General features: G+C 30.9%; 1 protein-coding gene across 1 annotated transcript; it reads right to left on the bottom strand.

Moving 5' to 3' along the window:
* Positions 1 to 15267: 15267 nt before the first annotated feature.
* LOC113401385 (tyrosine-protein kinase Dnt-like) lies at positions 15268 to 67612 on the bottom strand. Its single transcript, XM_026641288.2, has 13 exons — positions 67370 to 67612; positions 41158 to 41285; positions 37284 to 37390; positions 36817 to 36947; positions 30398 to 30584; positions 22872 to 22999; positions 21123 to 21238; positions 19118 to 19295; positions 18665 to 18827; positions 17189 to 17332; positions 16758 to 16917; positions 15820 to 15956; positions 15268 to 15444 (listed from the first exon to the last, which is right to left on the bottom strand). Exons 1-13 carry the CDS (start codon positions 67476 to 67478, stop codon positions 15333 to 15335), a joined length of 1800 nt encoding a protein of 599 aa, XP_026497073.1. The 5' UTR covers positions 67479 to 67612; the 3' UTR covers positions 15268 to 15332.
* Between the last annotated feature and the right edge of the window lie 4477 nt (positions 67613 to 72089).

The following is a 72089-nucleotide window of genomic DNA, read 5'->3' as shown; positions in this document are numbered from 1 at the left end:
GTGGGTAGTACCTACTCAGAAGGGCTTGAACAAAGCCCTACCACTAAGTACATGTTTTCAACGCCCTCTAACTGCGTTGGAATATTGTTGCATTTTTTATACTACAATCAGTTTTAAATTTGGATCAATATTCTCATTAGGTAGTTTTGTTTTAATTACTTTTATGCAACTTAACATGAAAACATTCGATAACGATAGTTTAAATGTACATAATTTCTTTAGTTTGGATAAGTATATCGTTTTTGGTTCATAACACACCTTGGAAATGAAACAAACGCCTCCTGGCTATTTCTTTTGATCTTGAATATTTTTAAATAATAAAAAAATAAAGTCAGGGCAAGGTCAGGATATTTTATTTTCCGAACAGATAATGTTTAATGCTTCTATATTTAATAAAAAAACTGTTACTTTTAATATGTATACTAATATTACAAATGCGAAAGTATCTTCGTCTGTTACGCTTTCACGTCCAAAACACTGAACCGAATTTGATTAATTTTTTTATGAACCAAGCATGAATACCAAGGAAGGACATAGGCTACTTTTAATAGCTAAATCTATGACCGCACAAGATCTCCTCTAACAAGCGTGTCTGCGTACGGAAACTAGTAATGCAATAAAAATCAATATATAACATATATTTCCTAACAAGATTTATAATGGGTTAAATGTACACATACATATACTATTCAATAAATTTTATAAATGACTAGCTGTCGCCCGCAGCTTCGCTCGCATTTCAGAGGGTTATTTGTCATATGGTAGGCTAAAAACCTTCCTTGCAGTTGTATTTTGTTTCATACCAAATTTCATCAAATTCGGTTCATTGATTTGGTAGTGAAACAATGGCAGACAGACAGACAGACAGACAGAGCTATTTTCACATTTATAATATTAGTATAGATTATTAATTAATATTAGTATATCATCATAATATTAGTAAACATTATTAATTAATATTAGTATATCATCATAACATTTTAGAACCATTTTTAAAAATCAATCTAGACTTGCTTGAAAACCATAGGAAAACTACGAACGGAGCATTTAATTAAAAAAACATCCATAAAATTTCGATATAGATAGAGCAATAAACTTAGTACATTGGTAATCTCTATTAGCCTCCGATATTTTTTGATAGTTTACAATGTAGCTCAATTTATTATAAAACAACAGTCCTTACAATTATCCGGTAACATATACATATCAAATGCTCTACCTTCATAAAATAATTGTTAAAAGACTGAACGATTCCGAGTAATTGAATACATAGAACAAATAACATTATGAATCCTACTAATATCAGTTACAAAGAGGTAATCCCGCATGACAAACTCATTAAATAACATTCTATTTTATTAACAATTAATATTAAAATAAAATATATTAAAGATTCATTTTAGTCGGTAAGAATTACAAATCACGTTTGATAGTGGTTTTTTTTTTGCACAACGAGTACATCTTCACGTAAAACGTTAATATCGCGTCACCGTGACAAATGTGCGATGGCCTGCTATTAGATGCTAAACGGGATTGATGGCTTCTCCAATGCTCTCATAAATTTTACTACATGGACCTTTAGGGCAATGACCGATTGTTTGGTCAATATAAACGTTGTACTAGGTTCGTTCAAATATTTATTTATTCGTTCTACTTTTATTTGTACATATAGCGAGAAACGTAATTAAAATTTGAAAACGGGTGCAAAATTTTTATCTGTACGTAAAATAACATTAGTACACACACACGTCTTTAGTTTAAAAATTAACGTTCATAATTATTTTTTTACGAAGTAATGCCCACACTCCACAGAAGATCCAGAATGGGCCCTTTGTCCATATCCATCTATTGTGTTTGAAATAGTTTATAAAATATCTTTTGTATATTGTAATGAATAAGCTTCTGAAAGTAAGGTTGTTTACCAATAAATTCGACTCTCGGTGGCCTTTGAGTCTCTTATATCTATGAGGTTAGATATAAGTAGTTATAGAACGTTATCAGAATCGAGTTTTGTCATCTTATGTAAAAAGAAAAGATCTAGAGCAAATGACCGTATTCTATGAACGGAAGATGAATTGGCTGATGTGTATTCAGGCCACTGGTTGCCTTTTAGTAAAATGGCTTTGTATTTTATTTAATGGCTAATTCAACTAGTTCGTTGCGACATCTATACCAAATAACTAGCAGATAGTATAAACTTCAGCTTATTATAATTAAGTTATATAGCTCATAAATCAAATAGCTCCATAAATGTTAATATAAAAAATATGTATAGGCACGAATTATACGACACCTATTATATTTTGATAGTACTATATCAAAACCTTTACGCAATTACTAACAATCATATAAAAAATCAAACCAAAAAAAATCAATTTGTCATATCAATTTGTATATATATACTTTATGTATAAAGATATATACCAGCAATTACCTACACGAAGAAGTAGCAACGTTTCACTCCGTATTTCTTACAAAGTTTATTTAAGATAATAGAACAAACAAACAGACGGAAGTAAAGAGCACCGATGTTTTAATTGTTACTTCGAAGTCCCAAAGTTTGCTTCGAACCTGACGTAATAATGAAATATTGTTTGTTATTTAAACAATGAGCTTGTATATTTTTGTTCTTTAGTTTTCACTTATTTCTATTTCTGTAATAAATGTGTTTTAAATATAAATCAACATTAATAATAATAAAGTTAAATTAAAAACAAGATTTTTATTTATATAATATTTTTTGGAATGTGTACAAAAGATCAGCTCATTCGTTTTAAAATTCAGTTGTAAGATGATTCACGTATACTTTACAGGCAGGCACGATCTGAGGAGGGTGTTTAGTCATAGGCGTCGTGACTCGCCCCCAAAAGCGTATCATCAAATCAACAAATATACTAAAAATAGACAAGCTACGAAGGTTTTATAAATTAAGTAGCAATTTAAAGTTATTAAGTTTTCATAAGTTCGAAATCATTATTCATCACATTCTCAATATTCCTAAAGACGTCAAAAAATATGGATAAGGACGAGAATGATGTCCAGAGATCTCAAAATATATAGTGAATTAGAAGACTATTTGTTTTATAATTTTATTCATGTTCGCAATTAGTGCCACTTTCGCTAACATATGAAAAAAAAACAGATGTATATTTAAATACCAAGCGTTTATTTAATATATGTTCTTAAATGAATAATATTTAAACTACTAATTAATATAATGTATAATATTTATATTATATAAATCATTATTTTTAGTCGGATTTATGTCATCATTTTATATCCCTTAATAAAATGTATTTTTTACGTTAATTTATTAAGAAAAGCATTTCCACAAAACTTCTGCATTTAAATATAAATTTTAAATTTCTCAGTCCAGAGCAATAAACCAAACAAAATTATAGGAAAACTTGGTCGCTTTGTCCAAGTCACAGAATAATAGTAGGTCAGTTACCAAACTAAATCACGCCTCCGAAACAGATGACATTGCAATACAAAAACCTCACATATAACTAAACCTTCTCATTTATTTTTATGCATACAATTGTTAACTGTATCACTAGTGTAATGCAGTATGAAATCGCTTGAAAGACTTGTGCCTTAAGACGTTTTGGTTGTCGAAAGTACATTAAGGGCACATGTTGCAAAGGTGCGAGAAACTTGATATTGTTCTGAAGATAACAGAATAAGGGCAATGATTGGTGGTCAGTAATGAAAAGTTATAAATCACAGACCCATTGCTGTCATGGTTGGAAACGATCGTAACATTACGCGCTAAAATTTAATTCAGTAATTGAAATTATGAATCCATATAAAATATTTTTGTTGTTTAAAGAAAAATAATAATTTACAAAGTTTTTGTTAGACTGAAAAATAATTATTTTCAAGTTGATATGATAAATAGCCGAGTAGTCTAATAATAGTTTAGTCTAATAATAGGTCTAATGGGTAGAATGCGTGCATCTTTATCGATGATTGTGGGTTCAAATCCACGCGAGCACCATTTAATTTTTATGTGCTTAATTAGTGTTTATATTTCTTATGCTCAGCGGTAAAGTAAAATATCATGAAGAAAACTGTGTATGAGTAGTTTCAAAGAATTTCCATCACATGTGTATCCACTTACCAGCATTGGAGCAGCGTAGTGAACTCCAAACCTTCTTAGCAAAGGGAGAGGATCCCAGCACTGGGACGTTGATAAACTTTTCGCTAACTATAACTTTTTTTTATATGAATTATATCAAAATTAGGAAATTATAAAAAACACGGAAAAGGTATATTTAAAATAACACATGAAATAAACATGGAATGTATTCAAGACTAGCGATTATGATTTTCATTTAAAGCATTCAAGTATGTGTATATAGCACGGGTAACATAAAGTAATTAAATACCATAGTCTAAATCCGTTTAATTAGTAATACATAATAAATTTTCCAAACATATATGTAAGAATTTGCATGGATTTAATTAAAACAACATAGTGGTTCGCCTGAAAATTACAAGAGAACATTTGCAATCTTATATAGTTTTGTAGATTTAAGAAACCTCTAAGCCAACTGGGATAATTTCGTTACTCTGTTGTACAAGTCATAAACCCACAGAGGAGTAATAAATGCCTTTACGAGGACGAACGAGCGTTTGTCGCGCCAACAACCAAGATACTTCGTTTGTCCATTTTTATGACTGCGCCAGCGATGGCATACGTCTTTATAGTTTACCATTTCCCATAACATACAACATTTTTAATACCATATTTAATTTTTAAATTAAAAACAAAATATTAATGGCCCGAGCGTAAATTTTTCTTGAATTGTTTTTAAAAACTATAAAACTAAACCAAAGTGATAAAATATTAATAAATCATTTATTTATATCAAATCTTACAACAATCTTGGCAAGATCATCTGGGGAGGTACGAATTGCTTACCAAATATTTCACCACCAAACAACAATACTTAGTTGAGTTCCGATAAGAAGAGTGAGTAAGTGGCGGCGTATTTGCGATACAAGATGGTTAAAACTTGCAGTGCATCTTCTATGGGCGCCGATGACCTAACAATATCATCTTTATGCCCAAAACAAAAAGTTTTATAGGTGAATCTTGGAAAGTTAAATTTGAAGTGTCCGACTTTAAAAGGTAGATTTATATGTTCATTGAATAACAAAATATAAATAGTGGGTACAGTAAGTTTATCGCAGTTTTATTTAAAAATAGAACTGGAAATTCTGGACTGAAAATTTGGTGTATATTTGATTTATACCAATTTTTTTACATCAAGTTTATAATATTTTTATAATTAAGACAAATTTCATATTTGATTATTAATTATAAAGAAAAAAAAAATACCAAGGGAATCAAATGAATACGCCCATCGCCAAGCCTTATTTAAAATCCTTGACCATAATAAAATAGCGTTATAACATTATTATTATGTTTGATAAAATAAAGCGATATAAGTAATTTTTATTACAAATAGGGTTACAGCTAAATTCGAGATCATAGGATTGAAAAAGGTTCGTTTTAAACGGCAGACCAATCAAAATAATCAGATTACGTGAGCCGTTGAACGTCACAACGAAAAATAGCTTTGTCTATATCAATTTAATTAAATTACGATTCAAATTGGACGGGCAAGGGTGACGAACGAGTTTTATTCAGTTGTTTCCGAATTTCATATCACTCCAACGGGTGCCTAAATCCATTTTTACGCATGACTTAATTTTCATTATTTATCTATATTTAACGATGTTTATCCAATTAACATTTACAAAAATTTAATGATTGAAATTTATATTTACATTTCATTCTTTGTACGCAAAATTTTTAGTATTTTTTAAAGAGAACCCAACAACACATTCTGTACTACCTGTGTTGATCTTTTACGGCCAAAACACTGAAACGAATTTGATAATATTTGGTAAGAAGCAAGCTTGAACTCCAAGGCAGTACAAAGGCTACTTTTTAGGGTTCCGTAGCCAAATGGCAAAAAACGGAACGAATAGATTCGTCATGTCTGTCTGTCTCTGTCTGTCCGTCCCTATGTCACAGCCATTTTTTTCCGAAATTATAAGAACTATACTGTTAAAACTTGGTAAGTAGATGTATTATGTGAATCACATTAAGGTTATCACACAAAAACAGAAAAATAAACAATAAATTTTGTGGGTTCCCCATACTTAGAACTGAAACTCCGAAATTTTTTTCATCAAACCCATACGTCTACACATATTTAAATATATTATAAACAATACCCATAAATCTATGGATAGGTCTTCAAAAATTATATTGAGGTTTCTAATATTTTCAACAATTATATTTTCGAAGATACCTTTATGTGTAAAAATGCCGGTTAAGTTTTTATCAAACAATCATAATCCACTGCTGGATTAAGATTCATTTCCTAAGTTACACGGAGTGTACCTACGGTTCACCTCTAGATATTCAAGCGAACAATTATTATTGGATCTGATAATGGTCTGTAGAATTTACAAAAACAAGTATTCGTAAAGAATTATAAATATTCAATCAGTGAAGATATGATTGCCACTATACAAGTTTTGTTTTCTTATAACAGAATCAAAGAAAAATAGTCGACAGCGTGTGCTTGTTTCTTTATGACATCGTGAAATTCGTGTAATGGACCTAATAAAAATGCCCATGACGCGTTGTGCAAACATATAACGTCCACGTAGAGAAATTCCTGCCGTGCCTCTTTTAAAAATCGATTTAAACGTGGCATTAAAGAAAAGCTGTAATGAGTTCTGAATACCAGCTTCTTTCATGCAACTACGATAAAGTATTGGTTACTACTTGGAACATATTATTCCAGATATATAATGTTTTTGTTTAGAATGTAAATGAAATGAATGTGTAACCTAAAAGCAGAGAAGAGCGAAACTCTTTACTCTATTGGCATATAATACGTATACTCTATTCCAACCATAAAAGGAAAAAAACCAAATAAACAAAATTTGACAGCAAATTGACGCAATATCATTGGTTATCCTATTTTTAATTAATCTATGATATTCACTATGGATTTGCGAAAAAATGACGTTTTGAATGTCGACTGAACTGTTATCGGAACTTCGGAAGTAAAATTAAAATGGAAATAAGTAGTTAATTGTAATAGTGTTGTATTATAAACAGAGATATATTAATTATAGTCTCTTAGTAGTGCACAATATAGCCGAGTTATTAGAAAATCGCATAAAATACGTAAATCTAATGTTTGTTTATCTTTATTCTTACTTCCCAATGGACTATTCCGATGAATAGGCTATATATGCCATGCGATGTAATTAAAATGGTGGAAAAAAATTACTAAGGAGTTTCTTGCTGGTTCTTCTCGGGATAATTTTCCAAACCACTAGGAGCTTTACTTTTTCAACAGTGTAACATGGCGATTCAAAAGGGCTTTCATGAGCCTATTTGAATAAAGGAGATTTAGATTGTGATTGATTATCATTTTGATTTTATGTTTCGCAATGTGAACGGTTCAAAAATAATAAGATTCATAGATTAGTTACTGTAAAAAGCACATAAAATTGATCGTAGCTTGTAGCTTTTAATATTATTAAAGTATTTGAGGCTTTTAAAACAATTTACATACGTATAAATTTCTAAATACAAACCAAGATTCTATTTTATAAAAAAAAACATGTAATAAATACTTTTAAATGATAACTTGTCACTTATTTCTTAGTATATGTAACTTGAAATAATTATTTTAATTTATATATATAATGATTTATGTTTAAAAAAACTGTCATGATTCCTTTGCGAGCATTTCATCTTATTATAAGCTGTCCAATTATTTTAATGAAAAAAAAGTCGTTTCATAAAAATTCGTTTGAAATACTTTTTAAAACCATGTTCTATACAGACTTCCAGGTCACTGTGTTTTTGTATACTCTTATTTTTTCTCTTTTAATCTATTCGAAGCGACTGTTAATTTCTTTTCGTAACTGAATCAAAGAGTCCCTATTTCAAAGTAAGCTCATGCAATCTCTATTAAGACTTATTTATTGCGTAAACGTCTACGGTTTTTATAAACAAGTCATCTGAGACATTATTTATCTCGTCTCGCTCAAGAATCGACCCTCGAAGCGTTGAGGTGAAAGTAATCGCCGTATCAAAGCGAAATTTGTCAAAAACACGGCTCCGTCTGAACTTCCGTCAATTCTCTCCAATTAATAACTGGACGCCATCTCATTTGTACTTAAGGATATTTGTATTTTCCTATCTCACTCTTGTCCCCTTGTTTAAAGAGCCCCGTCGAGATAGAATATTGCCACTTTGTCGCGCGGCCTCCCGCGGGCTGTTTGTAGACAGAGACGTTGCAATTTTTCTAGTGTTGATGCTGGAAAATACATATTGGAAAATTTTAAAATTTTCAAAAAGCAAAGAAAGTCTCTCCTAGCTTTGTGATTTGCTGGCTTAACGAACTTTGCTCGTGGCAAAATTTTTATCGTTCCAAAGGAATTTACGTGACTGCGTTTTCCTCGTGCAGTTTTTTAATTCTTTTAATATGACGAAGCTTTAGATGGGTTTTACCATAGTAAATATATTTTAAAAAAGCACACGTTTTTTTTTAATATTTTTTGTTTTATATTTTGTGATTTAGAAGTAAGCCAGCAATATGAGCACCCACATATTCTTCTTTTTAAATATTATTTAGATTAGTATACAAATTAATATACTTATCAAATTTATTATAATCAACATTTCAAATACAACTTTTTCACTAATTGTTATCATCTACTTGGACGGCTTTGAGCAAGCCCGTCTAGGTAGATACCACTCACTCATCATATAATCTACCGCCAAGAAGCTATCCTTAGTATTGTTTTGTTTTGGTGGGTGAGTGAGTCAGTATATTACAGGCACAAGGGACCTTATTATTTCCCAAGGTTCACGACGCATTGGTAATATGAGAATTGATTAATATTACTTATATTGGTACCGTAAGAAATATAAGTCGAGAAGTGGTCACCACTGCCCATAGACCATAGACCAATAACTATTATTTATTGCAAATGACATATTAAATGCTTATTTCAGATCAAAATTCTTTGTCTCTAAATGAATTTAGTAATTACATACCGAATTACTTCTAGTGACGCGATAAATGTTTATTTAAAGTGAGCATGGTCCTTTTACGGTTATTTAAAGTTTAAACAAAACTGTACAGGATTTTTTTAATTAATATATATTATATTTTATAGATAGGTGATTATACAATTGGTATTTGTTGATAATTATGTACAATGTACAGTCCCTACAATGCTAAACATTTTTGTTGTGAACCTTATAAGTATTTTTATAGCTGTAAAAAAGTACAATAATTACTAATTCAGGAGGATATAGAATTAGCAATCTGTATGGAATTATTATTAATAATTATTTATTTCTTTAAATACCAGAATTATATTAATATTATATTATATTAATTATATGATTACATAAAACATATTAGAAATTTTAAGCACAGAACTTTATTTGCAAAGGCAATAAGAAAATCTTATCCCTTTTATTTTTTAATATTTAAATGTCATGGTCTACAGTACAAAGCCACTTAAATGAATCAAATTATGGTAAAACTAGTAGGCTTTTGAAAGAGTTCCACTTGCCATTGTTTACCTCCATTATAACATATACCTCACCATGTGTGTATGTTCGATACTTCCAAGCCAATTAAATGAGCTTAAGCTCGAAGCTTAGTAGCAATTCAAGAGTTTCGCTATCCACCTTCCAATTTTATCTTCAGACACTGTTTACTAATTCTTTTAGTAAAAGACATGTTAAAATAAACCAAATGAGCCCAAAATATGAGGGCTTTAGTTGTAGTCAATTAATAATTCGTTTTTCCAGCTCTCAATTCTATTATGTTGATTGTAAGTTAAAACGTTGTACTCGCATACAAGTGAAGTTATTAGTATTTATATTAAAAAAAATGTATATAAATAATAAATATAATAATTTTATACGTTTATATAGATATGATACGTTTCTGTAACGTTTAAGCCGAGTAAAGAGTAATCATATAATGAATATAGACTGCAAAACTGAAATTAATAACGAAAGTTTAATAAATAAGGGACATCATTACAGGCATGTTCTTAAAATATATACATTACACAGAAAATTACTTGGTGCCCAGTTCGTTTCTTTGAGTATATACAACATTAACCAATTATTTCACCACCAAACAGCAATCTCTATTGCAACTATTGCTGTGTTCCGATATGAAGGGCGAGTGAACCAGTTGTATTTTATGCCCGAGGGACATACAGGGACAAAGTGTAAGAAGAAATATATGAAACTTATGCTTGCACTGCCTGTCTCAATTGATGCAGAAAACTTACCATCAGGTCGCTTTAATTGTTCGTCTGTTTTCCTAAAATCAGTACCAAAATAAAAGAGTTTAATAATTATTTATTTATTTTCAAACAGATTATGCATGTTGTACAATTATACAGTTTGTATAATTTATCAAACATATGACTGTAAAGTTAAAATGTCAGTCTGTTAATATCTCACTAACAGTCTAAGGCCTCCTCTGATAAATACAAGTTTATACAGCACTATTTCACGAATTAGGTACAGGAAAACAGAATGGTGCTTTTACGGATTTGAGCTTGTAATCTTCGACGTTCGATTTTTTATTTCATTTATTTTTCTATCCATCTAAATAAAAAGAAAACGATTCTGTAATGTTCACATGTAAGGTCGATTTACAAGTTACATTAAATAGATATTATATTTTAATATCAGCTCGCTGTGAACACACACCGTCTTCACCGCGCGCCATTTTTTATATATATTTTTCCCGCGCTTTCCGCGATGTGTGTCACTCGAGATGACAGATACATAAATACACAGATAATATATATATTCATATGAAATATAAATATAATACTAATTATGTTATTACAGATCTGTGTACACTACAGATTCCATCTCCAGAAGTTCAATCATACATATAAAATATCTTAGTTATACATATTTTGATTATTTTTATTTCCATATCTAAAAACCTATTTCGTCACCGAATTGTGAAAATCTAGGAAAGCAATGAATATTTATTTATTCTATTGAAAATAAGCTAATGTTAGCTTAAATAAACGTCGTGTTTATTAAAATTAATAGTTTTTCACAGAGACATGTTGAATTCGTAATAATTGTATTCATCGTCATATGATAATATATAGGTTGCAATGGCGTTAAATCAATCCACTGTGCATGTTAGTGCGGTATTAAATAGATATTATATATCAATATGTAGATAAAAGGATATAGAAATAAAACTACAATATTATTATAAAATAACATCTTGTTTCATCCTTATATTTCACTGAAGCAATTTTGCATACATACAAATATATTAGACGTTATTTAGACACGTAACACGTATACAATCACATTCATCTGGCACTCAATGTCATGCTTGACATTTATGAATCACTCATTATAAGTTTATTATATTATATTAATTTTAATGTATAAACAAACTTCAGTTACATACAGCGTAAACGGTTCATATTGATGAACGTATTCCTATATAAGTATGTAATGATATATATTAATTTGTATGTATGATTAATTTACATTAATGTTTCACGCGTTATGTAACATAAGTTTGCTTGTGATATCTAAAAACACAAATATTTTATGAGCCATTAAAACGTATTGCACGTCAATTTGAATAGAAATATTATCAAAAAAATAATATAATATAAAAATAATCTAAGTTACTTTTTGTATATAACACAATAAAAAAAAAATACGTTTCATTAGGTCTTTGGCTCTGTTTCAAACGATTGTACCATTATATATAAGACATAATATTACGTGTAACATTAACTAATATTTCGCACCGTGTAAAATATACTTTAAATATACCACAAAAATATAAATTATTCCAAATGTCTTATGTATTATATTTGGGGCTTCATTAATTAGCTATTTATAGATACAAATTACCTACATGAATATAACAATAGGTAGCGTTTAGCGCATTTTATAAATAAGATAATTATCTTGCTAAAATATCATATTATATAATACCTTTTGTCGGTGATCGAAGTCTTCATACATTTTACACACACGTACAACAACCGAAACAAACTTACAAGCATCGAAAATTAAATATACTTTCTTATCTTATAATACATTATGAGTATTATTGATAATAAAATAAAACTATTCAATAAATTATCCCGTACAAAATATCAAACGTTACGAAATAATTCAAGAGATTCAAAACAACTTATCTCCCAGACTGCAATGATACTCCAATACTATGAGTCCACTTGTAAATGTAAGAATCGGTAAAACAGTGATATTTTATAAATCATTAAAACAGAACATAATTACGTGAACTATTTAATCTTTCGTTGATAATATTGATACAGTCGATATGACAAGTGATGGCAATGAATAGTGTAAACATTCGTTAACAAATCCATAAAATGCAATTGAATAAATATGAGATAAGCTCAACCATTGGCAAAATCATAAATTAATTATAACTAACATCTGCTCTGGCCGTTATAACGATCATATTATTCGATCGAATGTCGATAAGGTATTTAAAATAAACAAAAATTTATCTAGTTGTGGTAAGCAAATACGTTTCGAAATGCGATCTTTGTTAAATAATATATATTATTGGCCCTTTTATTGGGTATTCTGAATTCGAAATATCAATATCTTGCTCAAGATATATAAGGGATATCCCTTAAATGAAGTGATGAAGCTGTACTCACATTTTAATAAAATTTAAATGCTTTTTATCTTATGTATTTTTAGGTCAACAAAGTTAGAAATTTTATTTGCATGACATTTTTTTGCAAGCGACTGAACTCATTTTCTAAAGCAGTTTTAATTACGACGTAATTCACAAATCGTGTTCTAAAAGGTACTTAAAGCCGCTTGATTCATAAATATGGAAATTGACAATTTAGAAAAATGAATGTTACTTGAGCCATACTTCATTTAAAATGTGTTATGGTTACTAATAAACCGATTATAAGATTCCAAATAATATGAATAGCAAATACCTAAATACTTTTCTTAATATTCTATTTTCGGATAAATTATTACTCGTCCGTACATATTTGTGAAAATGTCTGCATTCTTAATTAAACATTTAGATTAAAAAAAGACTTAGATTTAGAAATAGTATTTAGTATAGATAGCGCTTCTAGCGATCTATTGCAGGATCTAGAATAGAATACTTTTAATTACGAAGATATTTAAATAGACATTTAACCTACAATAATAGAAAACACCGATTCCACGAGAAACATCAATCTTAAGTTTAAAGCGCAGATAAGCGCAAATAAATAATGAAAATCCTACCATTCGCATGACATGCCTAAGAGTTAAACACCCTGTATAATCCATAACGCGTTTTAAATATAATAAAAACAACACTAACAAAACTCTAACACACATGTGTGTATTAATAATAATAACGAAAAACTGATACGATAAAAAAAAAACTACAGATAAACCTGCTAAGTAATGAAAATAAATTAAATTTAAGTGAGATCGTGTAACAGTTTCAAATATTTCAGAGGTAGGAATTTGTAATAACAATTATACAAAGCTATGGGTAGTCAAACAAAACAAAAAAGTTCGGTTCAGTTAACATATTGCACTGTGTGATAAATAGGTAACAGTTTGGTGATTTATTCTTTACTTACCATTCAGAGCAAATAGAGAAAGATATTACAAAAGCGAATCATATAACAAACAATTAAAAAACGAATATTCTAGAAGCATCCATCGTACTAATCATTATCCATGATATAGAATATGAAAAACGACGTGAACTACACATATATAAATTCGAAATCGATCGAAAACAGCTACCATTTTACTAGTAGCTTTAGTTTTTTTTTTTATAAAATGTACTTATTCGAATAGTATAGAATGAATATTTATTCTCTTACACTATTATCATAAACGTGTTAAATGTAAACAAGTGACATTGAATATTTACAATATTAACTACAGAGTAAATTATATAAATGACCGTAATTAAATGTTTATGTATAATATTTGGTTAATAGACAATTATTTCATGTTCATGGTTTACGCCGAAATATGGCTTCGAGGGATTATTATTACAAACAATAACTTGTACGGTATCGGATTGATTTTCATTCACCGCTCGCTTTAAAGTATTTACGCCTTTTAAGTCTGAGCTCTTATTTACTTATTTACTTCAACGATTAATTTTGACTTCTATTATTTTTATTGTTATTGTTTATTAATATATTCGTAGTTATTTTAATTTTAGGTCATTGAACTTTCACGTATTGTAGTATTATAATCCATCAGAGCCACTTCTACATTTTAAACCATGACTAACTACTGTTTTGGTGTTGATCCTTATGTCGGCCTGGACGGACTTCAATGTCCTCAGGAACTCTAACCTAACTTATATTAACTTTATCCTAAAACATCAATATATTTAAGCTACTAAATGCATTATCTTGTTTACGACATTCAATATTATTTCAATCGAAATTAATCCCCTTTGCATCGACTTTGTATTTACATCATATATAAATGTATCATCTAGTTCATTTATTTAGAGGAATATATTTTATTCATTATGTACATCTATTGATTGTTGGTTTAATTTATCTGTATTTAATGAAATCTTTGCGATTATATTTTTATCTTTATTACGTACTGTTTATTTTCCGAATCTGTTGTAAAATTACGGGCTGTTAATTCCGTTATGTCAAATATTCTTTGGTATTGTATTTAGAGATTATCTGAATTCTAAGAATCCCTTTAAGTAAACATACAATTTTATATCTATCTAACTAAGATTCTATACACATATTATATCACTTTTATTCAAAAATATACAGTTTCATTTCTTATCTGATCATAGTTTTACATCAAAAATTCTTAACGATGACAATTTCCTTCAATTTCTTAACAGGTCCCGTCATCGCCTTCATTTGAATTTCTACTACAAACGGCATAATTTATATGTTTTAATATGGCGATAAATATTATCATAACTAAAATTAATAATCGGCTATTATTAAAATTGTACCATTAAAAAGAATATTATTGGATATTCAAATCATGTAGTAGGCACATTGGTATTATCTAAATTAGAAGGAAAAAGTAATTTGTTTATCGCCTTAAATTTTGAAAAATTGACTTTAACAGTAAGAGAATGAGTGTTCGTAGAAGATTTACGAGAATCAACAAAACAGTTTAGAATAGTGTGCGTTTTATATTTAAAATTTTGGACTTCTTAGAAATAATGTTTTTAGTATATTAGTAGATAAGAGACTTAAATGTAAGTGCTGAGTGCTTGTCTGAAATCATGAAGTGCAGCTAAAAGTTGCGGAGCTGTTGGTCGAGCTGCTGCCGAGGTGGTCCAACACCAGGACATTAAGCCATACCTGATAGAATTACGTCGCAAGTTTAGATTACATCTAAAGTTACTAATACTATTAAGCTAATTTCGCGGATCTCTGACGAGTTTTTATTTTGATTCAAAATAAATAACACATGGAAGATTCTATAAGAAATCATTATCAGTTTTGGACGAGTTATTTAAAGTAACAGATCATAAATATGTAACTGCTGGGCGCAAATAACAATCTCCTGCCATGTTCCGGATTGACTGATTTGAACCAACTTTTCAAAATCATTCCACGTTAAAAATCAACCGATGCGTCATTATGATGTTTTTCTTTACTTTCGAGTAAAATTATAAGACATGAATCCGTAATATCTACTATAAAGTAAGTCATAAAATGTACTTTTCTACTTACAGCTCATCAGGACAATTGTGTGGTTGTGAAGGTCTATAGCCGCCATTGAGGAACGCTCCAACATCCGCTGCGTCTAATTCTGCTAACGGTGACGCGCCGAGTGTCGCCAGCTCCCAAAGGGTTATTCCTAACGACCACTGTTTCAAAATAATGCAATTTATTATAATAATAGTATATTTATGTAAACAAATATTTTTATAAGTAAATATTTCCTAATATGATACAAACTTTCGGTGTGCGTCTAATCGTTGTGTGTATAGGAGGTAAGTAGCAGTAAATTTATTTATAGGAAAGTCTATATAAAGCAAATCACTCTATTCTGTAAAGGTTTATTGACTTAAGGTGAACTGCACTGCTTTGAGAAACGACTAGGCTATTAATTTGATACTAGGTTTCTAAAGAATAACTGAGACATAAATTTAAAGAAAACAAGATATTGACTGTTGCTTCTCAATATATATTATGTATGTATAAAAAAATATTAATAATTTTGCAAGGAAATGTCATACTCATAGCATTGGTACAAGGAACAAACATAAACTTTTTAGTCCTGTTAATCGATTGCATAGTCAATAATTTTTTTGTGAGGCAATGTATACGGTTCTATATCTGGGTCCCAGAAAGCATTCAAAATGCCTCTGTTACCAAATTAAAAAAAAAAAAACTGTTAAATAACGCTTGCGTGCGAAAGGTGTGATAGTGAATATTTGTAAATAATAACAAATTTACAAAAAAAAAGACCCGCTGAGTTTCTTTTGCCGGTTCTTCCCAGGACAGAGATTTTTCTTTTCCGAACCGGTGGTAGAGTAATTTGACAATCAAAAAGTATGTATAATGTTTCTATATTGATTTGATTTGTCATATATGTATTCTAGTTCGTATCAAATATTACTAATCGGCCGCTTTGCACTATGGGTGATGTCATTTATTGCGCTTACCACATCAGAAGCCGTTGAATACTGATTTTGAAGTAATGATTCTGGCGCCATCCATTTTACCGGCCTATTTTCATTATCTCCTAAACAGTGATAGTCATCAGGAAAAAGATCTTGTGCCAGACCATTGTCCGTCACCTTCAGTCTTAACTTCTCGTCCACTCTATAGGAATTAAAGTTGCAATTAAGTTATTTATATAATCATAATTTGATATAATATATTATTAATAGATAACCAAAATTATCATAGTATATAATATAATACGTTCTATTAAATATTGTATTCAATCGTTTGAATTTTAACTAAGCATTCGAAAACGGAACACTCTAAATATTCAAAATTACCTATATTCTATTTTTTTGGTAATAACTTCTACAGTATAAAACACTTCATTATATTCGGGTAGCGTTGCAATGGTTCCATGACAACTTACATGCAGTTCCTTGCAGCTATATCAGAATGTACAAGTCGTTGAACGTGCAAATACGCCAAACCGCAAGCCGCTTGAGCACCTAAATCTACTAGTTCTCTAGTCGCTGGAGCCGCTTGATGGCCAAGCCGACATGATGTTAGGAACCTGTTTGTAAAACAATTTCTTTATAACATATTACATTAAAAGGATATTCTGTAAAAGAAATGGATCAGAGAATAGATTCAAACAATATTCATATTTCAAAAATGAAAATTCGAGTAACTTGATAGGATTAATGATAAAGGCGTAATCGATAATGTAACCAGAAATCTATTAAGTACGGATTTGTTTGAAACGAAAAACCGCCGCATCGTAACCACAGCTGAATAATTAATTTAAACCTAGAACATAATTATATTTCTATTTAGTAATAATTGTACTGTATTTAATTATCATTATCAGTATCGATATAATATTATGTTTAAAACATAGGAACTAACGAACATAACATGTTAGTATTCGAATTTAATTTCATATTGTAAATATAAATAAATATTGGACAGCATCACATACATTACTCTGATCCCAATGTAAGTAGCTAAAGCACTTTTCTTATGGAAAATCAGAAGTAACGACGGTACCACAAACACCCAGACCCAAGACAACATAGAAAACCAATGAACTTTTTCTACATCGACGGGAATCGAACCCGGGACATCGGAATGGCGTACCAATGGAAACTGGTGTATACACTATTCGACCACGGAGGTCGTCAATATTGTGAGTATTACTTAAAAATGTAGTTAATAATCGTATGTATTACTGATTACAATTCGTTCAATTCCGAAGAGACTTAATTTGCATGATATTGGATTATTGTCGTATTTATAATGAAATATTATGATGATGCCTTCAAATATATTCTATTAAAAGTAAGCATTATTTCGAAAGCCAATTAATATACTAGGTAGGTAGATAGATATATTTAACGTAAATAAGTTATGGAGTAAAACTTCTTATCAACAGGTGAAAAAGTAAATTATTTAATTACGTTGAATTTATGGGTAATGTATCTTTATGTATTTAAATTTCAATTACACTTTACTATGGAAGCGCCAAGTGCTCTTTACTTGAATTTATGAATATTTTGGTATGATATTCAGTTTCTAAATGTAGTGTTTATAAAAAAAAACAAATGCAATGAAGATTTCGGCGTGGTGGGTGTACAGTCCCTTTAAGTGACGGTGAGTAAAATATTATAGATGCAGAGTTTCACTTCTTGCACGTAAACAAAGGTTGTTTTATATTTTGTAGCCTTACATTTTTTACCATTGATTATTCTTTAGCATCTTACTACATATATTCGTTTTATTTTCAACTAAGATCTGGATAACTTCGATTGGTATGAGTGAGACGCATTCACGAGTCATTTTAATAATAATTGGTAAATATTGTATCAATACGGTCACTTTATATGTTAAGGCTATTAAGACTTACCGCTTAAGATTGGAAGAATGTGACACACAACAATAAACTAGCATCGGTTTCCTGGCTTCTTCAGCACAAGCAGCCATCGGAGCTAGTACATTCCCATGGACAAGCCCACAGAGTCTTAGACCTTCAGCAACTAACAGTGCCGCTTGCATTGCTGACGCTGCTTCTAATATTATAAAATAATAATACCATGTATGTTACTATTGATGTATATTTTTTAGAAATGAATTGTAACAATTTTTAACAATTTTACTAATGTTTATAAGTGAGTTTTGTTTTCATTTCGTAGTAATATATATGAAATATTTTTTTATTTTATCTCTGGCTTCGGATGTTGACAATGATTCTACTGTTCTTAATCATTGTCAAAAAAAATGTACTCGATGAAGCTAATTTGCGTCACGATAATAGTGAAATGTTCATTGCAGACACACATTTTTTTCTAAATTGGCTTACCTGAAACAGTTTTAACGAGTACTTCCTCATATGTATCTCCTCGTTTGAAAACACCCTTATATATTCTTCCAAAAGTTCCCTCATGGACAAGGATTTCAAGACGTATGTTAGACCGCTGTGTTGTTAAGTGACGAAGTTGTTCAGCTGGGTCAGTTATGCGATCTTTTGTGACAGTTTGCTGTTGGATAGAGCAAAGATATATAAAAAAATATATTTGACTAGCGTGTTAATGTGACGTAAATAAAACTTACAGTCGAATATTTCGAGGAAATAATCACCTTAATTAATTTTATTTAAGTCCTCAATTTAATTAATTATTATAATGTTATGTATGTATGTGATGTGTGTAATTTTAAGTGTTTTGACACTATAATTTTAGTTTTTTTTAATAAATGGCTAATCAGAATTTGTTATTGATATACATTTTTTTTTAAATATTACTAACTGATATTTAAAGAACGCTTAGACTCAATGGAGTTCTTTTCAGTAGATAATAATAATTGTTATCTTGTTACTAATTTCATGAATAGTTTAATTATTGAATTTTAATTGCCGTATAATGATTCATAAATATATTTGAATAACAACAATTTATGTTATCTCAAAATAAAACCAAAGGTAGTAATTACAAATAGGTAATTAATTTATTCGCAAATTGGTACGGTAGAGAATTTTTTTATAATTCCCACCTTCGTTAGCACGTTACTCTATATAGAACACTAATTCATATTTTCGCCTAAAAACTCAACGGGGCGATAAATTCAAGAACAAAGGGGTCGCAAATTAAAAACGCTGTTCCGTGCCAAGGTTTACGAGTAAAAGATATGCGAAACTAGAAGAGACAAGTTACAAGTTACGAATATGAACAGTCTAATGAAGTGTTTCCAGATAAACGTTTTAATAAAATAAATGTATAAAATTACAGATATTATTCGTATTGCATTGACTGCTGAGCTGATTATAATAATATTTTCATGAAAATAGCCTATCACAATTACAGCAAAGTAATGTTTATTTCTGCACGTTCACAGTATTTACGCGTATTTAAACGCAGTACACTAAATGCGGGTTAAGTACTAAAGAGCACTAGAAAAGCCTTAAAAGTAGTTCACGCAAGTCGTCAATATAAGAGCGTGCAAAGTTGAAGTAGAACTTCCATATAAAATTGAGGTCAGTGATAATTCTTCCAGCAAAACAGAAGGCATGATGCCAAGAAGATCACTAATTGCATTACGTTTGTATCACCTGAAGGGATGTCTGCTGCTCGCTCAAATTGGATCCTTAATGAGGTAAAGGGCTCATTTTCTGCGCAATTCAATCTCCCACGACGCTCAAAAAGTTTGAAGAAAGTGGCCCTTATTAGATAATGAATACAATACCGGCGCATCTAGATTGTAAATTTGCAAATCTAAGAGTACTTAAAATTAAAATGTGCTTAAAGATTACCTACGATTTATATATAAAATTAAAATTTAATATAGAAATTATTTACGATATAAGACAAATATTTTATATTACACGTTTGTTACAGTTATTTTGTAATTTTCTATCCAAAACTCCGTTCTAGTAAACTATCAAAAACGGGAAAGGACCAGTATTTCTGGTGTTTTCCGGTACTTATGTTAGATAGATTGATTAGGGTTGCGAAAATTTATTGCTTAGTAAGAAACCTTATAAAAGTAAATTCAATTTTATTTTAACGATAAATGCTTTCGACTGTGATAAACGTTTTGAATATTATCATTCAAAGAATTGTTATATAAAATTATTTAATTTTGGAATTAATGTATTTGATTTTTTTTTACTACTACTAGTAACTAACGATGTACATACATCTATAAAAAGCGGGGCACCGTTACCGTTGCAAATCAAATTACACATCTTTATCGTAACATTAGGGGATTATTGATTTTATGATTTCTGACTATTCCATATTTAAAAATACCGTAAAATTGTAAATATATAGGGATTGAATAAAAAAAAAAACATAAATTTTAATCCTTACCTGAGACACGTGTGTGAGGTTCGACGCGGCATAGTAGGAAACTCGTGACTCTGGCTTAGCATAAATGTGCTCACCGATGTGTGTCGTCGCATAGGGTGATGGAGACCGACGACTACCTGCATAGGGTTATTTCAATTATAATTGTCCCGGAGTTTTAGTATAAGAGTTAATAATGTCGTCACGACCACTTATTTGCAACGATAGTTAATATCATACACTAAAGATGCGCGTAAAGTACACAAATTATGCGCAAACAGAGATGCACTCTATTCGATTAGTTTCTTAGTCCCATGGGACAGTAATACGACACAAGTGAAAAGAAATCGAGCGCAGGCTTAACGAGCTTTCCGAGTCACAGAAGTGTAAAAACTGTCGACTTCCTAGCTGCGGGCTGCTAGCGAGAGATCTTTATAGAAAAATAATACATAAACGTTTAACGTGGATCCGGGTTCAAATCAATACTTCTGGAATGGCTGACGGCTGGCCCCTTTGACCAACGAGCAGGGACAGTTTTAGGAGGAAGCCCCAGATTAGCGGCTAGTGAACGCATTAAAACAGTATATATGTATTTAGTAAAATATTTATTCAGTATGAGTAAAATTCTTATATAATTTATCCGTATCCACACAATACGAACTTATATTTGTTAAAATAATTTAATTGGTTACGAAACAAATTAAAACAAGACTGCAAAATAATACATTGTTTTGTTTTATTTTGATTATTATGACACTAAGACTTACTTAAGAAAATATGTAGTTATATATTTTTTATTTAATTGCCTCTTTTTGTATTTCCAGAGTGCATTTAAAAACTAATCAGTATAAAACTATAGCATATTTTGAACGTCAAAAAAATTTGGTAGGAGTAATACTTATGTTATTTTCGTATCTCAATAGACTCAAAATAATAATATATATTGTAATTATGCTAAAAACATTACTTTGTTGGTCGTCGTTACAGAAAAAAATTGCAATTTCTATGATTATTTACGTCTATGTATTACATGCTTGTGTTAATAGAAATGAAACTTTAAAATGAGTATAAAACCACTACCAATAGTAGATCTACTCTATAATTAGTCATCATTTTTGTGGGAGACATGTGTAAACACACAGACAAAAAAAAACATTAATTGATAAAATTCAGTATACAGTGAACAAAAGAACCACAGGCGGATGCAAATTGATTAATTCGTTTGAAAATGTTCTCATTCAATAACGCAATGAAATGTTGGCTGCTAGCGATAAGGGACGACAGAAAAACTTAATTCACAGCGAATTTCAATACTCATTGTCACGAGAGAAATATTAGAACTCATTGCAGTGATAATTTTTAATTAACTTATTTTATAAACTACTATGATTTTAAAGACATTGATTATAATTAATACAACTATGTTTAAGTTATTAATTAAAGCAATATTTCGAAATAATTATCCTCACTAGAATTGAACCATAAAATATCTACCTTTTTTCCTATAATGCATTAAGGAAACTCGAAGAGGCACGGTTAATAAGGTCAAGCGGAAGAGAAATATATAGGTACGCTTGTAACATATTATGCTTTGTTACAAAAAATTATAAATATATAATATTATTTATGATACGAGTAATGTGCACGAGTCAACGTCTATGAAAAAATGTACCTCTTATTTACCATCAGGCGATTACTTACCCTCATTCCACCAGTGTGAATTATTAATAGTTACCTTTTTAAAAATCTTCTATATTCATTTTCATTACTTACCAAAAGGAAATTTATGTAGGCTTGCGATAGTTGCGTATGAACCAGTTGAGCTTGGAGGACGTCCGAGGTTGTCTAGGCGTAACAACACGTTCTGGTGGCTGCCGTACGCTGCAGTCGTGTATGACGTGCTACAATCACAGTCTCGTTAACATGAATAAAGCCAGTAACACTTGTAATATATATTTAGGGATATATAATAACATAATCTCAGTCATAATTGATAAATATATGATCTTTGCCAACGGTTTGTATGGGACGCTTATAGCAATCTACCTGGTAACGGAATACCATTCAAAATTCTTAGAATATCAATTATATGGTATTAAAATGAAACGTTCATCAACATAAATTTTGTGACAAATTCAAAGACTTAATAAATAACCATATAGAAGCTATCGTAGTATTTATTTGTATAATTTATGCGATTTATCTTTCGATAGCTACTCGCAGTATAAAATTAAACATTTTTGGCTACAGATTTTTTTAGATCAACGATTGGTATGGACTTTGGAAATAACGATTCGAATAAGCAAATGCTGGATTCGTATAATTTATTTATTTTTTTTGGATCTGGATAATAGGCAACTTATAATGGAAATTATTGTGCACTTTGTAACATCTATTATTATATCTAGTGCCAAAGCGGCTTGCGATGGCGAAAATAATTCTAAATGTTTCTAATGAATAGTGGTATTCAAAAAAATTGCTTTATTATAGTGTAGGTTTTTCGACGGGCAAATAGGCAATCTGATGGAGAGTGGGTCCCACAGGCCATAGACGTGGGCACTATATGAAATGCTAACCGTTCCTTACATCGCCTATGCGCTGAAAAACTTGAGAAATATGATGTTATGTCCTTTGTGCCTGCTGTTACACTGGCTCTCTCACTCTTTACACCAGAATACAACAATACTAGTTACAACTGTAGGTTGAAAGTCTGATGAGGGAGTCGGACTTGCAAAAGTCCAAATAAATATTTTATAAATATAATGCAATCCTCTTCTTGTTTATAATAATATTATATCAGTAATCTCTAGAGAATTACTGTTCAGATGTTTCTGCAAAACATTTATACATTAAAAGATTTAGATGCAGCGTACACAATGCTCCAGAGACGGTGGCTTAAGATGCTGCTATATTATTATTTAAGAACAAAGAACACACTTTGTAACATACTCCGAAATTAATTATGACGAAACATTTAAACAACATAGGACTTGTAATTTTATTTCTTAGGTAAAACTTTTGTACAAAAAACTCCATTTCATATAATATGATAAAGGTATTCATTCAAAATTATTTTTTTATATCCATTTTTATATTGTTGTAAAATATACATTGCCAAGCTTCAGCGTTTCTTTTTGAAGAAATATATAAATTTTAAATAAAAAAAACAACAGCTGCTATTCAAATTAAGGAAAATAATAAACATCTAGGTATTTATTTTTCTGTTAATTGAACGTAAGTATAAAATCTAGAAATAAGTTAATACGAATACGATATGCGAAACCATTCAAGGTGAACGGTACAATTTCAAATCCAAACAAGCCGCTTGGGGCTGCCGTTATTACATCTAGAGAAAAAAAAGAGAATAATTGTTATTATAATAATAATTACAATAGAAATCTAAACAACAAACAATTCTCTTTTTTTAAATAATGTAAAATATATAATACCATATAATTATACAATCCAGATATATATTATATTTATTTATTTTTAAACAAATAAGAATTTATTAAAGACTAGTTGTCGGCCGCGCCTGAGCTCGCGCTTTAGGGGTTGGTTGTCATGAAAGACCGTCAAACAGACAGACAGAGTTACTTTCACATTTATAATATTATAGTATAGAAGTATAGATGAGTGCGTGTTTTGATTAATATATGTAATAAAACAATACAATAACAATACAAGCAGCATATAAATAAATTATATAACAACATTGTTGACCTTTCTGAATACGAATAAAAAGTACCTACCTACGGTTTCTGTTTAGCTCTTTGCAAATATGTATGTCAGATACAAAATGATTCTGATATCAAGTACTTCATAAAACAAGCATTAAAAAAGAACCTATTTTTATAAAGATAATCATTATACCTTATTACTAATAACTAACGTTTTTTTTCCCTCAAGTTGAAATGGCACAGCCGAAATGACCCAGTGGTTAGAACGCGTGCATCTTAACCGATGATTTCGGGTTTAAACCCAGGCAGGCGTCACTGAAATTTCATGTGCTTAATTTGTGTTTATAATTCATCTCGCGCTCGGCGGTGAAGGAAAATATCGCGAGGAAACCTGCATTTGTCTAATTAAATTCTGCCACATGTGTATTCCACTAATCCGCATTGGAGCAGCGTGGTGGAATATGCTCCAAACCTTCTCCTCAAAGGTAGAGGAGGCTTTAGCCCAGCAGTGGGAAATTTACAGGCTGCTAATGACATGGCACAATTTATGGTGAGGCAAAAACTATTTCAATGAGTAAAACGTACTTTGTTTAATTTTCAAGTCCGATTAAACTTTAAACTCATATTTTGAAATTAAAATATAATATGTATAGAAATTAAAAAGACAGATGAATTTGATACACAACATATCCCATATTCGAAAAAATACATTCTACAATGTGACTTCTATCATCATAAAAATATAAAAGATTAAACCAACAAAACCTAACAAACTTATCTCTATTAAAATAAAAGTAAAAACATTAGTATTTAACAGACATACGAATACAAACATGCATCATCGTAAAGCAGTCTCCTCTGCCATCTACGTGAAAGCGCACCATTTTTCATCTAGAACACAAGCAACGGGCAATTAACCGTCACTGGATAATTTGATGATTGATCTAACCACTGGGCCGAGATGGCCCAGTGGTTAGAACGCGTGCATCTTAACCGATGATTTCGGGTTCAAACCCAGGCAAGCACCACTGAATTTACATGTGCTTAATTTGTTTATAATTCATCTCGTACTCGGCGGTGAAGGAAAACATCGTGAGGAAACCTGCATGTGTCTAATTTCAACGAAATTCTGCCACATGTGTATTCCACCAACCCGCATTGGAGCAGCGTGGTGGAATATGCTCCATACCTTCTCCTCAACGGGAGAGGAGGCCTTAGCCCAGCAGTGGGAAATTTACAGGCTGATTATGTTATGTTTTATGATTATGGATAATTTATTGTCTATCGATAAGATCGGTATCACCGATCTACCCTCATATATATGTTAATAGATGGAGGGAAGAGTATAAGCCATAGGCTACATATTTAACAGTACGAGTATTCTTCAAATGTATTTTCATGTCTTCACTTTAAGAAACTAAAGTTAAATCTGATTTCTCCTAAAATGATTTAGATATGATTTTTAATAATAAAGAAATAGGCAACATATTGTAATTAAATCGTTCATTATAAATATAAAGCGAGCGTTCATACCTTACGTGATATTACGTGAAGTCAGTTACCGACTGTCAGCGATCGTTACGTAGTTTACTGGTTTACCATACATATTAAACTTTTCCTTCACGGTAAGAGAAAAATACGCTACAAAGCTGTGCGTAGTCACTCTCAGTGACCTATTGAAATATTCCGACAATACGCGCCGCGGACATTGGTTAGCTAACCAGTAGCCAATTAGCAGTTCTCGTCAGTCAGCAGCTGAGCGTGTGCATAGTGTAAACCGGAACTGCAATCCGTATTACATTCACACTAATGCTGAACGTGAGCTTGCTTAAAGTTAGTAGCTGACTACGTTTGGTGTGAACGCTGAATACATGATACTCGTCAAAACAAACTAAATGAGTCTTTACTAGTAACCATTGAAGAGATGTTTTTGATAAAATACCAGGTCGACAGTACCAAACTATTATATTAGCGTCCAAATATTATCAAAATATCATACGTTATTATGGTGAGCTAAAATCGAATCCCTGGATTTTTTTATGTACTGACTCTATTTGTAACAATACATATTATCAAGAACAATACATTAGATATAAAGAGAAATATTATTACATAGATATGCACAACTATTTAATTTACTTAATCATTATAAAAACCTGAAACAACATTACTGGTACTTGCAAAAGTAACAGCTTTTTTAATGGTGTGTTACTTTACTTGATCGACTATCATTGATAAGTATCATATTATCAAATACTACTAATGCAATGATTCAAATATTAAATTCGAACTTCAAAAGCATTTGTATATGCTCCTATTTGTTATATGTATTTACTACAACATTGTCTTAAGTCCGCATTACATACTTGGAATAAAAAAATAGTTTGTACATTCACATGTACGAGTATACGAAGCATAGCTGTCTGGCTTTTGAATAACTAAAAATTGGTGTAACAGAAACGCTTTACAAAGACTTAGTAATATAAATGAAATTTATATCACTCAAGATATGCCCTACTTACCAAACCCGCTGTAAATGTCCACTTCACGATAGCGTATACCATTACAGGAAGGATAAATCATATTTGTCTTTAGACTTCGTCGAAAAGGAGACGAAATTCACCGAACGGCTCGCCCAACCCAAACCCTCCTATTGTTCTTATTAATTTCTGATTATTACTATACAAGTATTGATCAAAGATTGTCGGAGAGTCATCCAGTCTGTTCAAAATAAAACGCCGTGAACTATTTTTTCATTACATCGACATTGAGACAGGGTTTTATTAATCCAGATAATCGAAATTACTACATATTATGAATCTATCGATCGAAACGATTTGGATTATAATATTTTCGTTTCGGTTAATGGTTGAGAACTAAATTATAAAAATGTATTTTTCTAATCTTGATAATAAAAAAAAAACAAATGTACCGTATTCAAGCTTTATATTAGAAATTAGAATTATTTAACAACATATGTATATCATACTATCCAATTATCCAAAAAAATACCGTTCTGCAAATAACGACTAGCAAGTCCATGCAAACGACTCGTTTATCATCTTTAAGATTTAACATTAAAACAAACGAAATTTTTCCGAAAATTTGCCATTAATTATATCCTATTTGACAGGTTCTCGTTATAGAAATAATAAAATTTCGAACGAACTTTCACAATTAATTAGTCAAAGCTGAAAAGTGAGATAACTCCATTTGAAACTCGCCGTTTTTCCATTTTCTTGAGGAACAACGTTTAACTCCTTCTAAATTATATCGTAATAGCCACCGAGATATTACAGAGCCCATTAAAATTTTGTTGTTAAATAAGGAAAGTTTTTGTACGTATATTTCTTGATAAGTTTAGTATATTTAAATATTTGCCGTTTTTATACGAAATGGAGATGAGATAAAATTTATTTATTATACTTTGGTTGGTAGGTAGGGCTTTGTGGAACTCGTCTAGCTGTTGGTACCGTTGGTGACCATTTACCATCCGGTGCCCTATTTGCCTATATCAAAAATAAATTGCTGGGTCGACATAACATTACGTAAGACGCGAAAAATGAATTAATCCGTATTTTCATTGATTGAAATTATAATGATACATAGTTTCACATTGAATAATTATATTTTTGGAAAATATATCGTTAAATTATTTAAGATTTTGGGTTTACAGAGTTCGGAATAATCAGTGAACTCATAATTTCTTGTGAACAATAGTCCTCTTAGAAGTCCTCTCAATGTAAGAAACTAACTTATATTTCTTGTATCTACTTCCAAGGTTTGATAAGATAGTCCACCTCTTATTGTACTTCAAATCAAATCAAATCAATTTCATTGAAGTAAACTTCACAACGAAGCGTTTTTAAATCGTCGATATTAAAAAACTAGGTTTCGGAAAGCAGACTCCAGCGACAAGAAACGGCAAGAAACGGCAAGAAACTCGCATAGTTGCTCTTTTCAAATAAACAGATTTACAATGCTGTTTTTTTACAATAATTAATGTCCTGTGATGGAACCCGAGCCTAAATCCAGGCGTTTTTTTCTAAAAAGTACTCATTTAATGAATAATAAGACTTATTGATTAATTTAGTCTTAATAAACTTTTTAAATTTCGTAACTGGTAAATTGGTTACATTTCCCGGTATCTTATTATATATGCGTATACCATTGCCCAAAAACGTTCTCGGTACCGTATGCAAACGGAAAGTAGGGGTTACAAGTTTATTCTTATTTCTTGTATTAATTGTATGTATATCAGCTTTTATGGAATACTTTTACTTCAAATTCAAATAATCAGGTTTAAAATTCAAAATAATAACCAAATAACTAGTAAATTGATTGGTTTGATTACATTATTACGTGTATTCTAATTTATATTCTCATCAGACTATAAGCGAAACTAAGTTACAATTATAATCCGAGGGACAAAAGTGTGCGAAGTGACTAGTCTCCATTAACAGTTCAGTCAGTGTGTCATTAAATTATCAAAAGTACATTAAATAGTTTCTCGATCTCCTACATTTCAGTTTGACGAAAAACAAACATTAATATTCGTGTTGTATTTTGGATGTCACTAATATTGGTTTTGCACTTGTTCTTTGTCTTTATCAGGATGGAATTGTTTCATCTTTGTTTTGTACATATATACTTATACATATTATTATTATAAATATGCTCCGAATAAATAAAGCAATATTTTTGTCGAATGTTCTCGCTTACATTCGTTACTCTTCGCTTTTCCTTTCGTCAATACATAATTAAATTAATTCAAGGTAATTATGTATTCTGTTTAAGAATATATAATATATAAGGCCTTAGCATGATTACTAGCGCTTTGGTAATCTTCCATAACACATGCTTAGTCATGTCTGCTTACTGACAGGGTATGTTTCATAGCTGTATGCTGTATTATCGTCTATATATCATATTATGTTGCCAACTTTTTGCACTGGACTTTTTCACATAGATATTGTTCATACACTATGTTGAAATTAGACACATGTAGGTTTCCTTACGATGTTTTCCTTCACCACCGAGCACAAGATGAATTATAAATACAAATTAAGCACATGGAAATTGAGTGGTGCTTGCCTGGGCTTGAACTCGCAATCATCACTTAAGATGCACGCGTTCTAACCACTGAGCCATCTCGGCTCTCGCATTGTTCGCTTTATTTAAATATCATATCATATTTTTTTTATGAAATATAGTATGTATGATATAGTTATATATATATATATATATATATATATATATATATATATATATATATATATATATATATATATATATATATATATATATATATATATATGATATGACGTAAGATAGGATATATATCCTCTGTCTGTCTGACTAATCACCTTAAATATATATTAAATATATATATAAAGATGATTAGTCAGACAGATACAACGACCATGGAAATATATAGCGAATATTTTACAATCTGATCTGTGATCATTTACAGTGTGATCATGATTTATTATGAGTTTATAAGTATATCTTAAATTAACAAGTTAATTTATTTGTATGACATTGTTTCATTACTTTGTTTAGTAATAATAATTTAACTAACTTAGTTTAATAGCTTTAATGTATCTTTAAAGTACTTACTGTATAGAATCATGATGTCTAGCTTTGTTTCCCCGCTTGTACAATGTGCCTGCAGCAGCCGCACCTGCTAATAGTGCTAGAGCAGCTGCAGCACAGCCTCCGGCTGCGAACAGAACTCCACCAGAACCTCGATTTGTATCCCCAGCTAGTCTTGCTGTTTCATTGTGCGTTACGATTGTCGATAAGCCTGTTAAAATAACGTAAATATTTAATATTGAAGAACGATATAAAAATGAACTTGATTTACATAAGAATAATTAACATTTATTTCAGGTTGGCTTTGCCACCACGGCTCTCTCAATGATATAATAAAAAGGACTTTCTACCATTGATTTTGCCGCTCCTATTTAGCCCAGTGGAATTAGTCGTGATGATGGCAAGAGATCTATTGGACTGACATTGGTTCCCTGAGAAAGAAGACGGCCCTAGTGTGGGATGCTACATGTATTGAAACGCTAGGCCGGTCTCATATAAAAAAAATAATTAGACTCGTAGCGGAAAACCTGGAGTAAACAAACGATCCAAATATTCGTCTCTTAATTCAAATTATGTCTCTGTCCCATTTGCAGTTAAAACACGAACACCTTGCAGTAATAGTTCTTCTCAAAAACCTTCATTAAAAGTATAACACCTCGCCATATTGCCTCCACAGGTGACAGGGGATCATTTTTGCCCAGAGGATTGGAATTACGATGTCTATGCAAAGTCTAAGCATAAAACTGCTAGCATTCTTGCCACACATACATTCCACGCGGTCATGATTTGTACAGTAACTACTTTTAATTTTTATTTGTATATAGTTAAGGGCTTAATTTTTATAAAAATATGCTTAATATTGAAATAAATTCCGAATATTATTGATAATGTAAGTATACATCGGGTATAATAATCAGAATATAATATAATAAAGGATTAAATTTACTTCACTTCTCTTGTTTTACTTAAATAGTGCTCTTTCGTGTAAGCAGCTCTTAAGAAGGCTAACTTACATTTAAATTGAATACAAATTAAAACGCTTGTTTGAAACGATTTGTACAGTAGTAGTAGTTAAGTCATTAGTTCTGTAGTTTAGGTCAGGTTCTTATAATATCTAAATTTACATATTTTTTATTTAGCAATTAAATAGTTCTTTAAGGAAAATATTATAAAAAAGTTATATGAATGAAGCTACAAATAAAATAAACGTTTATATAAATTAAGTTTATCAAGTAATTATTACTCCAAGAAAATAGTTCACTAAAGGGTTCACATTAAAAACGTTCAATATTACGCATAACTCGACAAATGATAACTCTTCAAAATATTCGAATGATAGAAAGAAATAGACGAAAGGGCGACAGGTGCAACGTCAACCGTTGAGCCAACTTTCCCTTTCAGACGCTTTTTTAATATTCTTAAATTAAAAATGAATGTATGTTGGTTTTCAAATTTCAAAAACGCTTTCCATTAAAACTATATTTAAATAATAGAACTTGTACAGTAAAAATATTAAATTTTCGTTACGAAATAAATTTATCGAGAACTTTTCGTTTTCCGAAATAAAATAATAATTCAATTTCAAACGATTTTCCAAGAACAAGTAAAATTCTCGTTATAATTATGGTATACATTTACTTTTGAGTTATGGCTTTCTGTACCTGTAAAGATAGTGATGAGTCTGGATGCGGGTGACGGGGAATTGTGAACTTTGGCACATTTTAAAATTGATCATATGCTGCAATGGACTGCGACTGGCTGAATAAGATGATAATCATCATGATTCACAGGCTGACTATTATACTTCGAAGCGATAACATTAATTTTATTAATGCAGTAGCAGTGTGTGCCGCAGAACCGTGGCCGTTGGTGCAGACTGGTTCATTATTAGAGACCGCAGGTTGGTAAACGTAGTATAAGACGCTCTGTAGCTTGGTGGGACAATATATTCGTAAGACAGCAGACATATATTGGAGGAGGAGAACTGATGTTCGAGCTTTGTGGCGTATCATGGGAGAGATAACACTGACACGGGCTGATGATGATGCATGCACTTTATGTGAAGGCTAATTCTAGACACCGCGGCAATTTAAGATGAAATGCATACGTCTAACAATGCCATTGGAGTGGCTATTTGGTATTCTCATCATATAAATACAATAAAAAAGTTCTCATAACATAATTGCTTAACTGATTTATGAAAATTACGTTAGCCAATTTCACATTTCGTAAACTATAATAGTTTAGCAAATTCCTCTTAGCAAAGTTTAAAATCGCAATTAAAACAGTCTGCACGCATTTATGAGTCTAACTTTTGCACATTAGTTTCGGATAGCAGTATCTAAGTTAAACTAACGAATAAAATTGTCATACTTTTGGAAATATTTCGAATCGGGAATACACAAATAATGTATCGTTTATAAAGGATAAGTATAGTTTGGTATTTTGACTGTACCTATCTGAATATAATTACACACTAATATTACTAATATAATAACAGAAATATCTTATAGAGATAAGCTCATCTGTATTATACACTTATATCCATGAAATTCCATAACTAATTCTTAAGAACGTTATTGATATAAAAATAATAAATAAAAATAAATGATATTTGATATCCCGTGATTGTGCGTTAAATGTTTGGTGGGTGACAGTCCAGAATCGATATCACCATATTATCTATAGCCTACGCGAAAATGCGTATTCGGGTAAAACATGACGAACAATTTTAATTGCTTTTGACCGTAAACACCTCAACCTCAGGTTATAATCAATAAATAAAGTATGATTAGTGAGCACTTTTGACTTATTAACAAAATGATGCGTGATTTCGCTTTTGATTTTGTATTTGCTTTTGTAACTTCACAATAATGTTTTACGCACTCTATCTGCCGATTGTATTATAATATGAGGTTTAGGTATTAGCTGTCAAATTTAAAAAGCAAACATAAAGAAAGACCTGCACCATGAATATAGAAACATTTTGTGAGCGACGTCGTGGTCGTAAACTGTGTTTGTAGCCTTTTAATTATACTACGAGTACAACCATACAAATGTTTCTGTAAAACCTCTTCCGATAAAATGACTAGAATTTTCATAATATAACTTCTAAAAAATAACTAAATAAATATAACTTATAAAATGATAGACTAATATTTTTTTATAATAATATTAATTAATTATAATTTAACATCTCTCAAGATGAACTAAACACAAAACAATTGGATAATTTATCACACAAAAACAAACATCCAATCATATTCCAATCTAACAATTACCGACATTCGAATCGCGAATTTGATAAAACGCACAATAAACTTGAGGCTCGTAGAGGCAACATGAAATTTCCAAGTCAAATAAAAGTACAATAGAACAATCGATACTTCCTTGTAAACACATTAAAGAGGGGAATCGAGTACCGCCCCTCATAATACGTCTTCCCTCGCAAAATATCCTGTTGCGTTTACTGATTCGTCTACATGCTAATAAAGAATGCGAGGGAGTGATTTGTGGAGTAAACTTGTATCCGTTCGACTGTGAGAATCAAATGATTTTGCTTCAAAGATATTTCTTACAAAGAACGTAAAATACCTATTTTGAATCACCTACTTTTTATTAAATAACATTTATCAATCGTTAAATATTTCGTACATTGTGGAAACAAATTTATTTTTTCTTCCTGAGTATTTAGATTAAGAAATATATTATTAAAAGGGACATAAAATCATACACACGCGAGAATGTAATAATAAGTAGTATTAGTTATTTAAGTAGTAGTAGGATTAGCTTAAATTTTAAAATTAAAGAACAATTTTTGTTTTTAAAATCGTGTGTCGGCAAAAATATGAATGAACTAGTTTCTAGACGCGTTCAAAATTTTAAAATTAAATATATATATTATAATAATTAATTAATTATACTTAGCTTAAGGCTTGATATATTTTTATTATTTAGATACAAAACTATATATTTTTTCTTTTACTTCATATATGTTATAGCTTTATTCTTTCTGGTGTTTTTCAAATATTCTATTGATATTTCTTGAAAAGAGTTATTACATTTTTTTTAAATCAACTTTTAACTTTTTTTCAGGCCTATTTATAGAAGAGTAATTTAAACTTACTTTAAAAGTTAAATTGACTTACTAAATAATAAACACAGGTTTTCGATAATCATATATTAATTTATAAATATTTTATTACGTATAGATGCCAATAAAATTTAAATAAGTTTTATTGTTATGCTAATAAAACGTCAAATCATCAACTGCTCATCTGGGCAGAATTTTACGCTTTGTCGATAATAATATACGAATTCGAAATATTTTGAGATGAAAATCAACAGAGAGGAACAATAACACGTAGATAAGGCACGGTATTGTATAGTTAGGCAAACTGTTTGGTAAATAATTGGTATAAATTGGTATAATAATTGGTATAAATAATTAAAAAGATATTGGTAAATAAATAAATTTAAAAAAATGGTTTCGTTTGACTTAAACTTCAAATTTGAATTTTATTCCAACTTAAAATAACATATAACATTTCCTATATATCTAGTTTTCTTCGCGGTATTGCACTGTGAATTTTTCCCTGATTAAAAGTAAAGTATGTCTCACTATGCGGCCTATAAACTCCGAAAAATCATGTTCTGCTTTATTACTTCTTACAAAAAACAACTTCACAGACACAGTCTCGTATCTATGATATTGTAGTAGTAGATAATTTTGAATATTATGCATATACTGGAAGCTCACCTTATGTTGGTTGAGCTTGGTTATATTTGTATAGTCGTAATTGTTATGACAGGAAGTGCAAATCGGCATAAAATAAATCGACCCAGTAATAATTATGCGATGCTCGAACAAATAAACACTAAACAGTTTCATAAAAGAATGTATGTATAAAATATTGACAACTTGAACGAAAGCAAAAATAATATGGAAATCGAAAGTAAATCTAAGCATTTATTTAATAATGTTTTCTTGTCGTTTTCTAATGGTCGTTGTTCTCAAGTGAATATTTTATCAATAGTAAAATTATTCTTTTGAAATGATGTATTAATTAATTTACCAATCCACTTTAATGTGTGGCGCTGACACATTTCCTAAATATAGTTAAATAAATGTGACTGGTACCTAAACTTACCTCTTTGTGCATGAGTTTGGATTATTTAAAATGTTTTCTGTTAAGATAGAACATTAGGTATGTAACTTAAATAAAATTACTTAATTATTTGCTTTCATCAATTTATTTTTTTATGTTTGTCTGAGTTGGTAGCAATTTCAGACAGTTCAGGCAGTTCCAATACAACCTGTTTGAATATATATCTAGCAGAATTATTTTTCATTTTCTTTATATAAAATTTAAAACATTAAAATTTATCTGAATATTTATTACAATTCCTTCGGGATTTTAAACGTTAATAATATTTCCTTAAGTCTTTTAATAATATTGGAATTTGAAATAAGAATATTTAGTTCAGCTTAGTTCATAAGTAAATAAATTAGTTTCATATAAAAAGTTTTTCCATAATTTTATTTAATGCGATTAAAGTATTCAGCCTTTATTGTGGATTGTACAACAGCTATTCTGAATAAATACGGAATGATAGAAGCCCTCCTTCGAACGGCAATCGTAGTCGACAAATTTATTGTTATTATTATTACCACAGACAAAGTGTTCGGGAAACTTCGTTTTATATTGCTTTGTATGTTTTTAGTGCATCTATTGGTTGTTAAAAAGAGATTCGAGGGGAGGATACGGTGTAAGTTTAACTATTTTTCATACAACTTTCATAAAAGATATTGAAATATTTTACCTTTTATCTATTATTATGTACGTATTGTCATAAGTATTGATATATTATAAGTATTGTCAAATGATTGAGAATATAATATATCTGATTTATTCTACACGGCTTTGCCCGCGTGGAATTCAGTTTGTAATGGAAATGCTTCAAGACTTATACACAACCATTTATCTCCAACAACTCTCCTTAGAGAGTGCAAAAAATCGTATATCCGTCCTCGGAGTTTTAAACTTTCTTAGTACCAAATTTCATCAAAACCGATGATACATTTTAGCTGAGAAGCACAACATACAGAATGATAGACAGTTACTTTCGCATTTATAATATTAATACAGATATAGTTTAGCTTTCGTATGACTATACGTATGGCGTATCTCTTAATTTTCTGTCAAATTATTTTCCTCCTCAGGTATAGTAGAAATAACCTCTTTAAGGGATATGCACCCCTTTTATGCTTAGTTCTCACTTGGTATAATTGTGTGTGAAAATTATTTCTAATGCATATAATAATTTATTTGTTTCGTTCTTTAATCTCTTTATTTTACAAATTAAAATTTAAAAAAAGAATACACAAAAATACTTTTGCGTTCGTTTATTAAAAAAGTGCGGTAACAATTAAATTAACTTACCTTTCAAACAAATTTTATTCCTCTTGAAGATCAGTCTTACGTCTTTATGAGCGCGGTCTGGCGCTGAAATATTCAGCTGCATCGTAACTAAGATCTCCGCACTCCTCGAACCCGTACACGGTAGACGAACCCTAGTATATTTTTTAATATTATATAGCTATGTGAAAATATATAAAGTATACTTATGGAATCAATAAATTACTCTGTATCCAAAGACAATTTGTATAAATGTATAGTCGGACAGTGTTTATTATTTATGATAATCATCAAAACATGTATTAAATTACTTTCAGTAATCAAAGCCTTTAAAAAGCTATTTAACATAACATTTTGTTTTAAAAATGAATACATTACCAAGTAAATATAAATCGCAATATCACAAATATGAAAAAACTTACGAAACAATAACAATTCCTAAGTCCCTGAAATCACAAGGGGAAACTTTGACCTTGGTAAGGCCAATTTACCTAAACGTCTGCAGCGTGGTAGGCACGTAGCCTCGCTCGGATATATTGACTTGCGGCGGCAGCATGGCGCCTCTGCTCTCGTAGTCTATACCCATCACGTACGGCAACTGCGAGCAAACAACACTTGTATGAATAATGAATGATTTTGAGATCATTTTATGAAAACAGTCGACTTGAATTTGATTATTATCTGTAAATGAAAATGACGACTTTATTGTAAGTTTTATGTACCCTCGAGTATGTTCGTGTATCATGCATTTAGGTAAGGTAGGTAATTACTTGAACGAATATGGTAATTGTAAGAATAGAAATAATTAAATCTAAAAGTGATTTAAAAAAAAAACCGGTCAAAAATTAATGACGAAAAATGGTTTTGCTAATAAGTAATTATAATTTAATACTTATGTCTTATTTTATATTTATCCGTATGTTTCTCGGACTGACTGACGGTCTCGGGTTGACTACCCACTTATCACAAATTCTACCGCAAAACAACAATAAATAGTATTGTTGAATTTCAATTTGAAGAGTGAATGAGCCAGTATAACTACAGGCACAAGGAATAAAACATTTTAGTTCCCAAGTTTGATAACCCTTTACCGAGTAGCCCATTCGCCAGTCTATCTATATAATATAAATAAATAAAAATATACGTAGAATACTTTTTAAAATTTATTAAAATTTAAATAATCATTGTTATAGTAATAGTTCCATAGATTTGGGATTACGGCTTTAATACAACCTCCATCACATTTTGCAGCGCTCAGGATTACAAACAGCACAGAATAATCCACCGACTATATGAAATACCATTTAACTGTACTTTAAGATTAAAATGATGCATGCGTTTTCATTGCACGTATGCCTTGAAAATTTAATATGTTAAGCTTACTCGGCAAAATACATTGCTTTGATGTAGACGTATAGCAATATGACATTCCTTTAAAAATTAATCACTGAATATACGAGTTCTTGGCTAAAGAAATTCTATTTAAATTTATGAGGTTTATAATTATTTATGTTAATATACAAAGAAAAAATGTACACGTTTTTAAAACGAATGTAACTACGGAAGCAAGACCTTTCAAAAATAAAATCCTGCTAAACTTCTACCGATTCTTCTCACATCCCAAGGCGATTTTACACAATCAAAATTGAAATATAAAGTTTCATAGTGAATGATGTTTTTTTTACTTTGATACAGAGCTACATCTACTTCTATAAAATGAAGTTAACCACGTCACAACCACCAATCACTATTAGTCAACATTATTAAATGCATCACAGTAAGCACAAGGAGAGTGAAGTCATTTTAAGTCGGCTATTACAAGCCTCCCGGCGAGTCCGGGTTTGGTATCGTAAACATCTTATCCGATACTAATAATTTAAAATGATGAAATTACTTTTTTTATATATACTAATTATATTATGTGGATTAGTAAGTATCGGCAAGCCGTGTAAGTATCGTATACGCATATTTAGATTTTTTGTAGATTTCAACAGTGAATGTAAATATGCTCGCCGCTGCTGAGCATATTTTCAATTTTTAGCAGTGTAGCTTATGCAAAAAGTGAAGGCGAATTCAATAAAATCATCATGATATTATGATTCTAAATTCATTTTGCGAGTGCTAAAAATCCGGGCGCCGCGCCTCGTCGATGATAGTCAAGTCTTGGTCTATCGGTATGGTGTTCTTGAATGTCTCTTAAAATTTTAATGGGAAATGGAGTAGGTAAGGCGGTATCTTCAGACCACTGCTTGCACCTGGGTGCTTTAAGTGCTTAAGACAAGACTATCTTGTCTACAGACAAAATAATGGTCGAAAACCTCTTTATTTCACTAGTTCCATGTCATGAATTTTAAAAAGTTATTAAGTAACTTTGATCTAATAAATTCGCCGCAAAACTAGAAATTGCAGTTCTCAGTCTGCAACCATCACGTAAAGCAACTGCGCAGAATTTAAAATGTCGCAGTGAACAATTCTTAACGTGATTTTATTAAAGCAGCAATACTATTTTTATTTCCTTTCAAAATAGTTATGAAATAAAACATAATACATGCGTGCAGTTTCTGTTTAGATCGCAAGGAATGTTTCGTCTTGTATTTCGGCTTATAAAAAACTTATTCTTGTTTCAATATGGTTTAAATTTTAGGTCTTCTTTCATATATGAATTAATAATATATTTTTTTTAATTTACTGAAACTGAAACAGCATTTTGTATACAATGTCACGGAATAATCTTTTGGACGATATTAGTTTATTCTTTAAAATATTATTGTATATGCTAATATTTTTGTTTTCATAACTATATATCATTATAACAAATAGTTTTTTTATCATACTTATAGAAATAATATTATACAGTAAATGCTTACAAAACATGTACTGGCACTTGTATGTGTTTTTTATCCTTTTTTATTTGTGGTTTTATTTGCAAGTTTCTATATTTAAAAAAAATAGAATTCGATAAAATTTTGGGTTGGTCTTATTCTATTGGAAGAGCGAATTTCAGTTTAACGAGAGCACAAGAAACGACAAGCTTAGATAATAATGTTGTTAATGTAACGAAGTTACAAGCAACGCCTGTTAGTTAATTAGTTAAAACATCTATCAAATAAATTGTAGAATGAACACTCGGAAACACGCTTCAGAATTTCAATGAAAAACGACGACATAATCTGGTCTTTTGTTTCGTAAAATTAAGCGCTTTAAAGCCAAATTGGAAAGTGAGGAAACAACATCAGAACAATTAAAGTTGCTATTCGAAACAGTGTTTGAATGGATGACTAATTCACTGCTATAGCGGCGTATCTTCAGCGTTGATTACGGATCAGAGAAATATTTGAGATAATTAATGATTCTTTTTTAAAAAATATATTTAATCGTATTTATAAATTTATAATTTTATATAATAAAAATAAATACACTACCCGACTGTAAATGTCCCTCTGCTGGTCACTTCTCGTTAGAAGACCTTCTACGTTGTGGTGGCAGAATATCTTTCGACAGATGCATAATTCACTTAATAATCGAGCAGGAAATGAATTTTAAACACGAATTCGTAGCCGCAACCTTTGGTCAAGTTCTAGTATTCTTTCTCGGCTATTCTTTATTAAATATTATTATTTTAAAAAGTGTATAAATCTCGATAGTTCTAATATAATATTTAGGTAAGTAAGTAACTTTAATTTGATTTGTTACGAAATAAGACTGTTTTTGTCCTCATAACTTTGCTACAAGACAATTCGCAATACATATTAAATCACTATAAAAAGTTTTTATTCGTCTGCGTTTCTTAAAGCAGCCGTAAGTATGTAGACATATATACAATTTCACAACATTCGTCTCGACTGCACGATGAGGCAGTACCAACAAACTGCATACTTTTAATATAAGTATTACTTTTTAAATTTAAAATAGACAGACAGACTAACAAATAAGCCATCTGATGGTAAGTGATCACGACCGCCCAAAGATATTACAAATGTAGGCAATATTAACCATCCCTCAACCCAACATTCAATGTTGTTTACACCTTTAAAGACGTATCACTTTGAAAGTTACCCCCATCAGTTATTAATATTAAGTGCTTAGTGATATGTTGATGGTGCAACTTTTTCAATAAAAATAAATAAATAAATCCCTAAATACCATTATCATCGAGCTACCAACCTTGGCAAAGTTATGTCCCTTGTGCCTGTTGTTACACTGGCTCACTCACTCTTTAAGCCGGCACACAACAATACTAAGTACATAAGCTTGACAGTGGAATGATGACTAGGTGGTACTTACCCTGACAGACTTTGCACGAAGCCCTGCTACCAAGTACATAAATGTTATTAAAACCTTGCGATTTTGTATATTATATCTTACCGGTCTCTTCCCGAGCGCCTGCCACATAAATTCCAAATCTGCAATATGCGCCGGCACTGGTACTATGAAGCCTGTCGCGTAGGTATTAACTACACCCTCCCTTACGTAATACAGCTCTGCGTCTAATCCTAAAACAAGAAGACACATTGTTAGAAAGTATTAGACGCAATATTTGCTTCAAATTCTCTTGATAGGCTTTATATTGATTTATTCGCTTCTTTTATTTATTACCATTTATCTTTCTTTAAACTCAATATGAATTTCGTAGAGTGCATTTGCGAACTTTCAAATAAAATTCAACTTTACAACGAGTGTAATAAATTCACTGTCCAATATGAAATGTCAACGTTATTTGTCAATTGACTTTTAATAATAAATTGCGAATAGATTTGTTTTTACAAAGTTCTAACTATTAAAAATAAATACATAAAAGTTGTGTTTTTAAGATGATATCATTTTAAATGGCAGGATGCAATAAATAACGCAAATTCTCTACGTGTTCGATTTGCTCTTACAATAATGTATTGGCATAAACATAAATCATGATTTCTTTCGATTTCGCTTGGAAAGTTGTCATACGTGTTACGGGTTTTAAATCGAATTTAATATTTCGATATAAGTTCAGAGATTGTGTTATATTTCTGAATGTAGCCTATGAGGAGATCTTTGTATTCATAATTCTTCTTTACGAATGTTTAAATTACTCCTAAGCGGTTGGACCGATTTAGATGATTTTGAGTTAGGGAGTGCTGAAATGCGGTTCAGGTTTTTTTAACAATAAAGTATTTAAGGTAGCTAGGAAGTATATAAGTATCATTACGTTTTTACTTTTTTACATTTTTTTACGTTTTTACACTATTGCGTTTTTAATTATCAGTAAGCCAGCGTGTGGATTAAGTACCATCTAATTCTAAAAGGGCTCAGAAAAAAAAGTATTTGTCTAGTTGTTCTACGAATACGGGATATTTATTACAAAACCAACACGTGATTTTCTTCTCATTGGATTCATGGACAAGGAATTTAAGAAACAGTTACATAATTTTTCTACTTTTTTATGTTTGATAAACTAAAAATATTTATTACTTGAGTAATATCTTTGTCAATACAGATATCATCCCTTTGATTTAAATATTAAAGAACCTTAAACATATAGGTAGGTTTAAGCATTACTTTTCGAAAAAAATGTACTTATGTCACGAGAAAATGTGAAAAATTTAAATTAATTGTTATTGAAAGAATTTATAATTAAAGAAAACCAATAAATAAATAAAGTAATATATAGTAAAAACACATATAGCATACATGCTACGAATACGCAAGGGACTCGAGAGCGGCGTCGGAGAGGACACATGACAGCGATATTGACCGTCATTCATGCCGTAAGCCGTCACGGCATAAGAAGCGGTATTAACCGAAGCGCCAAAAGATAGTTTATATCAAAACTATTTCATAATCAGACGAGACTTTTCCCTTTTCCTTGCGAAGTGTACATATGTATGTGGATAAGAGCAATGCATCCAACTTGCCTCATCAATATTTCAGTTGCATCCTGTTTTAAAATCTAATTATTCTAATTTTTGAAATGGAGTATCGAGGTCGAAGTAAGATAATCCATAAGTCTACATCATAGAATCTAAATTTCCTTGACAATATAAACACGATTTTACTTAAAAGATACAGACGAATGAATGCGTTGAACAAATGGTGTTCTACCCCAGATGCTAGTTCGATTCCCGTGGGGCGTAGTGCGTCAAATTATCCAACTAACTCCATTCCAAAAAGAGCGTGTACTTGGATGAGCAATTCTGGTACTTTATTATGACATTGGTATTCTGGCACTTTTGTCCAATAAAATGACTGCGTTTTTAAATCTAATTTTAACTACTAATACAATAATTACAATAATAAATGGTGTAAGACTTACTCATATTTAAAACATAAATGCAAAAATATTTTACTACTGCTAACTTTTTAATGCACCACTTAAATTATTCATTTTCAACATGACATGACAATATTGTTGATAGAAAATAATATTAGTATATTAGTTAACCTTATTTGTTATTTATTTTATTTTGTAAACGAAAGTTGTTAAAAGTTTTTGAATGTGTTTGTGTTTGATTTATTGTATTATCATAGCTAAAAAATATATTTTTGCGTAACAAACATTGCATTGCAAAAAATAACGAAAAAATCGAAGCTAACAAAACAAACTGTGAAACGTATCATTTTCGAGTGGTACTTGTAATATTAGCTCAGTATTGAAATCGCTAGTACGGTTGGAAAAAAAGATAAAAATTAAAATGGTGGATCATGCAATCAGCGTTCATTTGGAGGCGGCAAAGCGAACGCGACAGTCAAACGGACTGAATATGAAGTGGCACTTTGCACAATTGATGAATCACTACCCCTACTTTGAACATGCACATATAGCTAATAGGGTTGACAAATTGTCCGTATGCTCTTAAAAAAAACATAAACCTAACTTATTTAAACATATTTTTAATTTCAAATAAATATTCCATATTTAATTTAATATCCAATATTATATTATTTATCAAATATTAATGAGAAACAAAAAAAGTTTAAAAAATTACAAGCGGCATAGATTTAACTCACAATATAATTTGCGTCTATTGAAAACTTTAATTTCATTAAATCATTGATAACTCTTAAGCCAACTTACTATCTTGAAGATCTTGTCGTAATTTTGGCTTTATTTTATAATCGATTTTAGAATGATAGACGAGCGAATGGACCGTTTAGGTGTAACAAAGCCCCTTCACATCATAACATGTCAAGGCCTACCAACCACATAATCTAATACGTTATACCCCTGCTCTGATACCCGCTAAATGACCCCTCCAAGCTGAAACACGTCGATAAAAAATATTACTGTTTAATGGTAGAATGATTGGTAAGTGGGTGGTACTCAACCAGTCACCACAAAGCGCTACCACCAGGAGCATAACACCAGTCTTATTTTTCCTATACTTTTTTTTATATAGGTAATAAAAATAATTATATTCAACTAAACAACCCTACGCCTGTGCTCCAGCACCCCAGTCTCCCTTGTACCTTTAGACAATACTGACGTCGGACACCCTAGACATCGCCATGTAGCCACTTTGAGTGCATCATCGTGTTTATCTGTTTGCTATAGACATGTTTATGGGGATAACACACTTTGTATCTTATTTTTAACGATTATATCGTTTTTTTTTATTATTCATTAATATCGTAAGTATGGTTCTGATTGAGTAGATTTACGTACATCATTGCCTTCATACTAATTTTAATGAGAATTTTATTTAAAAAGTTTAAATTAATATTCCATTAAAAAAAAAATCATAAATTTATAAATACTCATTAAATTCATTAAAAAATAGCGGTACTAGATGATTAGGACAATAATTCCGTAAAGTAAACAATGTGTAAAAAATTTAAATGTTATTTCGAAGTCTTTTTATTTTATGTGTTTGTTGCTTTTTTATATAGTCAATGAAATTTATTCTGTTCACATTTTGTGCATAATATTAGATGCAGACAAAGCCCACGAAACATGTTCTGTCTTCGTACTCTGGTAAAATTAAGAAAGTTATAAACCAATATTATATATATACTATCAGTATCGAACGAACGATGTCTGAATGCCAAGGAACACTACTCAACAAAGAGAAACTCTGAGTCAATGAAGAAGCGTCGTCGTAGAGTTAAATTTAAACTTTTCGACTTCAATTTACATTCATAAAAATCAGATTATAATGCGGCCTGGCGATAAAAAGCAGACACATTAAAATTAAACATAATATGAAATAAAAACGGCACGGAAAGCATGTCTGTTGACAAATTTTAATTTAAAAAAAAATAAGTTTCAATGCTGAAAAACACTTTTTTCTTCTGAGAAGGTTTTCAGCTTATGCCATCATTTTCCTCCAATAGGGGTCACAAACGTAGTAAAAGTTTATCTGACACGTCATGGATAAGCATAACTATATTTTTTTTTATACGAAGGTGAAGTCAAATAATTTGTAAGTACTGTCTGAAATTGCAAATTGTAAACGATATATTTACACTAAGAGCCTAAAATAAGTATGTCATTTATTTTGATGAATATTTATATTTTATGAGAAATAAATTAAACTGAAGTTATGTTGTTTCCAGAAGTTAAAAAAAATCGTTTTTTATTTTTTTAAGAACATTACACATGCGTTCTCTACCAGAATGTACGACATATAAACGTAAATTGAGTCTTCTGGATGCAGATCTAGAGACATTCTAGTACAAACTAGAAATAGGTATTCTACGAGGATCAATTTGAAGGCCTTTCCTATTTTTTATGAACTTCTTATAAAATGTTAAAATAAAATAAACAAAGATTCGGGATCTGTTATTATGTTTTTAAAAGTAACAATTTTAAACAATAACTAGTTTGTTTCATTTATAAAACATTATTTATATTTATTACAATAAATGTTGTATTCGTTGTAAATATATTTGTTTTTACTATTGCTAATAACACTGCTATTTAGGCTGGAAGATATTTATATAAACTAATTAGCTTATTGCAAGACGTACTAGCGCAGTACGGGCTATATTTTATATTTCTATTATCAAAGTTTATATAAAAAAATATATATTGTATGTGACCAACGAGCAGGAGGCTCGCCTGATGGAAAGTGACTACCACCGCCCATGGACATCTGCAATATTAATAAATAACATGATAAAACCTTTCTTTTACCCTGCCTTCCCTTAAGCCAAGATAGGTAGGTAATAATATTTATAAAACAACATTTTCGCTGGCTTATTTTTAAACGAAATAAATGCTTCTACATTATTCATCATTACAGTTAATCACTTCGTATATCTTGGATAAATATTAAAAACATATTTTAACATAATTAACATTGTTAAATACATTTTCTTTGAAACAATCGTTTTCTAATTATACAAACGTACTAACAAGCGGATGAACCCCGCGGCGGTGCCTTTGTTACCAAGGCGCGAATGTGTACCTCGTTACTAGATTCAATCTGTACTTGTTAATGAGACCACCCTTAGTATTTCATACTGCATGTTCATAGTTACCCTCATGTCGTGCCTTTTGTCAACATTTTTTCAATTCTTGCTAACGACATGTTTATATTATCGAATCGTGTTCGCTGTGACTAGTTTTTAGTTGTTTTCCATTTACCTTTGTAATTAAACAATTGAAAATGGAAATAAAACGTTGATCATTAGTGTAGTATTAATGTTGTTGGTGTTCTGATTTTTCAATATTGGATTTTTATTTTCAAACGTATAATTGATCTAGTGGTTAGCTTACCTGGATTTATATCCAGGTCAAATATTATGGTTGTTTATTAATTAAAACAATTTAAAAAAATTTTTTTTTTTTTCGCGGTAAAATGTAGTAGTAATTGTAACCCCAGAGATAATCCGAGAGGGGGGATTACTCGAGGAGGTGGCTGTTCTGGACCTCCGTCTTATGAACCGGGGTACGGTGAGGGCGTCCGTACGGTAGTGAAGTGAGTCGGCCTTCGATCTGACATGGGTGACTTCCGCTGACAATCGCATGGTATCGGGATGGCGCGTCACGTAAGAGGTGGTTCCAATATCTGACCACCGGTGCATCGTATTCGATGTAATTCCCGACCACTCTAGCCATCGTCGAGGAGACAGCCCGCCACGTCGATAGTCCCTTATGCAGCTAAATCGAGATTTCCTCGAAGCCGCTGCAATTGTCGCGGCCTGGCCAGAAAACGCCGAGGAGGTATTTTCCGATCCAGACGGTGAGTTATTCCAGACTCAGAGTTACGATGAAGTCAGCCTGCGATGTTTCTACGCCTCGAGCAGGCTGCCCCGAACGCCAGCTGGTATACTGGTGGTCGTTGAAAATTATTTATATATGCAGATTAGATATTGTTGGGCAACTATAAACTATAAAATATTGCGCGAGTCTCGTTCCCGAAGAGGAAGGCGAGCATTTCTAGACCAAAAACAGCGTATTTAGAGCCAACCTGTCTTCGAAGCCTAGGTGAGATAACCTACCGAATTACGCAGGTAATGACCGATCTGGGTTACTTTGGAAAATACCTGTATAAGATCGGTCGCGAAGCGACGAAGATGTGTCACCACTGTGGCGCGGACCAGAACACCGCCCAATGGGGGCTTCAAATTTTCCTAGCTAGCGAGGAGATCGGAGGGGATGCATTATATCGACACGATCCCGCAGCATCTCCCATCTATGAGGACGGCCATCACATTGGTTTTAATAGGTAGGAATCCTACATCACCCAGGTTTAAACTTACTTTACTAATTACTTAAAATATTGAAAGCCTGTCTTTGTGAAGACTCAAAACATAACGTTATGCCTTTTAAATGTAATGGCGAAGCTGCTGACTGCATATATTAATGTATCAAATAAACTACATAGTATGGAATAGAGAGTTTCTCATTTATGTTAAAACGAATTATCACACAGGATTGTCATAACTATGAAATCCAGCCTTTAAAGACCTGTGAACACTGGAGTGTCTATAAATACAATGTAACGGCCAACGACACGCACTCCGGTTTCAACGTATAATGAGCCATTATACGTAATTATGGACAATGGAGTCACCATTGAACCTGTAATTTGGATCATTTTACTTACACTATACCTACTACGATTTTAAAGTAAATAAGGGTTTTATTAGACCGTTGTAAGCTATAGAAAGTTTTGTTGATTAAATAATTTATATAATATAATATACAAATAAATAAATATTTTTGAAACCGTTTATTTAAAAAAATATGTTGGTATATCTATGGAATTAGACACCATTTGTTATCACAATGAAAATGTGCAATTTCCGAAACATTTTTTTTTCTTTTTCCGAAAAATTTGTTATTCTTTCTGCCTAGCGAGTTAAGTGCTGCTGCTTACCATAATACAAAATTGACTCACCTATACTAATAGCTGAAGTAAAAAAAAAAGAATAAAAATTATTAAAAAAAAACAGTTACATTTGTACACCAAAGTTAACAATGACCTCACTTAACTGTTCATCGCGTCGTTACGAATAATGCGCTTCCGTTCCGAGATATATATATATATATATAATTATATAATTGAATGGATGGACAGGATTGGGATAACTTTGTAAAGTAGCTTTTGTTACAAATATACTTTAAATAATAATTACGTAATAGCTTACGATACCAGTTCTGAATTACATCCAATTAAATTAATAAATACAAAATATTCATTATTTCAAACAAGAATAAGCAACTGGTGTTATTACTTAAGAAAAATCTAAATAATGTATATTTAACTAAATTTTATAGGATATATTCCATTTAAAAAACTACATAAATAAAAAAAAGTAATTCAAACAAAACAGTTTTGTATTTAAATAACAACAATGAACCTTTTCAAAAGACATTCCAGACATCATATACAATTCTATCTGTCTGCAGTGTTCAAAGATAAGCGTATATACCCTTGCTACTTTATTTATTCAGCGAACTTTCACGGACATTTATTAAAATGGCGATAACCGTGTATTTATTGTTTAGACGTTTGTTACACACGCAAGCGACAATGCTCAGGGCATTAGAATGTACTGTTGCAGCTTATCTAGCTTTGCAGTTGAGGATTTTTGAAGGCAAAAAAACAGAATGGAAGCAATTCTACCGGAAATGAGTTTTATTTTTAATGAATCTGTATGTAAATTAATTTATGTTTTTTTACTATCTAATTTAATGTGGAATAATGAAGTATTCAATTTTCGTGTTTAAATGTGATGTAGGTACATATAATAAGGGATTACTTTTTTGTAATTGGTAAAAATGTAAAGTGCTAAGTAGTGTTATTCATTAAAGTTATCGTATTCTATGATTGAATAGTGGCTAAAATTCAAATATTGTCACGCAATTGTAAGCCCTAATTCGTATTACATTGAAACTAGCTATGTACTGTGGTATTATATTATACATTGAATTTTTATTATAAGAAGTATGTATTTGACTTATAAAACTAAGTACTACGCACGGTTTCAACCACCTTAAACATCACTACTCCTACGAGCATCGTATATGACATGTGACCTTCTTCAATAAAAGAACGCAAAAATAATTATGCAAATTTGATCATAGTAGTAGTTTCCGAGTTTAAGTTTAAATTTTTCAACTTTATATTTTTAGTTGTTGATAAAAAACCGGAGATATTAAAATAGGAGCTATTTTACGTTTTGAATTTTATTTATTGAATAACAATTTATGGTGGGGTACTTATATGTACAAAAAAAAAAAAACATAATTACATAGTATAAAACAAAGTCGCTTACCGCTGTCTGTACCTATGTACGCTTAGAATCTTTAAAATTACACAACGGATTTTGATGCGGTTTTTTTTAATAGGTAGATTGATTCAAAATGAAGGTTTATATGTATAATACATGCACAATATAGTAGAGAAACACTGATAATTTTAGAGATTTCTAAAGTTTTTCATTTTTTGCGCTTGCATTGCATATGCTGGCTGAAACCTATGAGATTGATAAAAATGGTATATTTTTTAATTTTAATAACTACCTTAATAACTATAGTATTATACGCCTTAAAAAGGTCTTCAAAAAGTCTGCGATGGTATATGTCTATCTCTTAGGGATAACCGAGAATAACCATTTTTATCCTTTACTTTTACGAGAAATAATGGCTTATTTTCGAAGCGATTTTAAGCAATACAATATTCATTCTCATCGAATTAAGTACCCTTAATACATTGCGCATTTAATATAGATCAATATGGCCTTTTACTGCATGTAATTTAAATGAATATTTTCGAATTTATAACAGATTTCAAAACGCAGAGACATAGCGGCTTGTATTTTCTTATGTCTGAAAAACTGTGAACGTTGTAACACAATCTATAGTATATTTAGGATCAGCATTGCATCCGTGCGAAGCCGGGGCGGGTCGCTAGTAAACATTATTTTGGTTATAGTGAGACCTATCTAACCCTAGTTTAGTTCCTAAACTAACTCAGATAGAAGCGATACGATGACGTTGCTCATACTTAGTACGAAGTAATTGCATCGTGCCGCGCACCTGCTATTTAATGTGACACTCATTGACCTTTATTTTAATTGATCTTTGAAATTAATTATGTCAGTACATTCATAATATTTGGTAATATTGTGCCGAAAATATCTTTAAAATACCTACTTTGATTAGAATGAAGCCCTCCTGACCAATATCAGCCACCACCACCACTACTTTCAATTGAGTATTCGTCGGAGATATTATAGTGCACGGGTGTTTCAGCAAACACAGGTAGGATCTCTTTTGTTTTACTATCTTATACAGGAATAACGCCCGGATATCACATGAACTCCATTGCTTAATTGTAAGCTCCAAGCTACTAGTGAGATCAAAATTTTCGGAAAAATCCACAAATTATCTGGTCGAATAGCTTACTGCCGTTATTCTAACTAGGTAATAGATAATCTCTAACCGTATAATCTTGCCATTACACAAAAAAGTCAATTAGTTTGAACTAAACATTACAAATACAAACAGGTATTTCAGTATTATGTAATTGTGTCCAAATAAAATATCTAACTTCCGATAATTTATGAGACCTTCCAAAGTATGTTATCGTAACAATAAATATCAATTTGTTCGTGACCTAATTTTCGGAGATAAATCCTTTATTTCGGGCCTTCTCGGTAGCTGTAATTGAAAATTACTGCCGTCTGCTACTTGGAAGAATATTGTCGTAGCTGATTATTAAACCTATAATACTTTATGTTTGTTCAAGGTAAAAGTAAGAGTGACTGGTAAAAAAACAATAATTTAAGTATTTACTAGTAAGTAGTATCAGTAAAGGATTTATTCAAATAAATTAAATATTATTAGATAAATATAAAAATAATTTATTTCATTCAAACTAGTACACTTGCTTATTTATTTATTTATTTATTTATTAAGATTCACCAGTGGTAATTACACTGTTAAAGTAATAATTATGCTAAGTTACAAAGTTCTTATTGCTAAATGCATTACCTTTTAAGGTGAATACCGCATGCGAAAATAAGTGTGAGATAGTTATACATAAAAACAACAATTCTATGATCGTATGAAATTAAACAAATAAACAAAATCTACCAAACATATCAAATTGTTACATATAATTATTTATTTATAATATAGTTTTTTATAATATAGTTTTTTACATTTTTACGAAACTTTGGCAACGAATCTCTGAATAGGTCCAAGCATTTATAATCGTTTATAATTTTACATAATCGCGAATAAATAATAATAATAATACATGGGTATCTGAGGCGTAGGGCATATGCGTGTGTTTGTGGGTGTGTTGGCTTATGCATGTGAGCAGTATTTGTCGGTGAGTGTGTGTGTGTTTATTGTTAATGATTGATGATGACAATATTAGATGCCTTACCATTCTTAAAATTGTCATCATCAATCATTAACAATATTTGTATATTTGTTTGAGATGAACGCAGAGTGAAAAGGCTACAAGAAAAGGCATTTCCATTTGTAAGCGTTTCAATGTTGCTTGTTTGTCCAACGTGTGGATCATCGAGACACTCAATGTTCCAAACATTGGTTGTCTCTAGCCCATTAGGCTACAGGCACCATTTCATCGAATTTTTCTGCCAAATAATTCTCAGTAGCAGTCCCAACTTTAGAATGTGGCAGTGTCACATGCGCACGTCGAATGCACGTTGGCCCTTTACGTTCACGTTGTCGGATTGCCATTCTGTAGGATTGTATAAATGAGGGAATAGAAAGAGTACCTATTTTTTGATACATCACTTGCATACTATAACAAAGTGTAATTGATTGGACCTTGAGATTGAAGCCCGGACATTATTTTAAATACAGAAGCGGTACATTGAAAACGATGTCCCTATTTCAACTATGGATAGACAAAAATCTTCCTCTATATTAACCTATACGTACTTTTAAAGTCACACATATTTAACCACCAGGAGTTTATTAAGGTACTCAGAGGCAATAAAACTCAGTGTAACGCACTTGACTAGTTCTAAGTGGTTTTTGATTTTGAAATTAGACCACTGTAGAGCTTGCTGATGTGATTGAAACACTATTTAGTTTTGTTTAAGATTTTTATTTAATGTATTATTAACAAGTATAAAACTAGTTTAACTTTAGCATGTATTATTTTTGTATGTATTCAACAAACTGTGGTACAAATAAATGACTACTATCTTATATTCTATAGCCAAATTTACGGGTATAGTACATAAAGAACGTTTTTATTCGTAATAGTGTGATTCATTAAGTTTGTAGATTATAATGAAACCTGTCAAGGCTGTCGGAAGTATAAGCCAGCCGACAACCCGCGAATATTATGTAATATTCATACCGTGGATTTTATGCTTTCTTTTAATTTCTTAAATGACTCAACATTTTCCAGGTGGTGGTTTCAGCGTAACAGTTTTCGTAAGTAATTAGTTTTTATTTTAATTCACTGATGAAATATATATACTTAAATTTATACTTGTATATTAATTTATATTTTTTAGCAAATTAGTATATTTATGCATGGTATAGTATCATTAATATTAAATTTTCCATTCTGTGTCGTGATGTCGACGCGTCTACTACTTAACAATGAAAACCATAGTAGTTCTGAAAACTGCTGAGTATTCCTCGATAAATAATCTACTATTATTCAAACACTGTCTTAACATTGATATGTAGGAATTTTAATTTCATATTTTGTAATTCCTAATCAATCCCTAGTATTAATAAGTAGCAATAATTATGCCTTTAAAGCTGTTAACTATGATATCCCATTAAAGACGTAAACAAACGACAAATTCTCCGTCCCCGCTTAACCCATTATCTTCGTCACAAAACCCATTTCAATTTGTCGTGTAAATCCGCTAGACGTTTTTGCTCAAAACTGTACAAATGGTCTCATAAAAATTAAAATTAAACTCGTTTGAAAAGCACGTATTACAAGGAGAGACATTAAATTACATCCCTCACAAAGAGTCCGTGGGAAGCGCGGTGTGTTAGCGACAAGGGCACCATTAGTCAAATCTTGTGACCGAGCAAAAACATTATTAGAGCCCGCCTTAATGCTACAATTGTTGTCGTGTAGCTAAATTTAATGTTGAATCGTTTAGTGGGAGCGCTGTCTGTGTTTTGAGTGAATTAAATACGATTCGTGTTGGTTTCTCTGCTATTTGAAACGTCCAGACGTAAATAAAAACTATCGCGTAATATCTTTACTCAGAGGGTAGCCGATCGCTTGTATTTGTTAATCTAAAGTATAGTAAAATTTAACTCCTCAACTCAAACAATTCCTAATATTAACAGTTGTGTCTTAATAGATTCTATATTACATTTAATTTGAAAACAATGAAATATATCTTTATAAAACACAAACATTCAAACCCCGTTTTACCCCCTTAGGGATGGAGTTTCGTAAAATCCGTTCTTAGCAGATGTCTGCACCCTATAAGGAACCTACATGCCCAATATCAAATTTGTAGGTGCTGTATTTCCTAGATTTCGTGATTAATCAGTAAGTGGTATTTCGTTTTGATATTACGCTTTCATATTTATAAGCTTACATTACTAAGTTCAAAATCATTAAAAATTGTTTGCAGTGTTGCTTATAATAAACAATTATAAATGATATTGAAAAAAAAAATCCTGTCTATTAATATAAACGATAGTCATATTTTGAAAAAAAAAAATACGCTATAACTTGTTTCATTTACCAAATGTTTTAAGTTAATTAATCAACGTTTAGGTTGTATTCTTCTATACAAAAAACATTACACGAATAATAAAGTCTAAACATAAGCGTTTATTGTTAATCAACAATAAATAATTAATTAATCCACCCAGAGGTCAAATGTGTCATCGAATTTGTAACATATCATCTTCGACCTCGACGTTTGCCAAAGCCGGGGCAATAATCCGTCTATATTACGCAATATGGACATTCGAGATTTACGCTTAATTTGTTAATAAAAGAACGCGTTCCGGCTTTGGGGATAACAATGACATTACTCCAGGGTTAAGTGGATTTGCACGCACGTACGACCATTCGCAACAAGTGGTCGTAACTAATAATAAAGTATTTTTTTCTGTCGTATCGACGATATTAATATCCTTCCAATTAATGCGAGCTGCTGAGGGATATTCAGTTGAACGAGATTTATCTGCCTCTTGCATTATGTTCGTAAATTCGTGAAATTCGATCATAATAACGAATAAAAATTTAAGAAAAACATATTATGAATTAGCTTGTTTCGTCAATCGAAACAAAAAATTTGACAATTAAAGGAGACAACGCTACTGTTTTGTCTTTGCTTTATTTTTAATAAATTAGAGTAACTTGCACCGAATTTATGTTTCATTTAATACGACCGGGTTTTGCTAGGAATAATACGAAATGGATAAACACACATCGCGAAAGTTTATACAGTGCTAAGGTTATTTTGTATCAGTACTTTGAAACTTAAGCCGTTAGAGAAATCCTTTCGAAATGCTTATGTATGAATTATTTAAATTAAGATATCGCTTCATTAAGGATGTCAGAATGGATATAAAAAAATAAATATATATAGAGTTTTTCATGGAGAACGTTTCCATTACATCTACTTTGATATAACTCGCTTTTAGAACATTGTTTATAAAATATTTCGTGGCCACACATTTACTTTTTATATATATTTATTTTTAATATAAATTTTAGAGCCTTTTGCGGAACTGGCTATAAGTTTCATATATTTTATTTAATAAAATATAAAATTAAATTACAAACTAAATTTCAAAGTTATGAAAATCAAAATTAAAATATACTTTATTAAAGGCGCTTAAAAGTCCTTTTCCATTATTATACAAGATTGATTTCAATTTAAAATTGAACACAGGAAAGATAATCGTAACAATTTGTACGAGCTGATGTACGGCCTCGTAGTAATAACCACTACCCACTCTTACCAGCATACTTTTTTCGAGTAGTGAGTGAATCTGTTTAAGTTCTTAAGAGAGCCTTAAAAAAACTATTTTTCATTAATATTCTTTGTTTTGTTTGTATTTCTTTGTGTTTTTTTTTGTTTGTTACAGTTAAAAATACTTTTTTTTTATCTATTAAATACTTTGATTGTCTATTAATTATCTTATTAGATTTACTACATGTTTTAATATATCAGTGGAAACTTTGTTTATTATTTGGTAATATTTGGTTATTATTTGGTATCAAATGTTTGTGTAGTATACTATGTTGTATGTATCCCAAACCCAAAAAATAAAATAAATAAGTAGTACTATTCCGTAAGAGCAAACTCGAAACTTGCCACATCTGACAGAGCAGAGAAATGATGACAACCGTTGTTACGCTATTGTGGTACGTATATACTTTAAAATCTATAATTATTACAGCCAAAATCGCATATAAAATTCTGACATTACACGCTCTTGGTCTGTGGTGAGTTTCGAATTTCTTCTTACGGAATACTAATCACAATGACAATTACATTATAAAAGCGATATGCCATTTTACCTAATAATATTTAAAGGTAATATTTTATTCATTGTAGTTCAATTTTTTAAATATATCTACGAAGTGAATTCTTACAGAAAACCACGGCACGTTAATCGCAATTACTGTTACAGCAGTAACTAGAACAAAATATTTACTCAGAAAATAAACAGGCGATATTTCAATCACGCGCGAGCACTCTTAGGGCTAAGGGCACACTTTCACGCTTTACTTATAAGGTGCGAATGTAAACCGTTCACACTTCGTTTAATGCCACCCCATGAGGTCGGAGAGGAGGGAATGAATATTGAAATACATAAAATATGTTTAAACATGAGAAAACGACTTAAATATGTCATTAAATATTAGATTTATCACACTCGATAACTGATACAAAATGTTATTAGTGAAGTTGACTAAGAAACGCGTTTTACTATTTGTTAATTTCTGCTACAAAATACAAATAAAATAGTATCAATAAACAAGCTGTTAAGGGTATTTTTGTTCATGATATATATTTTAAATATAAGCTTGTAAAACTGAGATTCAACCGATCTCTCTTGAAAATTTCATCAAAATCGTTTTAGTCTTTATATCCTGATAACGTTACAGATAGACAAAATTACTTTTATAATAATATTGATTAATTTGAATAGAGTTAAACATAGTAATCGAGTATTATTAGTGAATACTTGATGATAGGGCTTTGTGCATGACCGTCTGCGTAGGTAAGGTTTGGTACATGGTATCATATACATATTCTATGGCCAAGCGTCAATACTTAGTTGTTTTGTGTTCCGGTTTCAAGGGTGAGTCAGCCAGTGTAACTACAGGCATAAGGGATATAACATCTCAGTTCCCAAGGTTGGCAACGGCGGCAACATCTATGGGCAGTGGTGATAACTTACCATCGGGTGACTCATTATGACGTCACCTATGCTTTAAATTTATCCTATCTAAAAAATTATTAATAATTATTGAGATTCTGACGTGAAACATATTTTGCCGCACCGGGGATAAGACCGACTAACTATAACAGTAGACGGCATGCCGATCGATGTATATTATATCTGTCATACTATGACCAAAACCGCCGACGCTATTTATACCTTTATATGCGTGATGCATAAGATATTAAGAAATATATTTATATTTGTTTTATTTAGGGAACTACGTTTTTATTTATTTTACTTCGTATCAATTTATTCATGTACGATAATTTGATGATGGCAATTTTTGTACAAGAGCATCGACAATTTTTTTTTTTATTAAATATTATAAGATAGATTAACAAATATTGTGTAATCTGATAGTAAATTGTTCCCACCAGATTTTCTCGTGATTGTGATTACACTGAAAACATACTAAAAAATATTTCTGTTTGGCCACAGAATAGTACTATTGGCGAGTGGATGATATGCAACAATATTTACTTGTACAAAACCAACCAAAACCATCAAGTAAATGGATGAGATTTTGAAGTAAATAATATAACCGCGTAGGACGGTAATTTGACACAACTACAGAGAGATTATGTGTGATCCTGGAAGAGATGTGGCTCGAGAGATCGCCAACTTTAGGTTGCTACTAAAATTTTCTTGAATGAAAAGTCCTATAACTTTTGTTCATTTAAAGACATAAGCCGTTAATTGTATATATTAAGCAATATTAGCACTATTTTGTGACAATAAACGCGAAATTAACCAAGAGACATGAAATACCGTGAAAATATATTAAATCAAAAATACAATGACATATTGATGTGACTCAATCGACCATGCCACGTTTTCAAGTCGATTACGAAAGAAATTATATCCATTATAACATATTATATCTATACTAATAAATATGACTATTGCAACTGAAAAACTACTGATACAGTATACACGAAACTTATTTAAATCCGTTTCAGACTAGTGTTTAGCTTACAATATTACTATAGACGTAGCAATACTTCGCACCCGCCTTTAATGTTGGCAAGCTTGAATTTGATATTCATACAAATTATAATTCATTACTAATACTACGTAATATAACTAAATATCAAATTAAAACAACGTAAACGATTATTGAAATCTTTCCTATGTTGTATTACTTCATTAAAAACATTACCTTATTAATTATCTTTTTGTTCGACAATACAAAATATTACATAGCAGTTAATAACGAATGAAAGATTATACAAGCGCAATATGCAACATGGCTTCGATAGCAACGTTTTGCTGAAAAACAAGCGAGCGCCGTGATAACTTGTAATGTCAAACCGAATCACCCCCAGTGGGCAAGGTGAGCCCAAAAATGATAAGCGATAAATGCATTCATATATTTACCCATGCATATGTACGTACGTACGTATTCATTTATTATGATGATATTTTTGCTAACGAATGCCCGAGGGGCGTATTATCTGTACTGATTAATGTCTCGCTAATTATGTATTGTCCTTTGAATTATTACGCTTAAATAAAATTATGAATAGCTGTTTAATAGTGTTTTATATATCGTTCTATACATTAAGGTCTCAGATTATAAAACAAAAGAAAGATTGAGCACGCCTAACATTATAATGAAGCAAGAAAAGCGACGTAAAATAAAATCGTCAAAATTGCTGCTACTTTGGAAATATTGTCGACGATACAACCTTTTTAAAAATTGTTAATGAAAACACACACAATCGGGACTTGGTATTCGTTTACTTTACAATCCTAGTAAATATTAGAAGTATTAAAAATTAGTAGTAAAACTTATTAAGTGATAGGTTCCTTCGTGATTCTTCGTGTTCCGTCACGAATCTGTATAAGTTGTTAAATTATTAAGACTAGTGGGTCTCCCGCGAAACTGCGTTTATTCAAAAGATTATTTAAGAATTTCGAAATCTATGACAGGTTTTGTTTTGAGTTAATTTCATTGTAAACTGGTGACTCACAGTTTTAGTCGTATACAATTGGCGCCAAAATGATAAAACTTCTTTAATTTTTTTTTTAAATATCTAATAGTATATATTAGTTCAGTTGAAATGTTTACTTTTTAATTTTTTTTCTTATACAGCCAAAGTACCGCTCTCTAACCACCCAGTAACTTTTTTCCGCTCTCTAAAATTAATCTTCTAATCTCTTTAAATTTCTGCACATCAACTGAATTGAAAGTATCTGTATTATAATGGTGTATAGGTATTATAATGGTGTATAGGTATTATAATGGTGTATAGGTATTATAATGGTGTATAGGTATTATGATAAAGGAAAATTAGCTTGTTTTTATTTTCCGGCTTACCTCAGAAACTACGTGTCCGATTATAATAACATGATTCGCTTTTTTGTTTTAAACCATTACATATTAGTGTTGGGCATTAATAACATGGGATAAATCTGAAGTCAAATACAATACGAAAAATAAAATATATAAAATTTAAAAATAAATTGAATTCATATTGTGTTCGGTGTTTCGATCAAAACTACGAGGACTCCAAAAAATACATGTCTCTGTCTTCACGACAAAGATACTTTTATAGAGTAATCACATATATTAAAAATAAAATAAAATACAAAATTACTGCAAACGTTATTTTATCAAAAACCGCAGGCCCTAATAACATAATATAGATATAATTATTAGTGTTTGGCAGGCAGAGCACGTGCGGGTAAATATACCACGGCGAGATGTCTATTCTATTAATAATAATACATCTGTTAAAAACATAAATCTCAATATTAAAATCAGATATATTGTATAAGCTCACCTACGCGTTGTTCTATCCGACGAACATTCACACCGTTTTAACAGAAACATGGCTAGTATTAACAAAGTGGTATAGCTATTTATTTAATGCCGAAACATCTTAAAGACCATTCGTTAACCGAAAAATAGATATCTCATAAATTTCAGCATAACTCCAATCATAAAAATCTATACCAACTGTCACAATACGAGACGTTACAAATCAAGTGGAGTGAGTTAATGAAGTAACCTAGAGCCACCAATTTGTATTGACTACGCACCCTCTCGATCATACGTCGTGATGAATCATTCTCGCAGTTCGGGTGTCAGAGTCCAATTAAAAAGCAACGGAATACGTGCTAAATTGTCAAGCATTATTAAAAATCTCGTTTGTCACTTTGTACAGGTATATTGAAATATGTTTGAGATGATTTGTTCAGTGAAATTGTGAAACCGTTGTTGTAATTTTTACTAGCAATTAATCTTTTTTGGTACCTCGCTTCCTGGTTTCGACGAAAATACATATCAAGTGTTAAAATATCGCACCGCCGCCGGATGTAATAAGCATGCTAGTGCCGACTCGTATTCATTGTTATAATATATTATTATATCTATATGACAAAATGTAAGTATTCTCGTGTTTATTCAAGTTTATAATTTATTCATCTTTGATAAATCAAAACGAATGCAACTGCAATTAAAATACCAATACAATATTATTATAAAATAAATTCAAACAACATATTTGAATTGCTACTTTTAAAGTCGTAATAATATTTTAAAAGGAAATGGTGTTTGTCTATTCTTCTTGGAACTTACGTAAAATCCTTATTTAATTGACATAATTATAACAGATCTGATTTATATAACATAGTATTCTTTATGTTGAGTCTTTGTCAGCTTAAGAGGGATGAAAAACAGAAAACTTGCGCTTTCTTACAGACGATTTCCAAACTATTATTATAAAATTGTTGTAGTCCAGTAATTATATATGCGCATTTGGAAATTCAAATGAATTGAGTAGGCTGATGTTTGGATATGTTGTAGGGAGGGCTTAGAAAATTTTAAGTTGAAATTGTCGACTTCGAATTCCTATGTGCATTCGCCGCCATCTTGAAAAAAGGGTTGAATTTCGTTTTTTTATGATAACTCGGCTGTGCTTCGTGACACGAGAATTATGATAAGATATTTTTTGTTGCTTTATTTACGCTCTACAATCTATGTATTATACATTTTTAACCTACCATTGATGGTTATTGAGATATCGGGAGCGAAACTAAAAAAATAAATATTTTGCTGTTTTCACCGGTATATATTAAAAACTGTATATTACAAAACTTGTAGAGCATGCCGATACCTACAAAATCATTTTTTTTATACACTACTACTACTTTCTCTCCCTTTTTTACGCGCTCTTTCTTTCCTTCTCTTTCTCTCTCTCTTTCTGGTCATGTCAGATAGCCATCTCATATAAGAATTAGATTACTAAATTTTGCGCTTGGTTTGATCGGATCCTAAAACCTAGAAGAGAGGGGAACCTTACTTATTTTCACATGAAATAAATAACCATAGTTAAAACAGTAATTATACTTGGTGGAATGGTGAAAACTTATCTCGGTAGGTACCACCCACTAATCATGTATTCTACCGTCAGATAGCAATACTTAGTATGGTTAGTGTGCCAGAGTAACTATATGTACAGGTACAAGGCACATAACATCTTAGTTCCTTTCAGCGGCAAAGTCTATGGACGATGGTAATCCATTACTATCAAGTAGCCCATTTCCCTCTGTATAAAAAAACGTGCCATGCAAATTCGAGACAAATACCTAGTGTGCTACTAACTTTAACCCAGAAATTCTAGAACTTTTGCAATTTATTCTTATACAAGTTACCAGTATTGCGAAAGTTACTTGTAGTTTTATGGATACCGCCCTCGATAAGGTTTCTAGTGTTTGGTCGTATTATTACAAACGCAACAAGTAGCGTATTTTCAGGGGGGGAAATAGCCGGATAACCTAATACGTTACTTGATAAGATATTCATTTATTCAAACTTAAATTGATTAAAACGTATTAATACTTACGAGAATTGTCGGATTATTTTGAGAGCCCATATGCATGGATTTTGTTTTGTAAAGATGATAAGACCACCTACGTTAGATGGTGATTTTAATGTCGTCTTAACCGATTTTGGTAACGACGTCCAGCCAACTACTTAGAACATATTATTGTGCACAAACACGGGTGCACTCTCTATTATAATCAGTCTCATAATCCGATGGGACAGAAAATCTGCAAGGACCGGAAGGGGTTCAGTCGCAGGACCAGCGGGTTTTTCGAATCACGCTTGTGTAAACCCTTCCAGACTCCGGGTTCCTACTGAGACTTTATTATGACGGAAAAATCCAATAATTAGTTTTCGGCCCAACCTGGGTTTGAACTGGGATCTGTGACCATATATAGTCACTAGATCAACGAGACATTTAAGAGATGTGCGTAATAAGTAACCATAAACGAAAGCAAATATGGTAGTTTGCCATAAACTTGCTTTAATTTATTTCCTTGCCTGTTGTAACTTGCCTGCCATGCCTTGTTGCAGTTTCCTCTTCAACTTATGAAATAATAATCGTACCATTCACGCAGCTGCCTAGAGAACAAACTATTCTATAACTAAAATTCTTTAGCCCATCTGGGTACCATCCATTCATCATACATATATTCTACCACCAAACAGCAACACTGTATTGTTGTATTCCGGTTAGAAGGGTGAGTGCGCCAGTTTAACTACAGGCACAAGGGACATAATCAATTAGTATCCAAGGTTAGTGACGCATTGAAGATGTAAAGAATGATTGAAATTGTTACGGCGTCAATGTCTATGGGCGGTGGTGACAATTTACTATCTGGTGACCCATTTTCCCTTTCGCCTACCATAACAAAAAACAATTCTAAGAAGTTCTTGTATTATGTATGTACAAGTACATGTAAGATAAATAAAAATCTAATTCAGTTGCATAGATTTAAATTTGCTAAGTTTATTGAAGATGCCCTATCCGCCAAGTCTATTTCTGATTCCTGTTATATCGCTTTTAATTAATATTTAGAATACGACGCAATTACAATCAATACAAGAAAATATAAATTAAAACCACCCAATACGGTGTATACTCGTACAAGTAATAAGTAATAATAAAAGCAGTAAAAAGGAAACGACTATAAAATATTTGAAAACATGATAAATTTAACGAGTTACAAAACAGCTGCACGGAAGACCTATAAATTACTATGAAGTACATTTATAGCTCTTACATTATAAATTAGGTACACATCTACTTATACTTTTAAGCCATTATTACCTTTAGAACCCGTGTAAAACAGTATACTTTAAAATGATTACTAAAATAGTTTCAATCACATAAGCTGTTTTTGTATATTATCTTATGACGTAAAAGGCATGATTTTATTAAAGTAGCACTAAACCAATGGGACATCGTTGGCTTAGGCGAGGATATAAGGTTGCAGATCAAGGAATGGTATTAAATCTCGATTAATAAAAAATTCTCAGTAGCAACCCGGTGTGAAGTATTTGATTGTGTCATAATTGTATGCTACAGAAAAAGCGTATGGTCGAGTCCATTATTTCACTCTGTGTTCGTGTTGGATTGCCATCCCATCAGATTATGTATAGAGGAATAAACGCAGGTTTGTATTCTTCCATCTTCGAAGTTAAATTCAAGTGACACGTGATTGCCTTATGAACAAATTAAATTTTCACACAACAAATTTAATTCCAAGTAGTAATTATAATTCGCAACAGTATACAACCAATAATTTTAATTTAAAAAAGGAACGCAGACTGGCTGTAAAGCTACCTCGTCGTAAATGGTTACCCGCAAATTTTATATGCATAATTGAAGTTAGTTGAAGGTATTAGTGTTTTTAAGATTTCGGCTGACGCTGGTTGGTTAGACGTAAATTTGAAATAAATCTCGATTTTTCCACGTGAAAATTAAATATAGAATAACAGTTCGTTAACCACGATTTGTTTACGAATCTAAAACGCGCCGTATTAAAATCTTTTATTGATGGATGCAAATTTATAGTCAACATGCAAGATAGACTATAGTATTTCTAACAATAAAATTATTGAAAATTTTGTATTTTATTGTATGATAACTCTGAAATTGTAGTCTGTTGCCCAAATACGTTTTTCATCATTACTACATATGTGTGAATGTTTGTTAGTGACTATAGCACCCCTCGCTGGCGTCCCGCGATAAGACTCAACTGAATTGATGTTTGAACTGTCATTAATCCAGCGCCCGACAGATGTCGCTTCAGTCTATTATTTTTGACTCATACACTGTCATTTGTCGTTAGAATGCTTTGTAATTAAGTTATCGTATTGTTGAGCGCGAATGTATTGTGGATAGAATGTGTCGATATTAAGCGACGCTCGTAGGTTCAAATTCAAGTAATAACAACTAAGTATTTTATATGCTAAATTTGTAGTTTTTAATTTACTAGTTTCCACCTTCAGCTTCACCCGAGTTTGATAAAGGAAGTCAAGTGTTAGGAACTATATTATATTTTTTCTGTATCCCTGACAATGTGTAAGCAAAATTAATTATTTATCGGTTAACAAAAAAACAAACAACTACGCATTTTAATATTAGTTTAGATGTCGTACTCGACGACAAAAGAAGATAAATTTTCCTTAGCAAACCTTCTTAAAAGTATCTTTGCTCATTAACAGGATATTCATGAGTTGTTACAGTACTTTAAAAAAAAAAGAAACAAAATACGTTTATTTCTCTCTTCACATTCGTTCTAGACGGGTAAATTTCATTTAGTTCATAGAATTTAATATTCATATCTAACTTTCGGCAATCGCTTGAGAATACACTTCGGAAAGTTCTTGTACGTTTCAAATTATGCTTTAGCGTCAGTATTGTAGACTACTAAATTTATGTATCGATTCCATGTTCTAGAGGTTAAATTGCATAAATTGATGAAGATTGAATGTACATTTTCACTTGCTATGACTCTATTATTACTTTTCAATTTCTATTAAAATTAAATTAGAAATTCATTTTCTAGAATAGGTAACACATATTCTCTTATGTAAGCAGATCAGACGAACATACTTATATATTTGTAGGACTTCAAATTCACAAAATGGTAGAAAACACCCTCTCATCATATTCTAACGTCAAACCACTCTACTCACCTAAATACTCAGTCTATTTGTGTTTCGGTTTCGGTTACTTAAATCTTAGTTCTCAAGATTGGCATATGGGTGTTGTTAGGAATGGCTAATATTTCTGACTGAGCTAATGTCTATGGGCGATTGTGACCACCTTAACACCAGGTGACCAAGCGCCAACGCATACCTAATTCATACAAATTTTCCCCACGATGGCATTGAGTCAATGTTGCAATGTGGTTTTATTCGCATAAATTTAACTGTTCACAATCCATTACATGTTTTTGGTTTCGTCTCATTTTATTTATTTCGACATTATAGTTTATAGCGGGCTCAGTATGCATTGCGCGGTGGCAAGTTTCTTTTATCTCTAATAAGATCCCAATTCGAATGTCGCGGGCTCCCTAAAGTAATAAACTACTAGTGCGCAGTGCCCACTTCTCCATTGTTTATGGCGGCACGATATTACGTTGTTATAAATGACTTTAGTCTCGAAGATTTTACTTTTAGAATTAGTTTAACTTAGAAAATACCCCTATAAAGTTTAACGTTTCTTTTTGTTTTATTATATTGATGTCATACAGTGAATGGATTTAAATAAACTTAAAATAAATTTAAAAAAAACGAGTATTATTTATGCAATTTAAAAGTCCTAGATAGAACTAATTTTAGGTAATATCTGAAAATCAATCTTGTTTAAAAATGTGCAAGTTCTGCTTAAGCTTAAATGTAAATTACTCTAAGGATGAACAAGAAGTGATGTTTGCTGGTTTACAGTCTAATAAAAAAAAAGTTAAAAATACTAATATTCAAATAAAACTTACTAAAATACTAGTATATTATGCAGTAATGACGTATCGTGAAACATTGGAGATACATCCAATTGCGTATAGGAAATACGTCGAATTTGTAGAACAAATATAAATGGTTGAGGGTAGATCAGGGGTAGATAATTACATTTTTTTGATCTTCGAAAACGGGGGATGACGTCAGTATGGAGCTATTGTCGTGTAGGTGTTTTGATAGTGTCAAGGATATACGACGCGCAGATAGATCATTGTTGGTTGCGTTTACTTGACCATAGGGGAATGCAGCTTTAAGCTATTGAGTCTTTTTTGTGTAGTAGCTAAGCGGACAGAAAAATGTGAAACTTGATGATAAGTGGTCACAAGTTCCCAAACATTGGTGCTCTAAGAAATATTTTATTGCCCCACAAAAGAGTTACTAAGAGTAAGAGCATACAGCCAGCAACTCTTTTGTGGGGCAATGTATACGGTTCTACAACAGGATCCCAGAAAGCGTTCTTTGGCCTACCTATTTCATACAAACAAAAAAATACTATTATTTCATATTTCATTTTAATGTTTTTAGCAATTAAAAACCTTTTAATAAATACATACATTATGAATTAAATATAATTAAATACTAATAAATATATAGTTCGGTGTCTATCTAGAAATTATAACTGATGCAATGTAGACATGACAGATATTAATATATATTTATAATATGTATATTTCTATTTATAAAAAATAGTTTGATCAGTATCATAATCCTGATGAAAATCACTAAACTACGATGAAAATAAGGATAAAAATCTTAATAATTACGTTATATTTTGATACGGCATTTTATTTCAACAATGTATGTAACTACTTGTCTTTAATACATAAAGTGACTGTATAAACCGTTAATAATGATAATATTTATTTTTCTCTATATTTAAACCTTTAATGAATATTTAATTTACGTTAAGGAAAAGTGTATCTATTACTTATGAATTCGGTAGATGCAGAATCAAATGTAAGAACCTAAATCTACTTTGATATTATACTATTATTTTTTTTACTATCAGTTTCAATGTCTATGAATAGTATTAACCACTAACAATCAGTTGAATTAAAAAAACAATGCAAGATAAATTAAATAAATCCCCAAACATAAAAGTATCTTTATTAGAATTAATTTTTAGAATAACTCTTAATTTAGATTCCATTTTACGAAAATCATCACATCTTCATCTGAACCAAATGTTATTAAGATGTTTCGTTAAATTTGAAAATTCAATACCAATTTATCAATGACTTACTATGTTTGTAATAAAACAATAATATTTTCAAAACAAGAGGCGGTCGTAAATCTTTTTATAGACATTTATGAGCAAGCAATTTACCATTTAATAACATTATGTGAATACTATGTACATAAAATTTCAATATACCTACTACGAATATAATTTGCACGTACTAGCTCAGTCGACTTTGTTTGAGTACCCGTAAACAAACACGTTTTTCAGTCGACATTATTCAATGAATATAATACATTAATAATTAAATCAAAGTAATCATATGTTTTTCAGCTTTATTTTCAGTATAAGCATAATATACGACGCCTAAAATCTATGGTAGGTAACCTACCTAAATACTGTAATAAGTTTTTTTTTTAAACAGTTAATGGGTAAATTTATAATAATTGTATCTATACGTGAAAGCAATACTTGATTTTGCTTCATGGAGTATGTATATGTAAATCTCAATTTATGATATTAATTATTTTCAATTTCGATCTTTGATTCTCCTGGGATGCATGCGAGCAGAATATGTATACTTATATATTGTTTTATGTTATTATTAACAAGATTCTATAATTCTTATTTTTATATTTACTATAAGACAAATATCACTATTATATCGTAAATTTGCATACTTCGAAAATGAAATGTTCAACGTAAAACTTACCTAACAATTTCATAACTTCAGCCTGGCTGATGAGCACGTTGAGATGGCCCGTTGCCAGGGGCAACGCGAGCCAGACCGCCCAAGCGATAACGAGCCTTTTCGACGCCATTACAAATAATTCACTGTTCAATCATTTCAGTTTCACTCGTGAATACATTGTTACACTGTCCACGATTATTGATAACTATGTCCAACCCATTTTGTATAATATTTATGAAACAAAATACACGACGGATCTTTTTATTCAGCCTAGGAACATTTAAAAAATATATATATTAAAAGTTATATTTTATATGTGATTAAAAATACTATTATGAAAAAAAACAAGATACATATATTACTAACATTATCTAAAACGGGATATTTACCATGTTTTTTATTTTTATTTGGTGGAGCTCGATATTTCGACATTATCTACGAATGTCTTGTTCACGAGACTGTCTCGTGAACAAGACATTCGTAGATAATGTCGAAATATCGAGCTCCACCAAATAAAAATAAAAAACATGGTAAATATCCCGTTTTAGATAATGTTAGTAATAAAAATAACCATGTTAATTTAAAATCTTAAGATACATATATATTTTTTTTAATTAAAAAAGTACAGAAGCCTTTGATTTAATATTTTAAGAAAATATAAAACACAAACACAAATCAAATTGAAAAATAAAATATATAAAAGATAATTGTATCAAAATTTGAAAATCGAACTATCAAATCTAGCGACGCGGAAATTCGAATTCGGAATTGTTCGGAAGTTAAAACACGGAACACAGTTACGCATTGGGCGCCATACCGCGCCGCACTGCCGTGTCGTTCGGATATCGCGAGCCAACAAGTTACTCGCTGACATGCGCGCTTAACCCCAGCCCTCACACTGAAGTGTCATATGCAATGGACCACTACACTAGATACAGATAGACACTATCTTATAGTTTTGTTAGTCTTTCTAAGGACGAGTTCATATAAAATTAATTATGGTTTCATTTTGAATAAAAGATTTAGTGTAGCCATTTAAAAATTTTAGGTTTAAAAAAATATTCAAAAAAAAATAGTGGTAATAATTATTTCAAAATTGTTCACGCTTCTCTGTTATACCAACTTTGAATTTAAGATTTTAACTTCATTGTTTGTTAATTTTTTAAAATCTTTTATAAATAAATAACTGTGTAAAGGTTGTATTATTGCCTTTAATATCAACAAATAACGATTAGTGATATAAAATTGCTGTAAATGAAACTAAGTATATAAAATATCTCATTTCAATTACTATGAAGTAATTAAAAATGTGCAAATCAACAGTAACGACCGATGGTGTGAGAGAGATCATAATTCGTGTCAGTAAAAACCAAACCTTCACAGTATTTATCATTTTATATTTGTAGCAATTAAAGGGTAATTATACCCTATTTAATATAAAATGGCAGATACTATAATATTCATTCGAAACGAGAACATTTACTTGTAGTAAAATAAATATTATTATCTACAAAGCCAGTCGTATTACGACTCTTTCAATTGGAGTGAAAGTGCGTTAAAAATTGAAAGGCTTTCCAGCGACGCCCAAAGAGAATTAATTGAGTTTGTCTCAAGGGAGTGGTGTTTCCGTTTTGCATTAGGCCCATTCGCGCATCACTAATCAAATTATTTTCTCTTTTGCTCGAATATCATGTGAAAATATATTTATGTTTCCAATTTGTTTTTCATTGACATATTTTATATCAAGCCGTTTTCGAATTTGTATAGTGTGTGTTAATATAGCAAGTTTAATAGCTAGTCTCTACGGGTTCAAACAACGGATCTTTGGAATATTAAATCTATAAGTGATAAAATCTAACCTTATACCGGCTTGCTTTTAATTAAACTAAAAGAAAAGTTTGTAAAAATTTAATTAAACAATTACTACACACATCTTCTATTGTTATGTTGGTATTCCGTCAACATATTCAAGTTCTCTTCAAAATGCATCAGAATTCAGACGGTCACATCATTACGTGACCTTACGAGACCACCGATATACGATGGCCCAGCGGGTATAGCACGTGAATCTTTATGATTGCGGTTCTAAGCCCAGCGAGCACTACTGAACTTAAATGTGCTTAATTTGTGTTTATAAATCATATATAACCTACATCTGCCATATGAAAATCTGCCATATGTGTCCACCGACCCGAATTAGAGAAACGTGGTGGACTAAGTTCCGAACTTTCTCCTCATAAAGGAGTAGAGTCTAACCGTGGAACTAACAAATCCAGGCGGGCGTGCACAAATCTCTACCACCAAGTAACATAGCATGGATTTAACTTACATTTTAATGGTTAGTCATAAAATTCTAACATTAAATCACTGAGGTATAAAAATATATCTGATGTTCGGATAGTTGAAGATTATAGTTGTAGTTCTGTATTAATACAGATACAAAATATATGGACTTGAAGTATAAGCACATAGGATTAATCCATTAACCAATACAGAATGTTTCGTTTATTGTTAACAAAGTAAAGTATATTTTCATTTACCTAATACATCAAACAAGTTTCTCGTTGCGATTACCCGCCTGTGGCGAATGTATAAATAATTAAGTACACGATGGCACTGATGGATGAACTAGCTTAATAAACGGGAATTTACCGTTTCATTATCCGTTTTACACTACACTACAGGCAGTTAATGAGATGAAGGCAACAATGGTTTTCGTTCAGAAATCTTTTAGTGAAATTAAATCTTGTTATTTTCTAAAGAATTCTGCTTTATTTTTATTAATGTGTTGTATGATAATTTCCTTGTTTTATTTTTAAACGTGCATAGGTTGTAATGTGGATCGCGTCTTCGTTTTATTTCGTTCTCTAAAAACTTTAAGGATAGAACACACTTGCGCGACCAAGCTAAGGGATGCGACGTAGTTATTTATAAAGCTTCGGTCATACGTACGCATCTAAGCGATTGCGGAATTATTTTAAGTCGCTATTATACTTCATAGACTTTGTATCAACATGTGTCTATATCTTAACGGTAATTAGTGACGAAAGTCTTGTTGATTCTTATACTATTTAATTAATTTAATTTTTTGATATTTGAAAATGACATTTAATTTATAATAATGAATAAAGTGATCTTTTTTTTGTAATTTCTAACTGAAAAAACTATTAAACTAATATTCCTACATATAACTTATACCATTATGCAACGTATCTTGGAAAATATTTTATTAATAGCTGCATTTCGCAGTTTCATAAGATACTACAGTGAATTCTGAGCTCACACATCATTCAAGTAAAATATTTTTCTTACTTGTATATAAATATGTTAATCTTAGATGTATAGATAATCTAGATACGCAGATTTAACACGGCTGACAATTAAACCATTTTATAGGTTTTTCTGTCAGTTAACGGTCATGCCCAGTAAAGCACCTAAAACCGTTGGTCCTTTGCTCGATTTCTCTCCTCGTGTCAGATTGCTGATTGATCGATCCATACTTCCAGCGACTTATGAGAGTGTGGGAATAAAATAAGCACCTGTATTTGCGCGTACATTTGTAACTTATAATAAACTGTGCGATGGTTGGCACGTCCTCAAAGTTTGTCACTGCTGACCGAAATTTGATCAAACATATTAAGAAAATAATAAATATTACTTAATGTGCGGTATAGTATCTAATGATTGGGTGGTACCTACCCATACGAGCTTACACAAAATCCTACCACCGAGTAAAGACTAAGATTCAACAAATTATTATTAGCATTAAATAAACAAAACATCTACATCGTACATTCCTAGCAAATTAATTGAATATTTAAAATCAACTTCATTTATAAATAAATTAAAATGAGTGCGACTATACAAATGTAAGTGATTTCTGAACTTATAAAAGTTGATTTTTCTTAGAAAGGATTGCTTGTCCGTGTTATAGAAATAAAATTAATTAAAACACAACGGCAGTGATAGATGAACTTGTGTTATGTACTTAGATATCTACAGTATTCATTCAATTTTTTACTCGAAATTCAAATTTTATGCGATTATATTATTTATAATAATGTTATATTTTCTTATATTAAATGTTGATTTTAAGATTTAGAATATGTAATAATTTATTGTATACGTTTTGGAAAACACGCTTCTTCAATTGATTGCGATTGAATTGATATTTGAAGATATGAAAATCAAAAAGTCTTAATTGCGTAGTTTAAAACTTAAGTCATCAAGCATTAGCCCAGAACCTGAACAGTTACCATGGTACCTACTACGGTAACTCTTTCCTGAAAGGCCGGCAACGCACCTGCAAGCCCCCCGGTGTTGCAGATGTCCATGGGCGGTGGTAGTCACTTTCCATCAGGTGAGCCTCATGCTCGTTTGCCACCTCTAACATAAAAAAAAAAAAAAACTGTACCTTTCGTTTCCAAATCAATAATATGAAGCTTGTTAGTCTTTTGATATGAAATTGTATCTATTGGCGCACCTTGGAGCTTAGAACGACTCGTATGGCGTGTGTCATAAGACGCAAGATGCCACATGCTGCACACACTCTTATGCTTCCATGTTCCCTTCTTTATCAGACCTACTAATTAAGGAAAATTAAATAAGACCTTGTACGTTAAAAACTACCGAATCGTTTTAGTTGCAGACCTTGACAAAAAAGTATATTTCTTCACTCGATAAATATTCAGAGAATGATAGGCAAGCAAGTAGACGTAGTCGTTAAAAATATATTAAAACA

The sequence above is a fragment of the Vanessa tameamea genome, chromosome 2, assembly GCF_037043105.1.
Source record: "Vanessa tameamea isolate UH-Manoa-2023 chromosome 2, ilVanTame1 primary haplotype, whole genome shotgun sequence".
NCBI classification, from domain to species: domain Eukaryota; kingdom Metazoa; phylum Arthropoda; class Insecta; order Lepidoptera; family Nymphalidae; genus Vanessa; species Vanessa tameamea.
Note: the sequence above shows the minus strand (reverse complement) of the source record. Positions and strands in the feature narration are given on the sequence as shown.

Excerpts from the sequence above, each read along its gene's own strand:
- LOC113401385 (XM_026641288.2), bottom strand. The coding sequence starts at position 67,478 with ATGGCGTCGAAAAGGCTCGTTATCGCTTGGGCGGTCTGGCTCGCGTTG. Across the intron at positions 19,296-21,122 it reads ACCTCACACACGTGTCTCAG|CAAACTGTCACAAAAGATCG; the intron begins GTAAGGATTAAA and ends TCTATCCAACAG. Across the intron at positions 15,957-16,757 it reads ATTCAACGGCTTCTGATGTG|TGGTCGTTAGGAATAACCCT; the intron begins GTAAGCGCAATA and ends ATTTTGAAACAG.